This window comes from Danio rerio, chromosome 24 (assembly GCF_052040795.2).
Source record: "Danio rerio strain M-AB ecotype USA chromosome 24, GRCz13ab, whole genome shotgun sequence".
Taxonomy (NCBI): domain Eukaryota; kingdom Metazoa; phylum Chordata; class Actinopteri; order Cypriniformes; family Danionidae; genus Danio; species Danio rerio.
In genome coordinates, this window is record NC_141044.1 from 23,560,293 (window position 1) to 23,621,240 (window position 60,948).

Sequence of the window (60,948 nt, forward strand, 5' to 3'; positions counted from 1 at the left end):
CAGGATAAATTTTGTATTATTTTCTTAGGTTCAGGAGAGTGTGCTTGAAATTAGTCTATTGAGTGTCAGCTTGTCATGTGTAGTTAGGACGCAGTGGCAAAAATTACCGGTGGATTAAAGCCTGGTTAAACATAAACCAGACAGTAATAGAGAGCAAGACGTTACAGCTTTGAGATGAACATTCACGAAAGGTTAGTGAACACATTTATGTAATTGTTATGGAGAAAACTTGATTCAGGTCATCAAATTTTTATGAAATGTTCCTTTTAACTAACCAACCAGACAAGGAGTGTACATCTATGGTTTTTTTTTAAACATTCCCATTTTCTGTGAGCAGCTCAGACTGACACTCTCGGGTGTGTTGGATGATGTAAACCTGAGGACATCACAGAGCCGAGACAGTTCACTGATGAAGACATAAATGACTGTTGATTGTCTAGTGAACCATTGCTGTCATCTCTGTCTGCATCTCCTCATCCATACTAAAAATCACTCCGTATTTTATCTTGGCCTTCTGCTTTTTTATTCTACCTGTCGTGTCATGTATAATGTAGCTGTTTGCAATTGTAACAAAGAATAAAGTGTATGGAGCATTTCTGTTCAATCAAGAATAGATTGATGAATGATTGATGAGATTTTTTATAAATTAACCTCTTTTAGTATCCATAAAGTTGAGATTTTAAAAGAATCAACCAATATGACTCAGTATATTTATTATATTGTATATACTAAAAGGAAAATTATTGAAGAAAAAATCATAAATCATCATGTTTTCAATAATCAGTTGTATTTAACAGTATTTCAGTCAGTTGTGAATAGCATGGTCCCCATTAATAGTTTTTGATAACAAAACAAATGGCACCTCTTACTATGATGTCAAGTGAGCACTTGTTTAAATCCGCTATGGCCTTTCCAATGATTAGTATCAAAGTACTTGTCATTCTGCTTTAGAGATAACTACCACTTATATTTGATAGCTTTGAGAGCTAAAGAGAATTGCAGCATACATGCAAATACATGATGTCCTGATTCAAAGGCAGATCACCTTTAGGCAGGGAGTTTCTAACCAAACGTGTCTTAAAAAAAGCACAACACAAACATATGAGGTAAGACCAAACAGGCTCATTGGAAATACGTGTTTCAGCATACATTTTTTTGTGAAGCTGTAAATACGTAAAAATGAAACTTTATCAGATTCATAAGACTAAAGGTCTTCATTCTGCTAAAACAACTAGTAGGAATGAACTTTTGCCTGCTTATTACACTGCTACCTGGCACAAAATGTAAAAAAATAGACACAGAACATTGTTCTGAGCCTTAATAGTTTATTAACTGCACTGTAAAAAAAAATCTGTTATTTTATGTTTGTTTTTTGCGGCAGCTGGGGTGCCGAAAAAAAAAGTAAAATAACGGCTGTTAAATTACAGACATTTACCATGAAATAACAGTAAATTACGGAAATGTACTTGTATTCAAATTTACGGTTAATTTATGAAATTTGCTGTCTGTTATTTTATGGTAAATGTTTGTAATTTAACAGCTGTTATTTTACAGGTTTTTTACGGCACCACAGCTGCTGGAAAAAAAAAATATTTTACAGTGTGTTGAATTAAATGCTAAACTGACAGAAACAAAAGAGTCTGAATGGAGCTTAAACTAACCTAAGATTTAATTAGTCACAAGATAATGCCAAACTGTGAAAAAAACGAAGCTGAGTTTGAGCTTGTATTGCTAGTTTCCTTGTATATTATCTTGGAATTATCTTGGAATAACCTACCTGGGAATGTCATGATTGATCAATCAGAATCAATTATTCCAGACAGCCATTTAATAATGACAAATAAATCATTATTTTCATGCAGTTCTTTGCACAACACCAAATAAATACTACAAAACCACTTAAGAGTGTTTGTGATTTATAATTGAATATGTTTGCCTCACCTCTCTCGATATGAACAACTTTTCTGGCATGGTGAGTTTACACAGTGGCTCATCAAGCACATAGTTTTACCTTGATCTTACACTACTTTTTCTCTTTCTTTTAATCATACTTACATCACAAGTAAGGTTCCAAGAAAGAGAAAAAAGTAATGTAAGATCAAGGTAAAGCTACATGCTCGCAGTGTACTTTTATTTTACGTTTGCTTTTGAAAACCCTATTGGTTAATGTTATGGAAATGTTTAGGTCAATGGTTTAGCAGATGATTTGTAGGCCAAGTCCAGTCTTCTCGTGGATGTGCAGAAGAAAGACATTGATTTTTGGCATTTGAAATGTAAAACAAAACATTCCTCATGTATCGTATTTTAGAATTGGAAAAATGTAGACAGTGCCATCTAGTGGATTTGTCACCTAAAATATACAATAAAACATACCCAGAGCAATGTATTTAATGTTTCGTAAAAATGTAGGCTGTGGCACACATTTCCAATGAGCCTGGGCTGGGTAAGACAGCAGAACTACAATTCACTGTTTCGCTTCACTGCCTTAAACTGTTTTAACAAGAGCACCGAGCGAGAAGACTAAAAGAAGAATGATCTGTCAGGAAACTATTCATTACAATGCATCGAGCAAGACAAGGAAACGGAAATGCCAGCGTTTAAAGTCTGATTATCAGGGCTAAGGTGGCACATTTAAACCACTCCAACTGTCTTTTAAACAATGCAACATTAAGAAGTTGTGAACTTAAAAATGTGCTGACAGATAAATCTTTACAACAGGCAACATACCCAATATTGCTCCATAGAGAATTAGTCAACACGTTTCCTCATTGGTTTTTATGGACTAATGAAAGAGTCTATTTTTTGTTTGATGTTATCAAATGTATGAGAAATATGGTTGACAGACAAACTTTAGGATGAAGATTAGTTATCTCAGTGTTGCTAATGTGCGTTTACATCATAAGAAAAAAAGGCATGGTCTTCTGCAGCTTTTAAGTAAGACAATATTTCTTTATGTGTAATTCTAATATATTGTGATTCATAACACACAACGACAGCTTAATGATTTGCCTCATTGAACGAACATTAAAGTCACATCCTTCCAAAAGCAAATCATTTTAGTATCATTTATTGTTTTGAAATAAGATCTGACTGTTGAAGTCATTATTAGCCCCCCTGAAATAACTAGGCAGGTTAGGGTAATTAGGCAAGTTATTGTATGATGATGGTTTGTTCTGTAGACTATCGAAAAAAATATATGTAGCTTAAATAATTTTGACCTTAAAAGAGTTTTTAAAAAATTAAAAACAGTTTTTACTCTAGCCGAAATAAAAAAAAAAATAAGACTTTCTCCAGAAGTGAAAATATTATCAGACATACTGAGAAAAGTGCCTTGCTCTTTTAAACATCATTTGTGAAATATTTAAAAAGTAAAAAAAAAATCAAAGGTGGACTAATAATTCTGACTTTAACTGTATATATTCAAAAAAGCGGCAACACCATAGCTCTTGTATTAGCCTTTTTAATTAAATAAATTGTCATTTTTGGATATATATTTTTTGCACTTTTTGCTGTTTGGCTGAGCACCAACTAAAAGTGATGTGCATGCTTTTGTGCAGTTTTTCATAGAAATAAGATCTGGTCAGCATTTTGCACACTAAAAGGAATTTGTAACAATCTACTCTCAGAAACATCTGGTCAACCAATTAATAACAGTAACAACTAATAACAACTGACATTGAATTAAACATAAAACCTTGAAAGTCCAAAACAATATTTTCCTTGGCATTTGCTTTATAGTGTTGAAAGTCGCATTTAGATTTAGTTAGTTGCATTGCATAATACAGCATTATTGTAAACCGGTTTCAAGGTTTATCGGGGTTTGGAAAAGTTAAGGTTTTAAAACCACTAGACTTTTCTGTTATACAATTATACATATACCATTGTACATATACCATTCCTACGGTATATGTACAGTTTTTTAATGTTTTTTTCTGAATATTTTATTCGTTTTTTTTTCGCAACAGTATCTCCAGCAGAAAAGGACACTCTACATCAAAAACTACTGTTCCGAAATATTCAAAATGTTTCTTAAAATGAAATACATTTAAAAAGAACATATTTTAGAGCAGTAATCACAATACTGTGTTTCCGTGAAACCGTGATATTTTTATCCAATGTTATCATATCGTCACAAATCTTAAACCGGCCAAACCCTGTTATGTACTGAGGGAAAACATATGAATTTGCATAATCACCCAACACATTCATTTACTGAGTAATACTTATCAGTTGTCAGGGTTCATTCATACACATTTTTTGTACTAAAAATCCATTTTCCGAGTTTTTCATGATTTTTCCAAGGCTTTCAGGTACATTTTCATGACCTAATGTTTCATGCAATGTCTACATATCCATGGTAAAAGAAAAACAATGCATGCTCAAATTTCTTACAGCATCTTGTAAAAAACGAAACAATCTATTTAGTTTAAATTTATATCTATGTAAAATTGATTTAGATAATGCTTACACCGCACTAATCATGTGATAATCATGTGGCCAAGGACAGAAAAGAAGTAAACACAACTAACCTACTGTATATTCAAGCATACAGATATGTTTTCTATGACTTTTCTAAAACTTTTCTGTTTTTCAAAAAAAAAATAAAATAAAATAAAATAAAACAGTTTTTAAAATGTATCATTATTACTATAATAATTATAATTATTACTATTATAATTATTACAATTAAAAATAAAAATAATTTATCATATTAATACCAAAATAAAAATAGTTTTTAAATTATTATTATTATAACAATAATAATAATAATAATAATAATAATAATAGTAGTAGTAATACAAATTTTAAAAAAAATTTATTATTAAAGATGAAAAACTTTTATTATATTAATACAAAAATATAATTTTTACGTTTTTACGTTTTTAATTAATTAATTAATTAATTAATAATAATAATAATAATAATAATAATAATAATATATGTTTATTGGATATTAGACATATTCTTCCTTGGCAATGAGCTTAAATTAATAAGTAGAATTCTTTGCACTATATATAATATTATTGCATGTTTAGTTGTTTAAAAAAATCTAATTTAAATTCTATACTTACAATTAAATGGTTTATATTAAGGCTAATATAACAAATTAGCATTTAATCTGTTACATAAGGCATACAAAGTGGGTAATGTGGAAATGTATTGCACACACAACAACAACAACAACAAAATCAAGTGAATAATCAGATCTTTCCCCCAACCGGCTCAGGGTGGATGAAGATGAAGACCTCATCTCTCATGCGAGTTTGCCATGTACAACACTGTTGACAAAACCCCGCCAGACCCCACGGCCACATTACTGCAGCTGAAAAACGAAGCGATGTGACAGACGCTGTGGAATTAGCTGCTGAAAATAATAAGAGAGATGTGACTATTCAACCCTGTTACACAACACGTCCCACATTGTTTTGGAAAAGCAGAGGCAGAGCAGATGAAGTGGGAGGGAGAAGAAGAAGAAAAAAAAATAGAGATAGCAGATGTAGGACTACTGCGCACAATATGTTTGTCGTCTTACTGTTCCTGACATTAGCATCTGATCCAGGCACAGTCTCTCGGGACGGCTGCGTAAAGAGTAGAGCCGGTGACAGTGACAGTCTAGAAAAAAAAACGTGTGCCTGTAAGCTGATTTTTATGCAAATGGAATCTCTGGGATTGACGGGTGGATTCCCTATGACTGGAATACAGATAGTTGTATTTAAATTTGGTGGGGCGTCCCTGCTGTTTAAGTCAGAGAATTGTCTGTGGTCATGTGCAGGTTAGTGGAGTGGTTGGTTCCCCTACAGCACTACGACTGCTCCACTTTACACTCTCTCAGGAGACAAGCTCACTGTTAAATGTAGTTCACCTTTCACTTTGAAGACTCAATAGACACTCTCTCAGGCTTCATACAGAATGGTATTCAGTATTGCTTTACTGGCCTACAAGTGTCCTTTTTTTTAAAGAGATATGCACTACATACTGTACATCCTTTATACTACAAAATGGCATCAAATAATACACAAGTTTGCAATGTGGGTGTTGCTATGCCAAGGCATTTTATGAGATTTGTGTACGAGCCTAAAATGAAGATTTTATATATTTCTATTTCTATTTCATTTTAGTACAGACCCTTTTTACAAGATTGTTATGATGTATTTATGTAGGTATTACATCATCTTTGCATAAAAAAATAAAAATAAAAAAAGTAGGGCTGGGCAATTCAGCCTAAAATCAAAATCTCTATTAATTGATAGTTTTAACTCGATTATGATTAATGAACAATTATTTAATATATTTATTTTATTTATTTTTTTGTCCAAAAGTTTTGCACATTACATAGGCTCACATATTACAAGTAAGAGAATTTTAAATATAGGGTGCATTAATTCATTTTAAAATAGTTAAAGGAAACACACTATCTATCTATGATTATTTATTAAACATCAACAGTGAAATGAAAACACACATTGGCTAAAACCAACAGTCATTTTTTTCTTATAAAAAGATACGGAAATTAATTTAAAAAAAAAAACTGACCTGGAAAAATTAGATAAATTATTGGTTCTGAATGTTGATTTCCGTTACTTTTCGATTAATCGCCCAGCCCAGCCAAAATTGTCACTTGTTTCCAAAGCAGAGTGTATTGAGCAGGACAATAGTTTTCACGTTGTTCTCTCTTCTGCCTGCCGTTATCAGTCTCACTTTTTTTTTCCCTTTTCTGTAAGTCCATTACACCATTGATAACACCATCATCAAGTTTTTTCTTTTATTTATTTTAGCAAATAGGACTGCAAAAATATATTTTGGTCGACTCTCTCATTAACTGCAGTTTAATTTTACCCAACTTTAATGACTTCCATTTTGCTATGGCTGGTTGTCATGTTCTTGCTATGCAACTGCTAAATTAGGAAGCCTAAAAAAGCGAGCCTAAAAAAAAATGAGCGAGCCTTTTAATAGTCCAAAACAAAAGTTAGTATGTTAGTTATAAGGATATCTAAAAAATTGTGTGCTAAAAAACATTGACAATATTTGCATTAAGCAGATATGAACATGCAAACTTTGCAGTTTTTCCCTTTCGCCTGAATGGGTCAGCATTTTTTTTTTTGACATCATACTTTATTTTCTCATCAAATTTTCTGATCAATCAAATGCTCTCTAGTATCTGACATGTCCCGCTACCTTAAAAATGCTTCTCAACAGCTATAGGCTGTTTTTTAAAAGGGGAGGAGCTACTATATGTCCTGCTCAGTGTCTCAGTTGAATTTATTAGCTGAAATTAGTCTCATTTGTGGTTGGAATTGGGGCGACACAATGGCTCAGTGGTTAGCACTGTTGCCTCACAGCAAGAAGATTGCTGGTTCGAGTTCCGGCTGGGTCAGTTGGTATTTTCTTGTGGAGATTGCATGTTCTCCCTATGTTTGTGTTGAGTTTCCTCCAGGTGCTCCGGTTTCCCCCACAGTAAAAGACATGCGCTATAGGTGAATTGAATAAACTAAATTGGCTGTCATGTATGTGTGTGCACGTGAGGGTTTATTGGTGTTTCCTAGTACTGGGTTGCAACTGGAAGGGCATCCACTGTGTAAAACATATGCTGGATAAGTTGGTGGTTCATTCCGCTGTGTCAACCCCTAATCAATAAAGGTACTTAGCCAAAGGAAAATGAATGACTGATTGGAATTGAGATGATGTGATTGGAATCAAACATAATCTGTTTTGTGCTAATGTAATATGGATGTTTACCAAAGTGTTACAATGCAGCTGCTGCAAAATGCATCAAATTGTGTGTTGACATGGCTATTATATGATGTTGTTGTTTTTTTTCTACAGACAAATATCAAAAATAGAAAATCCTGACCTTGACCAGCTACCATGTTGCTGGCGTCACGACTCATGAATGGTTGTCAGAGCTTTGCTATACACAGTTGGTAATATGTTATGATGACTGGCTGCTCTGTGGTGCTAGGGGTTTTGCGACATAATACTGTTCAACATAAATAAAAGACCATTCCCCATTCTCTATGATATTCTTATCTGTCCTTTCTTCAGTGCATGTCTATAAGAATTCTTTTTTAATCGCCCGTTGGGATAAAAGGTCAGATGGGATGGAATATATAAATAATAGCACACCTCTCAGCAACAATCCATATGAGCTGAAATATCAGCACCAAGTCGTGGGAAGGAAAGTTCAAAGCTCTAACTTTAGAAGAATGTGCTATAATAATATTGACTCTTGCCTTAGCAAGAATCTATAAAAAACTTGTAGATTGGAGTGTAGGAGGCTCTATGTCTGTGAGTACTTCACCATTCAACACATCTGCCAGTTTAAAGTGATTCAAAAGGCAGTTCTGCTTGAAACAGCGTAAACATCATCAGAGCATGTTTCGGTCGGGTCCCAGCCTGCCTTTGACAATCTCCTGTTCCAAGCCACTGGTAACCCTCAACTAATGGAATGAGCTGAAGCCGTTACTGCCAGTTTAAGATACATTCACAGAGAGTCCAAAAGACCACTGACTGCCCACAGAGCCACGGATCGTAGTTCTAATACTGAATCCTTCTGCAACATGTGAATCATGCAAATTATCATGACTCACGTTAATATATAATGCAAGGTCATAATGGGTTTACATAAGTCAAAATATACTGTACAGTGTATAAGTGCTAGCTATGAAATTTATTAAATTTTCTTTCTCCAAATTGTGTTTTATATTTTTGCTCCTGAAATTTGGGATTTTCTTATTATTCTGTTATCATTTAATAGTTCTGAATTATCATTAGAATTAATTCATTTCTATTGTTAAATTAGAGCAAAATACATGTAGTTAATTGAAATCAAAAACAGTGCTTCCCACAGGTTTAAAATATACTTGCGATGGTAGCCGGATAGAAATACACTTTTTATTAATAGTTAACTATGCGACAAACAAAACATAATTTGATTTTAAAAATATTTTAATTTATAAAGAAACTTTTATACACTGTTTCTGTTCGATGGGTTAAAATAAAGAGAAAGCCCACAATTGCTCCTACTTGTATGCTATTCAGGAGCCATGTGCACCCACTGACAGGTCAAATCTGCTTCTCTCTAACCAAGTTCAGGTTGCTTTATTGGCATATAATTTTGGACAGTATTGCCAAAGCATTTTTGATGTACAAAAAATGCTAACTATATTAACATCATCAAATGAATAAGATATACAGCAAATGAGAAATAAATCAAATAAAAAAGGTATAAAAACAGACAATATTTCTAAAAAAAAAATTATATTAATCACAAGAAAAAACGTGTAGATTATTTCAATAATGAGTTGAATCATGAGTTGATTAGCCATTTGTAATGGTGTAAAAATATTTTGCAGGTAATTTAGATCTAATCTCGTCCTTGCTAACTGTTTGGAAAAGTTTTTCTGAGTTGTTTAGATTAAAGAATTAATTTAAATTTAAACATTAAATATGTTTCTCTCGCTTTCATGGCTGTTCACATAAATTTGACGACAGCTGTAGAAAGTGAATGTAAAAAACAAATCTCAAACATTTTAAAAGATTTAAAAACCGAGACCAGAAGCATTAAGTCCCAAAAAGGCACATCTCAGTGGGTTACTTTTAGAGACAGACCATTTAGAAACAGGTGATTAATAATTATATGAATGTAAACTTTTGGATCTTCAAAAGGCAGCCCGCCCAAGTAAAATCTATGGGAAGCACTGAAGAAACTAATTGACTATAAGGAAAAATGCATTCAAAGTTTAACAGTTTGTTCCATATTCTGTTTAATATTTAATATATTTGTATTTTCTGAAATACATTTTAATGGTTTCATTCCATTTTCATAAACAAAATGTAAGTATAACTAATTAAATTAATTAAATTGTAATAATTTGATAAAAATTTGATAACAGGGGTCTATAATTAGGGCTCTAATTTTTCTTAATTATTTCATTTGTTTTCATTTGTTTTAAGTTCTGGACTTCTGACTTAATACAAATGTATTATAATATAATTTATTATATCTATTAAATAATGTTTTTAAAAGTGTTTAAAACCTTTTAAATATGTTTAAATAATTGAAAATATTTTTTCAGAAAAATATATTCTAAAAATAAACTATTCTTTTCATGCAAAATAATGCAAAATACAATGCAATTTATTACAACAAAACTTTGTGGTAGAAAAATAAAGGTTACAAAAAAATCTTGAAAAGGCGGCAACACAGATGCTCCATTTGTGCTTTTTTTTTTTTTTTTTTTTTTTTTTACAAAAAACTACTTGTATTATTTCTGATAATGCATGCCTTCTCTGCACTATTGCAGGAACGTCAATAAACCCTCAGTCCAAAACAAACTAGAAGCAAAGCTCAAACAAAACATAAGAGATCTGCTGCAAAAATAACATAATTAAAACAACGCTGTAACATCAGTTTATCACTGCTACTCTCAAAGTCTACAGTGTTGCTGCTAAATACAGGAAGCCAAGAATGAGAGAGACAGTTATTCACACATTCACACTAACATAGCAAATACTAACACACAAACACACTATTGGTGCCATAGAATGAAGAAGAACTCAGGATGGTGCCAGTGGATTTCATTACACAAACGGAAGTAAAGCCCACCCACTCCATCTGACCTTGATAGTAGGATTGCCAAGAGTATTTCATTTCCTCAGCTTCCTTTCAACACCTCCATCAGCCTTTCAGAAGCCACAAATCCACCGAGCCTTCAGTGATGAAGCCTTCTGAGATCACATTAACAATTAAAGTGAGAAGAAGCGAGCATTTACAGGAGAACTAAAGACCTCTGCTCTGAGGCTCGATCCTGATTTTTACACCCTTAAAAATAAATCTGTGGTTCTGTGAGGAATGTTTAATATCCGTAGAAGATTTCCATTCAATAAAAAGTTCTTTAGAGTGGGCAAAGGTGATATTTTGTACATGCTATTAAAATTATTATTTCATGAACTGTTCACTGATGATTGTTAAAGAGATAGCTCTACCTCTATCTCAAAAATGGATCTTCAGTGGCATCTCCAAAAATGTGACTCTATAAAAACCTATAATTTTTTGAGGCTCTGCCCACTTGTAACCGTCAGAGGTCAGTGTGTAACTAGTGCATCTGACCAGTGAATCCATCAATCAAACATTGAATATATATTATTTTTCGTCGCTCGCATACATGGTTCGGAAACTTGTGGAGCTGTGCATAAATGGATTTGCTCCTAAGTTTGAACTCTCAGCAGTGAGAAATAAACCACACTGAACTGAACTAAACTGAACTTAAACTCTGAAAACTGGACTGATACTGTTTCAATCTACTATAATATTCTATGTGAAGCTGCTTTGACACAATCTACAATGTAAAAGTGCTATAGAAATAAAGATTAATTTGATTCTATTTTTCACCCCATTTTGAAAGAAGCCACCACAAAAATGTCGAAACTAGCACCGGACAACTGAAATACTTTTATTTTTAAACTTCAATTTGGTAGCTTTTTAAATTCCAATGGATTCTGACTGGCTGTCAGTGTTTTATCATTTGAAAAAACCTTTCTGAAAGTGATCCCAATGATTTTGCTTCTCTACATCTTTTTACTTTTATACTGTAGCTGTGTGCTGGAATGTTATTTTACATTTTTAGAATAATCTCTAAAGCGTTATCCTTATAGATATTGTGCTAGTTGTGAATGGCCCTTAAGTAACATATTTCAGATTTGCAAAAAGGCACCTTCTAGTGGATTTGCTATCTGAAACATGCATAAAAAAACATACCTGGGCTGAAACGTATTACATCTTTGTCAAAAGCACGTACTTCCAAAGGGCATAAGCTGGATTCATAATGATTATATATAAGTGGGTGTGGCTCTGGAATTCTGTTTAAGATGTCAAGGTCAGACACTAGCAAAATACCGCATGGAAAGATATTCTGAACTTCCTACTTACTGCTAAAGAAAATTATTGCTATTACAAAAAGTAACATTGACCACAATGCTGCATTTACACTTTAGAAAAACACTTTTCTGTTGTATTTCTGTAATACAGATAATAGGGTGGCATGGTGGATCAGTGGTTACCACTGTCGCCACACAGCAACAAGATCACTGGTTCGAGTTCCGGCTGGGCCAATTGGAATTTCTGTATGGAGTTTGCATGTTCTCGCCATGTTCATGTGGGTTTTCTCTGGATGCTCTGGTTTCCCTGACAGTCCAAAGATAGATGCTATAAGTAAAATGGGTAAAACAAAAAAAGGACTGTAGTGTATAGGCATGGGCTGGCATAAGATTCTGACGGTAGATAACCTTGGATAAAAATTTCATGGTTTCACGGTATCGCTGTATTGTGCTTACTGCACTTAAATATATTCTTTTTAAATGTCTAGGTAAAAAACTAAAATTGTATTTTCTGAAAGATTTATAATATTTTTGAGCAGTAAACACATCAGGTTAAATAATTCAAAAAGATTAATTTACTTCTGCTGTTTTATTTGTTTATTTGTAAAACATACAGCATTTAGGACATTTTTTCTGCTGGACTTACTGTTGTCCTAAAAAAAAAGTACAGATACCTTAGGAACGGTTTTACAGAAAATTTTGGCGGTTTTAAAACCTTGACTCTTCCAAACCATGGTATACCCTAAAAACGGTTATCTTCCGATGCCTAGCAGTGTACGAGTGTGTGTGAATGCGAGCGTGTATGGGTGTTTCCCTGTACTGGGTTATGGCTGGAAGGGCATCTGCTGCATAAAAAACATGCTGGTATAGTTGGCGGTTCATTCTGAAGGAAAATAAATTAATGAATGAATAATACAGATAACACACAAAAAAAATGTCTACAAGTTTCTAAAATGGCAGATTTTAAAGTCAAACAAGGCTTCTTTACTCAATAGGGATTGCCAATTAATCGAAGGTGATATTCATGCGCATTTTGTCAGCAAAGCCTGATTGCTGTTTTGTTGCTTCTTACTAAAGCTTTGTATTCCTTTGAATCTGAAAGCATGTGAAAATTCCCTATAGACATTGTTTTTACTCCTAACTCACCCCGTAACTTCAGTTGAATGTTTGAAATAAAGTGTTCTTTTAGATGATTCCGTAGTTGTGTGTTAATTAGTCACAATGAGTCAATAAAAGCAATTAAATCCTTTCCTTTGTTTAGTTTTGTGTCTCTTCTTTGTGGCGTTCAGTTTCCACACAAGATCACCCTCTGGCCTTCATTGAAGATTTACTAGTGATCACAAATTTTTGTTTCCATGGCAAGATGTGCATGAGAAAAGACATAGGCCGGTAAAAGATTCTGCCGATATTATATCCTTGGTTAAAAATATTACGGTTTCATGGTTTCACGGTATTGTGATTACTGCTCTAAAATATATTATTTTTAAATTTCTGGACTTTTTCCCCTTTGAAAACAATAAATATTATTTTGAGAAGCATTTCCAAAATATTTGAACAGTAAACATGTCAGGCTAAATAATTAAAATGAAACAATTAACTTATACTGCCTTCATTAGTTTCTAAAATACTGATTTCTTTACAATTTAAAACAGCATCTTTGGATATCTTTTCTGCTGGAGATACTGTTGTCCTAAAAAACTAGAAAAAAATTACTTTTCTACATATACCATAGGAACGGTATAGCAGAAAAATATTGATGATTTTAAAACCTTGACTTTTCCAAACAGTGGTATACCTTAAAAATGGGTAATCGTCCCATGCCTACACGAGAATAGCAGCTTTTGCTGAATTGCAATTTCAATTTCATTTAAAATAATCGTGAAGTCCTAATTCCCAACAATCAGGGCCACAAATCCATATTGCATAAGGCCCGCAGCATTATTAGTGGCTCTTCCTTGGCGAAATATGATTCTATAGGAGATGGCAGGCAGATTGTAATTGGTAGGCGGCATGAGCTGTGTGGGGATAAACATCCATGCTTAAGACGCTTCCTAATCTGATTAAGGTAAACGGCTCATCCAATGATACCTGACAAAGTTACGACTTATTAGAGCAGAGCTGGCCAGTTTTGCTGCAACGCAACACCAAAGCATGAAGCTCTACAGGGCATCTGATTCAATTCATTCCTTCCCATGAGAGCATGTAGCCTCAGGATAGCCTTGGAGTGCCGGGGAAACTCTTCCTTCTGAACTCTTTTAGCATGCCATGTTCCAATATGCTATTTATAGAGAGCAGAGCAAGATGGGGGAAGCCTGAGGTGTCTACATTAATCATAAGAATGTGTATGGAGCTGATACTTTTCACACTGCAACATTTCTAATACTCTTAAACAACATATGAATATAATACAAAGCTGTTTTCAACATTAATAATGATAAGATTTATTTTTATAAAGCATGTTTGTATGATTTCTGAAGAGACGTGACACTGAGAATTCAATTTTTATTTAAAATCATAATGGTATTTCACAATAATATTTTCACAATTTTTTACAAGAAAATAAATACAGTCTTGAATTTAGTTAAAGAAACGTGTGACTAAATCAACACATCAGATTTTTTTATTGAAATTAAACTGTTTAGTTAATTGTAATGGTTTTATTATTAAATGATTAGAGTAATTTAGTAGTTTTTATAACAAACGCATAGTCATTTATTATCAAAGTTAGGTCAGTTAATCTTTGAAAACAACAATAAAAATTTGATAATACTGTAATCACTAGCAAATCATTAAAATGCTTGTTAACTTGTTTATATAATAGACATTATTACTTACAGCATTTTGTGACTTCATATTCCACCAACAAAATTTAACATTTTAACACCAGTGCTCTCACAGAAGAAAAACAAATCTAACTAAACATCACAATCCATCATAACCCACTGCTAGGTTTGCAAACATCATGCCCTCACACAGTGATTCCTGCATAAAGCTAATAAACTATAATATTACAAGCCAAATAAACCAAACGGAACAGACCCCAGCCAGAGAGATGGATGTTACAGGGACTGTTTTTACAGTTGGTTGAATAACAGCGTTTCATGCTGATTGTGTGATGTCATTATATGCTTCCTGACATTAGCTGGCCAATTCCCTAGCACTCAAGCTATGCAAGTTTTGTGGACTGACAAAACAAGACCTCATGCCTAGCAAACAAACATAAAGTGTACTCTAATCAACCAGAGTTATGAGCACATATTTGCTATTTGCTGCTCACCCAGAGCCCAAAAAAAGCCATCCGGCCACATTGGGTATGCAAGGCCTACGATTGCAGCAAAAAGCTGAAATGACAGAGAGTATTCCTATATAAAGTGGCAAGGAGACTGCATAACCTTGACTGGTCATTTTTCTTAGAGTCTTAAGGGTAAAAAGCTTTTAACTGGGCCAATAGTCACTATAACCTCATCCATCACCTGCGTCAACAACCAAATTCATTTTATCACTTGTGACGGTGTTTGTCTCTAAACTCTCAACAATGAGATTCCATCACCTACTTCATTAAACTCAATCCATTATGCATAAAGGTTCAATCCATAAGCCCAACACCAGCGCCGCACTCAAAACAAGACATGCATCTGTCAGACTCTTCTTTGCTTACAATGAAACAGATAGGCTTCTGAAAATAGCCCCATCTGGTTTGAAATATTCAGCAAGTGTGGCTGACATCCAAGGCCACTGGGTTAAGGAAGCTTTTCACCGTACGAGGGGGCCGGTGTGTAAAGCTTCGTTTTGGAAAATGGGGAGGTTGCGTTTCTGCATGACAACCCTTGAAAGCTTTGCTTCATTATCCTTTTTAGCTGTAGCTAGGAGACAGTGGCATCTTTTAATGAGATTCTTTAAATGTAATCTCTGAAAGAGCTTTGGGTATCAAGAGCTGTGATGGGAATTCTGGCCATACAATCCAGTGTTTTGGATGCATCAAGCAAAGCTGTTTAAAGTTTCAATATAATGTACTTTAACAGGACAGCGGGTATCACTTTAAAGAGATAGTTTGCACAAAACCCATTTCAGTGACTGACAATTCATAGGAAGGGCGTTTTAACATTCAAGCACAGGAAAAAAGTAGAAACCTGACATAATTAATGCTTTTGTTTGTTGTAGTACATATTGAAGGGGTAGTTCAAATTGCTACAAAAATACTACAAATAATATGCATAATAATTTAGTGACTTTACTGGCAATTGTTCTTCTCAATCTTTCTTTTTTTTTTTTTTTTTGGAAAACTACAACAAAGTGTGTAAAAGTATATACATACTCACATTTACTTTAACAAGTGCAATTCAACTAGCAGTTCTATTTTACTAATGTACATCATTTATGTAAATCTTAATAAGCGTATGAGGAAAATCTAAATTCTAAAAATCTAAAATCTAAATCAAAAATGAGCAAATTGATCACATTTGTTACACCACCAGCATAATGTGTAAGCCATGAAGATGTTTGTACAACAAAATACAAGTGGTATAAAACTGATAATAATCAAACGACCCTTGAATATTTACAAAAACAGAGCTTGAGGGTGAGTAAACAGTGAGTAAACTTTCATTTTGGGGGGAAAAATCCGTTTAATTTAAGATCAGAGGACATTTGCATGTTAAACTCAATCAACAGTATTAATTTGTTTTCATTTTCATTCATTCATTTCATCATTCAAACACCAACACACTCTCTCATTCACACACTCTCATACACTACGAACAATTTAGTTTATTCAATTTACCTAAACGGCATGTCTTTGGATTGTGGGGAAAACCGGAGGACCTAGAAGAAACCCACACAAACACAGGGAGAACATGCAAACTCCACACAGAAAGGCAAACTGGGCCAGCCGGGACTCAAACCAGTGACCTTCTTGTTGTGAGGCGACAGTGCTAACTACTGAGCCACCATGCCGCCCCAATCAACAGTATTTGAGGTATTGTTATTGTGCTATAATCAACATGTTAAGATAAAATTAACCTCGAAAAAGGGAAAAAAAAAATAAGTTAGCGATGATTAATTGTAGCTTGTATACAGCCTGTATTTTGCCTACCCAAATTAAAAAGCTTCCCAAAAGCACATGCAGAGGTGTAAATGCAAAGGTTTGGTATTATTTTCAAGAAATCTCTTTGAATTTTAATAAAACACTGTTGAAAGTGATTAAAATAATTGCATATATTGTCTGTGTTATAATAAACCCATCCAAAAAAGAAGCGCCATTTTTGTTAACGCAAATTTGAAAGTCAACCTTTTAGGTTCTGTGTGGTCTAGGTTGCTGTAATTAATTTTGATGGTTCCTGCATATGTCAGTAAACATAGGAAAAAAGAAAAATGTCTCTATCATCATAATCTATCCAAAAGTTACTCTATTCCAACTGATGATGAGAGAACGGAAACACTTATGGGGGTATTGGGCCAGTACGGTCCTTTAAAATTTAAAGAATGCAGAAGTAAATGACGTCACGGACTCGGTACCGAGTACGCAGAGTTAATTTAAATATAAATAAAATTGGGGAAAAAATTTTTTTAATTCTGGCCAATTCTGCTAACTCAACAACTATATTGAGGCCAATAAATACACATCTTGATATATAAACTGGGTATTTACATTCACAGTAGAACAAAATAATACTACGAAAGTCAATCAAGGCTACCAGTTTTCAAATTTCTTCAAAATATCTTCTTTGTGTTCAACATAAGAAACAAGCTTAAACAGGTTTGGAATTAGTAAATGATGACAGATTTTTTATTTTTTATTTTTTGGTCAAATAACCTTTAAAATTTGTTCATATAATTATTGACAGTTTCAATGTTGCCATAGGAGTTCATTGTAAGAGGTGGCAGCTAGACTTGATTTTTGAGTGTTCTTGTTCCTGCTGCTGAAACATGAATGTGCATAAATTAAAATTCATTCAGGACCCCTGCTTCCACACTTCATTGGAAAATTGAAAACATAACTGACTGTCAAACTCACCGATGTACCAATAGAGCCAAACATGAGACGCCAACATTTTACTGCACATCTGTGAATCTGATCCTGAAATCAAACTTAGCAGGCATCCCGTCTCAGTTCAAATCAAAGGCCATGCTAAACTGTATTTGGAAGACACTGATACCAGGACATGAGGGATTCCTCTGTTATGTGATCCTCTCTGGCAATCCTCTCATTGTAGAGGCATCCACAATCAACTGATCCAACTTCATCACAGGGGAACACTAAGAGGTCGCATTACATCCCAAAACCAGACTATACTTCTGCTTTGCTCTCAGCATATAAGCTCCTCAACACGTGGACTACCGTCTGCTTGTGCTCTCAGAAACTGTAAAACGTTTATATTGTGTTGTTATCCTCAACAAAAAAAGCAGCCAACAGCCACATGAAAACCATTTGCCAGATTTATTTACTCGCATTAATTCGTTTGAGCTAATCTCCTAACCTCATCTTACTTTAGTGCGCGTTGTGTTGATTTAAGCAGACGCAACACCTCCATGAGGCTAAACGTTCTCCGGAGAACCACTCAAAGGAAGACGCAATTATAAAAAGCCACTGATAACTTGTTTCCCTCAGAGTCTATGGAAGGGAATTCAATACCACATTGTTTTCGATCAACTATAACACACCGGAAAAGCCTGTGTTTTAACAGCATTAGGCTTTAGATGGCGACCACAACAACTCAAAATGTGTCAGGAGCGCTTGGGAAAAGTGCCAGGCTGGAGGAGAAGATATTGATTTACTGGGCAGACTCCCTGAGATTTTTAGTGAGTAAAATAAATCTTAATTAGAAGCACTCCGAAATTGAAAGAGGAAATCAACTGAGACACGAAAAATTTCTCAAGATATGCTACAGACATATGCTTCCGTTACAAACAGCAAATCTGAAATAACTCTATTATTTACAATTTACTTAAAACACACTTTTTATACCAAGTCATAAATGAAGTAAAATGAAGTCAATTAGTACAGAGACCCTTACTACTAGCAACACTTCTTGAAATACCTTTAAAGCAAATGGTTATATGAAGACAACAAACATCCAGGTGCTGTTCACACTGCTGAAAGCAACATTTGGATAAGAATGTAAACATGTGCTGCTAATTTGCTTCTTAATAACAAAATACATGAACAACAAAAATGGAAACAGCGTTCTCTAAAAGCATCTGATTTTAGCAATAATGTTGACAGATGACAAATAAATTTACACAGCTACAGTATGAAGCACATGATTATTAAGTTCTATCAAGTATAATGGAGAATACAGACAATAGATCTGGCTTTGTGAGACTATATTTTGAATAAAACCCCTTTCTTGGCATGACAGAAAAGTACAGAAAGACTCTTTCAACATTATCTTTTATTTTAAGCATTCGTTTCATGTGTCAGAATCGAAGAGGTGATGTACATGTCACATCCTTTTGATTATCCCAGCAGAAATGCTCAGTCTTTCACATAAAAAGTTGTCAATAGGCATTCAAAACAACCTAAGAAGTCAAAGAGTTTTTTTTAATTATTAAAATCTGTGGAATAGACTGCAATTCTTGTCTACAGCCATTTTAAATGTTTGTTTGTTTTTGTAGCATCCACAATGACTTTTCACATAGAAAACCATCCACACACCTAACCAGTACAATATTGTTATGTGAAAGGCGGGGAGGACATACATTTATAACTGAAGAGAGTCATTTAGAGAGTCAACCTTATTATACATTATCTGAGCATAAGAAATACTAAAATTCCATACCACCATAAACAGCAAGAAAGGCAAAGCCAGTTCACAGTGCATTGATTTAAGGTTCAGTGGCATTAAATAATTTGATCCGCTTATTGAGGCTCCAGCACAAGCATTAAGACTGTTTGCTCTGATGCTTAGGAAAATAACTGTGTGGAAGTACAGTGCATTCATGTTAAACACATTGTTGCTTAATACTGTACCACAAAGAGACGGCCAGCAGGTTGGAAACAGTATAAGATTCTCAGAAAGGAACTGGCAACCATACATAATTTTCATATTCAGAACGCTCTTAAAAATAAATTTGACATGCATGAAAAACCTTTCACATCCAAAAATTATTTCAGTTTCATAAAAGGTTCTTCATTCTTTATGTTATTATTTGGCCCTTCCAGGTTTATTTTTATATTGCTATGAATGTAAATAATAATAAAGATTTAAATAGATTTTTAATTTATATTACAGTAATTTATTTAGATTTGTTGATTCTTTTCCAGAAAGTGACACTGGTCAAATGTTTTCATTTGTTGTAATCGAAAATAGAGATGTTTACAAAATAAGACAAAAAAATATTGTTTTACTCAAAAACAACTGGCCTATATTGCCATTTTGAGCACTATATATAAATATAATTTAGTTTTGCTAACCAATTGCCATTATCTGAACAAAAATCTTCAAAATGACAGTAGATATATTTGAAAATAAGAAGAAATATTAACAGACCTTTATAGCTTCAAAATATATAAATGTTTTACTCAAACCCCTACCAAAATCCTGTGAATCTAGATAAACTGAGAATTGTCAAGCAGTCTCCTAATTTTTCATCCATAAATAATACTAATAACAATACTACTACTAATAATAATAAAAAATATTAGAAGTAGTAGATTTAAACAAAATATATTAATTTCATCAGCAGAAACGCCGCAGTTGATTCCGCTGTCAAAACAAAAACATCCTTCATCCAGTCACATTCACAGCCAATCGCCTTACCTTTTTCTTGGCAAGAAGAAAGGATCTCTTCCTCCTTTGGATTTGCTACCTGGGTAATGATGGACGTGTTGTCCATGGAAACGGGATTTTATTCCTCCTCGGTCACTTATGTTTTGATAATTTTCGGCTAGCCTGATGCTAGCGAGCTAGCGGTGTGAGTCCAGATGGCAGACGCACCATACATGCATTCACCGCACACGATCCTCCAGCACCGCATCCAAATAAACACACACACGCACGCACACACGCACACACACCGCACAAACAGCAGATCCTCCTGTCAGACCGCAGAAACTAGCAACAGTTCAGCCTTCATGTCCTGTGAGGTCTATGGAGATCAGTGACACAGTGTGTAATAACAAAGAGTCTGATCTGCAGCCGCTCTTTCTCTCTCCTCGTATGTGTGTGTGTGTGTGTGTGTGTGTGTGTGTGTGTGTGTGTGTGTGCGCGTACACACAAGCTAATGTGACCGTGTGAAACTGGGATTTGCAACAATGTAGCCTACTGTGGTAACAACTACAGTGAGAATGACCTGCTTTTGGAAAGACATTGTTGATGTTAAAAACACGGGGGGAATTAAGGTAAGGCACTGCAGGTGAGCATGGTAAAAAAAATCAAATAGGCCTAATTAAAAAAAATAAAAATAAAATGATAATAATAATAATGATAATATAGGTTAATCAGTCAGATGATGTATAACAATATTCCTAAATAACCTTCAAATTATAGACATAAGTAAATCTTAAAAGTTTGGTGTATGTATATATTTATACATACAAATTAAATTATACAAAATGTAAAAGTGAATTTTGGATGTTTTGTTTAAACCAGGAAAAATGAGAGAGAGAGAGAGAGAGAGAGAGAGAGAGAGAGAGAGAGGTCTTCTTTATAGATTAATTCATTGTAATATTGTGTTATTGAAGTTTACATTACTTGGTGATCATAGTTTTACTTAATATCAGCTAAGCTGTCAGAAGCAGAGGCAAACAATAAATTTCATGAAAATATTCTAATTTAGGATGTCACGATGGCACAGTGGGTGGCACGATCTCTTCACAGCAAGAAGGTCACTGGTTCGAGTGGGTCAGTTCAGTTGTCATTTCTGTGTGGATGTTCTCCTGTTCACATGGGTTTCCTCGGGTAAGCTAAATTGTCTGTTGTGTATGGGTGTGAATGAGTGTGTATGGGTGTTTCCTATTGTTGGGTTGCAGCTGAAAGGGCATCCGCTGCGTAAAACAGATGCTGAAAAAGTTGGCGGTTCATTCCGCTGTGGCGACCGCAGATTAACAATAGGACTAACCTGAAAAGAAAATGAATGAATGAATAAATGAATTATACTATTTTAATTAATCCCTTATGCATGTTTTCTACAAAAGTAACAATTAAAAGTTTTAATTAAACAAAAATAATAATATTACATTATTTCTAAAAACAACAATGTAATATGCTCTACAAAAAATAAACATCTTGAATTTTTTTAAACAAATAATATAGTACAAAATATATAATTAAATCATATTTTTTATTTCATTATTTAAGAACATTGTGCAATGTATGCCCTGCAACACACACACAAACACACACACACACACACACACACACACACACACACACACACACATACACACACACACACACACACACACACACAAAAATCAGTTTTCATTTTGTTTTCTATACAAAAGAATATTTAAATTATTCATTCATTCCTTCATTTTCTTTTTGGCTTAGTCCCTTTATTAATCCGGGGAAAATACTTCTAAAATATTTAAAATATATAAAATAAAATTTCACATTAAACTGTTTAATTACTCACAGGTTTGTTTGTATTTTTTTAACTGGCTTTTAAAATATTTGCAGTATATGTTACCAGTTTTCTTAGTTGCTTAATGGTTTAAAAGGAAATGTTTTTGCCGAGATACTAAGAGAATTCGCAGTGATTTCAGAAATCTTTTAATGACAGAGAGAAAGAGAGAGAAAAAAAGAAAGAGGTGGGAGGGTTATTGAATATTTTATGAAGGTGGGTGTTTGATCTTAATGTTTAATAAGGCAGGCTGTGTGATGCAATCGTCATTTCGGATGGTTTTACAGCTTTTTTAAATACTCTTATCACATTTTTATAGCCTTTGTACTCATCATGCAATATTAATAAAAGCGATTATGTAAATATAAATAAAACATTTCAACAGTCAATAAAACAAATAACATTTTGTGTGTGTTGGTCTTATGTAGAGTTGTTAAGTGTGTTAAATGTGTTGACAGTGTTTACATTCTGGCGAATAGCTTTAGTGTAAATAAAAAATGGATTTACTAAATAAATAGTTTTTCCATGGTTGTTGTAACAAGGCAATATTTAAATGTGTGCTTATACTGACATCTGGTGGCTAAACAGTAAATTGTTAGTTTTGTTATTTTATTTATTTTTTAGTCAATATTCAAGCCTTGACAAGTGCATTTTGGAATTAGTTTTTATTTATTTATTTATTTATTTATTTATTTATTTATTTATTTATTTATTTATTTATTTATTTATTTATGTATTTACAGTTGATGCCTCATATTCTAAAACATTTGGCTGACTATCAAGTCTTGGTTAAAAAACCTGGTTCGGAGGTGATAATAAATAAAGGCTCAACTGAAGTGAGTTCGATTAATTTAGTAGATGCTTACACCATATTTACACAAATTATGAACACTGAAAAACAAACATTTCACCTGAAGACATTAATTTATTATGTTATGTTATGTTATGTTATGTTATGTTATGTTATGTTATGTTATGTTATTTTATGGGCAATGCAGTGGCGCAGTAGGTAGTGCTGTTGGCTCACAGCTAGAGGGTCGCTGGTTTGAACCTCAGCCTGCGTAAAAATGTGCTGGATAAGTTGGCAGTTCATTCCACTGAAGCGACCTCAGATTAATAAAGCGACTAAGCCGACAAGAAAATGAATATTATATTATTATATTATATTATATTATATTATATTATATTATATTATATTATATTATATTATATTATATTATATTATATTATATTATATTATATTATACATTTTAGTGTAAGGAAAAGCAGTCTTAGTCTTTGACTTAGTCTTAGTGAAGAACTTGGCAGCTTCTATACTGTCTATCCACATTGATTGATAACTAAAATTATAACAGTGTTATTAGTAATATCCTGAACTACTCAAGTCTTGAACTCTACATCATCCATCATCAGTGTAAAGCTGCACTCCATCTTACTGAAGTTCAAACTACTGCACCAACTGCAAAGAACTTGACTATGAAACCAATGCTTATACAGGTATTCAATGCTCAAAACTTAAAGTATTTTTTAAATTATATATATATATATATATATATATATATATATATTTGTTCAAATTAGTAAATAAATGTATTCATTCATTCATTTTATTCTTTTAGATGGTTACTCAATATTTATTTAGAAAAAAATATTTATAAATTAAACTACATACATATATATATATATATATATATATATATTCATTATTAGTATATTAGTATATTAGTTATTAGCGACACAGTGGCGCAGTAGGTAGTGCTGTCACCTCATAGCAAGAAGGTCACTGGTTCGAGCCTCGGCTGGGGTCAGTTGGCATTTCTGTGTGAAGTTTGCATGTTCTTCCTGCGTTCGCGTGGGTTTAAATCGCGAAGCTAAATTGTCCGTAGTGTGTGTGGATGTTTCCCAGGGATGGGTTGCGGCTGGGAGGGCATTCGCTGCATAAAAACGTGCTGGATAAGTTAGCGGTTCATTCCGCTGTGGCGACAACGGATTAATAAAGGGACTAAGCCAAAAAGAAAATGAATGAATGAATTAATATAAGTTATCAGTATATTGTTTAATTGATCAATATATTATCAAAATGTATTTAGATTTTTTTTACTAATTTTAAATCATTATTAAAATTACTAAATTTATTACTAACTGTAATGTTAATACATTATTTAACAATACTTAAAAATGTATTTTTTACAAATTTTTTAATTATATTAGTAATAAAATGTAAAAAAATATATTTATTTATTTATCTGTTTAACAAGTTTAAAAAGATTAGAAAATATTTATTACAACAATTTATTTTTCAGTTTATTTAATTAAAATAGAGAATTAATGTAAATCAAAAATGTATTATTAGTGAGTCGATCTGTTATTATTGGTATACAACAAACATTAAATATTCTTTTAAAAGTTTATTATTAAAAATAACTTTGAAATAGTAAAATTTACTAGTATATTATTTTGCTATTAGTAACTATTGATTGATGTATTTGTTTAAAAAGTTATGTTGCTTTAAAGGTGCAGAAAATATTATTTTAAATAGTTTATTGTCAAATTAAATTAATCAGATTAATTATAAGTTAGTCAATTCAATTCCTTTTATGGAATACCTAATACGCATTAAACATTTAACATTTTGCAATTAATTATATAATTTATGTTTGCTTGTTTGATTGATTCTTTGTTTGCTTTAGTTTAGTTTCCACTCTTCTTGCCATTTTATAATATAAAGAAATATAATGAAAAGATTTCATAGGTTATTTAGTTTTTTACATAATGTGATAAAATGACAGTATGTGGCAAAAAGAAATTACAGCGAATCTGCCATTTAAAAAGAAAATGTCGAAAGTGTCGAACAGAATCCCCTCCGAGACTTACTCATTTCTGGAGATTTCATCATTCAGTTCCGCTCTGCGGTCGGTCGCTCCTCCTCCTCTCGGTCCATGCTGTCTGTGTGTAGCGCAACATCAGCACTGCTCCTCAGGACCGGTATATTTATCGTCCGCGCGGTTCCGAGGGTCAGAACCAGTCCCGTTCATCTGTGCGGCTCCTCACCCACCAGAGTGCTCTCCCTGTCGGCCCATTTGTGCAAGAAGAAGAAGAGAAGCGCGTGGCTGGAGATGACGGAAGGACAGAATATGGATGGCAGCATTGAGGAGATTTTGGCTCCATTGAGGCTGGCAGTAAAGGAGCAGGTAAGAAAAAGGGTTATGATGAGAAATACAATTGCTGGATTATTGATTGATTGTTAGAGCTCTGCATTGCAAAGCTTTGCTTTTATTCCAAGTCGAACCATCATTCAGAAATCAAAAGTGACTATTTACATTAACCCAAATGGTTAAAATGGCTTGTTTATGAAAATGAAATTTCGTAGGAGTGATGTTTCCACAAGTACGGCAGGATGGAGCCTTTGTTTGGGTTTATAATGTTGAATGATTCGGTCTGTCAGTGCCACGTTTGAGATGAAGCCATTCTGACATAACAGAGGCTGAGGGTGGAGGAAAACACACCGTTAAAACGAAACTATGCCCAAAACGAAAATATTTAATTAAGGTTAAGTTGGTTTTATATTTTTATTTATTGTTTTATTTTATGTTTCTATTCTCAATTTCAACACCTTAATATAATTTGAGAAAAGTATTCTTTGCAAAATTCACAATTGGAAAATCGTATTAGCAGCCGATGACTATCGAAGTACATTTTTTATTGTTAATTAAGTAGAACCAATGTTAATTTAAAGTCATACTTTTTAAGTCATACATACAATTTCAGAGACCGAATATTCAAAATTGAGGTAAAGTTGATCTCATGTTCCCACATTCAGACCCCCTCCTTTATAATATCATTTCAGAAAAGTGTTCTTTGCAAATTGTAAATGCTGAAATCCTATCAGCAGCCAAAAACTATCAAGGTACAGCATTGTTCACAGTCAAATAAATAGTGCTAATGTTGTTTTGAGCTCATACTTGCATGCTATTTCAGACGAAATAATCAAAGTACCATGGTAAACAATACAGGGAGCATGTCACAAGTTGTCACTGAACAAAGCTTTTTAGTTACAATTTCAAATATGATATGTTGTGCTCTGTTTAAATTGTGCTTTACATTTTTAGGGGATGCAAAAGTCTGAATGTGTGAATATACTGTAAAACCAACTTTAACTCAATCATATATCTTGGCAATATGCTGGATTTGTGGATGTACTTGTATTCTAACATTTAGCAATGATAATAGTGTTAAAGCAAAGTACATTTTCTGTTTTTTTTTCCTCACAGGGTGATCTTGTGCGTCAGTTGAAAGCAGAAAATGCTCCTGATGTAGATGTCAGTAAGGCTGTAGCAGAACTCAAAGCTCGCAAGAGATTCCTTGAGGCCAAGGTGAGAAATGTTATTCTGTCGCTCAATATTCCTTGAAATCATGTGTGTAGATGCTGTCTGGCCATCCAAGATGTTTTATTTTATGCTTCAGTGGAACATTGAGGAAGATTTGAGGTTAAATATGTGGTCTTTGGGGATTTATAAAATGCAAGTCAACAGCTTTAAGTACTGTAAGAGTGACAAGCATATTCAGGCAAATGAAAATTAATCCTGGTGATGCATTGAGGTCCTATGAAGCAAAACAATAATCAGCATAAGTTCAAGTGTGTCATCTCTAGCTTATTTACTCAGACTCAAGTGGTTTTAAACAAAAAGTTTGTTTTTGAACACAAAAAATAGATATATTTTGAAGATTGTTAGAAACCAGTAACCAATGACTGCCATAGTAAGAAAAATGGTAGTCAATGGTTACCGGTTTCCAAAATTTTTTCAAAGTATCTTTTTTTTTTTTTATTTAACAAAAAAAAAAAAGAAACTCAAACAAGTTTGTGACCAATGGAGGGGTAGTGCATGATGCCATAATTTTTAATTTTGGGTAAACCGTCACTTTAGGAGCTATTCTTTCATCTTAATTAAATTCTCTTTTAAGTTCTTTTGATGTAATTTAAAAAGTCACCCGTGTTTTGGGTTGCCTTAGGGTGGGTAAATTAACAATTAGATTATAGAGCTTCTCCTCACCCTCTCTCCTCTTAACAAATTAATGTCAGAGAAAGAGCACAATTGTCAGATTTTAATTAAAGATTACCAAACTATTTTTCTATTTTTGTATTTATCTTTCGTGAATTAATAGCTTAACATTTGTATGACACCAGGGATTGATTCAGCCCTCCAAAAACATTACAAAACATTATTTTTTAAAAAGGCAGTGTGCTAAACATACTGTTCTGATATTGCAAGAGCTACACCTACAGCAGTTAAGAATTCCATTCCATTCATATATAAATATGTGTTTAAAACTGCAAAATATGTTTGATCCTATAGTCGATGCCATTACAGTCCAGTATAAAAGAGAATAGACTTTACTTGGATGCACTGTGCAAGCAGTCTTTTTATTATCATGTGGTTTATAAATGTTTTGCTGTGACTGCGTTGACATTTTTGCCAACTAACTGGGAAATGTTTGTCAAACTCCATTGCACACCCTTTCCAGGAAATGTATTGTTAAACCTAGAAACTGTAGCAAAACGTTGCATGCCAGCATGACCATGAATGTGCCTCCGATATACTGGTTCATCTAATGATGTGAGATTAAGGTGGACCTTTGTCAGGTTGGGGGAGTGTATTTTGTTAACCTGTTTGAAAACCGCCAGGATTCTTTGCAGTAGTTTGAAAAAAAGTGAATTGTTTGATTTACTTTTGTTTGTCCTATGGTAAAAGACCATTTTTCCATTTTTCAGGAGCTTTCCTTACAGCCCAAAGATGACATTGTTGACCGAACCAAGATGGAAGACACCCTAAAAAGACGTTTCTTTTACGATCAAGCCTTTGCAATCTATGGCGGTGAGTGTTTTTAATATTCGTTTTTTATAAGTATTTTAATATCTTCATTACTCATCAAAATATTCATTATTGGCCAGTTATTGTCAAATAATTGTTTGTTTTTGTGAATGGCAAAAGGTGTCAGTGGGCTGTATGACTTTGGGCCGGTGGGATGTGCTCTGAAGAACAATATTCTGCAGGTCTGGAGGCAACACTTCATCCAGGAGGAGCAGATTCTGGAGATCGACTGCACCATGCTTACACCCGAACCCGTTCTCAAGTGAGCATTTGTTTGTCCTTTCATACCCAAGTTCAAATGCTGGAACTCTTACTGAGTACTTTGGCTGTGTTTCAGGACATCCGGGCATGTGGATAAGTTTGCAGACTACATGGTCAAGGATGTCAAGAACGGAGAGTGTTTTCGTGCAGACCACCTTCTTAAAGGTTCATCATTATTACTTATGATAACTTGTGCTCCTGTAGTAACATACAGTTGAAGTCAGAAATATTAGCCCTCCTGAATTTTTTGCACTCCTGTATAATTTTCCCTAATTTCTGTTTGATGGAAAAAAGATTTTCCTAACACATTTCTAAACATAATAGTTTTAATAACTGATTTCTAATAACGGATTTCTATTGCCATGATAAGAGGATGTAGGCACAACATTGTATAACAGTGATTTGTTGTGTAGACAATCAGAAAATAATAAAGCTTACAGGGGCTAAAAATATTGACCTTTAAATAGTTTTTAAAATAATTAAAAACGGCTTTTATTCAAGCTGAAATAAAAAGTATTATAGGAAATACTGTCAAAATTGTCTTGCTCTGTTAAGAATAATTTGGGAAATATTCCAAAAAGAAAAACAAACTTCACAGGAGGGCCAAAAAATGAGTTCACTTGTAGGCGTTGTCTGCTCTGAGACTGTCAGACTCGCATAAGCTCCGATTTCTATTGAGGTCTGTAAGATTCACAAAGCCTTTATAAGAGGATAAATCAGATTTCATAATCTGTAGACAACCAACAAGACTCAAATATAAACCAAAAAAAGGGCTTATTCAAACTATTTGTGTAATAAACAGTGTTGGGTTAGTTACTTCAAAAAATTATTTATTTACAAATCTCATCATTACAATTTAATGTAAATTACTTTTCTAATAAGTAATTACTTGAGGCAATACTGCTCAATCAATATAAATCTCAACTGAGTCATACAGAAACTTTCAATTCTATCTAAATAAAAGTTTCAAATTATTGTCTTCACATTTCATACATGGCATATATTTATATATCATATCATATATGATTTCTTATTTCATTGTTTCCTATGCATGTTCAGTTGTTGGACAAATTAAATTTTCTTTAGTTAAACAAAAGTGGGTTGTGTAAAATATGTGAATAACAAAAAACTTGTATACGTATGCAGGATGTATGTACACAATGGCTCTGCTTCTCTTAATGTAAACTTTATATTTTCATAAACAAATTATTCACTAAATTTTCTTCAGCATGTGCAATCATACTAATAAATGTAACCTTCTGTATTTAAAAATATAACTATTCTGCTTAATTTACAGGAAATTAATTGTATATTTTGTTGTCGAACAAAAAAAACATTAATCTTCTCTAAATTAATTTATACAGAACTGTTACACTTACAGTATTTAAGGCTAGTGAATGATAAGTAACTCTAATTAAATTATCTGAAAACTGAATGTAATTCCTTATTTAATTTTTTAGCAGAAAACTAATTTAATTGCAATAATTTGTTACTTTGAAACTAATTTACAACCAATACTGTTTATGAGTGAGCCACCAAAAATGGGACCAAATCTCTTTAAGTTGCCAGAATTGACTTTTAAAACAAAGTATTGATGACTCGTCTTGGACTTACAGGTATATAATATAAATGTTTGTTCAATGAAAATCTTTGTAATTATAGTCTTAATGTGAGTAAAATAATGCATTACTGTTCATTGTGGCTACTAATGGCTACTAATTAAATATAGGTTAGGTTTAGAGTTTAGCAGTTATAGTTATGAAATTAATTTGTTATTACTATTACTAGTATGTATATGGATCATGTAACAAGGACATTATAAACAGTAGTGTTATCAAGTCTTTAAGTGGGTTGCCATATAAAATATGTTATATGTTGATATAAAATAGATAATATTATTCAAAGGAATTTTATTCACACAAAAAATTGTAGAAATTATTTTTTAATCATTTATTATTATTTTTTTTATTATATTTCTGGAAATGAACAGCATTAATAGTAGTAATACTATTATTAAATTTTCTGTTTTATAAATGAAATATTACTAATAGTAAATTCATGTCTTGCTTTGTAGCTCATCTACAGAAATTAATGAGTGACAAAAAATGTCCGGCAGAAAAGAAAGCAGAGATGGACAATGTCATCACTCAGGTATGTCTGTAATTATTTATGCAATGTTATGTTAAATGTATAACTAGTGTTTAGGAGTTGAACTTGAAGATTGAAAGAACAATTGACTGAATTAAGGCTGTTCACAGCAGTGTATTACAATTATTATTATTAATCATATGAATCATATGAATGATTCCAAGAGCACACAGGGATTTACATCACAATTATAGTAATCACGACACAGAGAAACAATACCATTATATTCACTTTCAGAGTACTGTAACTTTCTGTAAATAATCAGAATTCATTCTGCTTTAAAGAGCTTGCACATATAGGTAATAAATAAAAATACCTAATACGCCTTAATGGAACTTCTCATCATTTACTGACCTTTTTCGTGATTCAAATCTAAGTTTTTATATATTTATTTATTTATTATAATTTTTTTTTTGAAGACTATTGGAAATCGCAAGTCATAAACGTTCATAGTATTTTTTGTACTGTGGAAGTCAATATGTATCAAGTACCAATGTTCTTCAAAATATCTTTTTTTGTGTGTTAAAGAGAAAAAGGTAACTTCCAGATATTTGGAACCACGTGAGGATGAGTAAATGATGAGTTAATTTTCATTTTTTTCATTTACATTTAAACCAGCAAACAGTAGAATGTGCTTATAACAGGGTTTATATGGTTCTGGAAAACGTGGAAAAGTCATGAAATTTTGATAAGGTATTTTCCAGGCCTGGAAAAATTTTGGGAAAAACAAAAACTCAAAACGTTTTGTAAAAGTCACAGAATTTTGTTTACCAAATATCGGTATACTTAAATATATTTGAAGTTACAATATTAGGTACATTTTTAAAACAATGGCGCAGTTCATCTCTTCACATGACGTTCTCTGTACAGGGTAAAAAAAGCAACTCATAAGTTCAGCTTTACCTTTCTTTCAATCGCATTCATTATAATTAAAGCTACATTTTGAGTGTGGTAAAAAAACTATTTCTTAAAACATGGGCAAGATACTGTGGGTGCTAGATTGTACTATTAGTTACTATTACTATGTATTTAATAGTCTTTTGAAAACACAAGCCAACATTTCTATCAAGATACTTTCTAAACTATTTTATAGGTATAAAATGTCTATTTTATAGATATGGAAATAAACAAATTACATTGTCACTTTTTTATATGCTGTAATAAATTTAAACGTGCATTTTTTTTTCTTATTCACCATGTGTACGTAAAAATGACATGAAACATTAGGTCATGAATAATTACCTTAAAGATTTGAAAAGTCATGAAAATTAGTAGTAATAATGTGTATATACTGTGTTTATAATAAACAGAATGTCATCTTTTGGTGTGGAATCTACCATAGACACCTACATAATGTTGTACCATAGAATTAAAGTTCACTATTATTATTTTTGGTATGAAGAGGTTGTCTTTTAATACCTTAATACATTTCCCCCAGATGGATAACTACACTCAGCAGGAGTTGGCCGATTTGTTTGTGCAATACAACGTCAAGTCTCCCAGCACAGGAAATGATCTCACACCTCCAATCTCATTCAACCTAATGTTCCAGACCTCCATTGGGCCTGGAGGCAACATGCAAGGGTATGTTGGACACCAGCAGATTAAATCCTGTAACTTAAAAATATCTAAAGTAAGAAAACCCGATGCATTATATATGTGGGTGTGTTACTTCCACAGCTATTTAAGGCCAGAAACCGCTCAGGGAATCTTCCTCAACTTCAAGCGTCTTTTGGAGTTCAACCAGGGGAAGTTGCCATTTGCTGCTGCCCAGATCGGAAACTCCTTCAGGAATGAGATCTCGCCTCGCTCTGGCTTAATTCGTGTTAGGTGTGGATTACAACTGACTTTCTTTTCAGTCATTTTATTGTCACACATGTGTTTTCTTTCTGATTTCGAATGTACTGATTTGAATATTTTTCACCACAGAGAGTTTACAATGGCTGAGATCGAGCACTTTGTAGACCCCAATGAGAAGGTTCATTTCAAGTTCTCCAATGTGGCTGATCTGGATATCATGCTATACTCTTCCAAAGCACAGACCAGTGGACAGTCTGCCCAGATAATGAGACTGGGTGATGCAGTGGAGCAGGTCAGTCAACATCGCATTCATTCTCTTTTGATAAGGACCAGGGTTGAAGGTTTAGTCAACAAAACTAAATGATATCAGAACTCAAGATATGTCACCTCCTAATCGTTGTATGCATTATACACTGTTTCTTCTTTGAAAATGAATTCATATTAGTAATAAAGATTCTGTTATTATAAAAAATCCTCTTACCTAAGGCTTTGCAATTAATTGATTGAGGCTTTCAATGATTATGAAAAAAAAAAAATTGAGATAAAACTGTTATTATGTCTTTCCAGCAGTACGCATTTGTTCCACTGCAACAGCGCTACATTCCTGCTGCTGACTGATTTTTAAAAAATTTTTTTATCATTATTAATCAAACAACAAAAGATAGATAAAATCACTCACTGCTTTAGTCTGAAGGACTTCTGCAGCTTTAATAAGAACCAAATCAAGTTGAATTCTTACAGTGAAGCAGTTTGTTTTGTTGCTATATTTCTATGGCATTTATTTCCTTTCCATAATGTTTTCCCATGACTCCTTTTTGTTAGTTTGTGCTATTTTGCTATTGTAATAAGAGTTGTGAAATGTTATGATCTTTAAAATGTATAGGTATATTATCAACCTTATTTACAGAGGGAAACAATATATCTAAAGCATTTCGTTCATATGGCCCACTTATAATTGTTTTAAATAATCGTGATTGCAATTATGACCAAAAAAAAAAAATCATGAATATGATTTTCACATAATCGAGCAGCTCTACTTTTACCTTGATATTGACATGCCTTAAATTGAGTTTGTAAATTAAGTTGCAGTGGTGTCTCTCATGTGACTAGACTGGACTGCGTGCGTTCCTTTCAAATAAAATGAAAAAGAAAAAAGCGAAACAACTCCATTAAAGTAAACCTCAAACTAAAAACTAAAAAATCCTAAATAAACATTCAAGATTTTATGTATATTGTAAATCAGCAGATTTTCTTTAGTAGCTGCACATTTAGTCTCTCCTCTGGTGCTTCTGCACTTCACAAACATTTTCCTACTCCGTTATATTATCTTGAGACAGTTTTTATGTAAAATACTTCCAACACAACCATATAAATATAATTAATGCAATATGTCAAACCTAAAGAACAAACAATAAACCAAAACAACAATTCTGTTAGAAAACCACAGACTTTGCAACCTTGTCAGGGGTGCATACCAGTCTCAGATTAATGTGCATCATTTGCACATGTAGTTTACAGTACCCTGTTCATAGTCACAGGGTAAATTTTTGATGTAATGTTTTATTTCTGGGAAAGGTTTCATGTACAAATGACAGTTTTGTCATTCGCTAAAATGACTGAAATGCTGTATTAGGCATGTCAGGCCAGTAGTTGCTTATGTCACTTTGTGAAAAAAAAACATTCTATTCTAAACTCGAATCTATTCACATACAGTCCTGTACTCCACCATTGTTTTGATTGTCAAGTACTTGTGCATACTAGGGATGGGAAGATTAACCGATATGTATCGATAGGCGGTCATGCGCGTGCACGATGCGAGTGCATCGGTTGAGCAGCAGAGGATGAATGAAATTTTGGAAGCAAATCGAGATGCATCGGTTTTTGCGAGATGCATCGATTTTTCCGAGATACAGCTTATATTTTTAATATAGAATGTATTTTTTGTTTATTAACAAGTGTTGTCAACCTGTTTTTGGCGCATAATTTACTCGACCTACATAAAGTAAGCCTTAGCAACGGATTTGCGGATGTGTACACTTACACTACAACTCAGTGTATCAGGTGTGCGGATGAAGATAGTGGAGCGCCCTCAGAAAGCGCGAGAAGCAAAACAAACATTTTATTCCCCACTGAGTTTTAAATCTAAAGTATGGCAAGCAACATTATGGATTTAAGGATGGACGACATGACAGGACAGATGCAATTTGCAAAATGTGCCGCGCATCTGTAAAATACGCGGGCAGTATGACTAATCTGAAATCTCACTTGAAGCGGCGCCACGGTGTTGTTGTGAAAGCATCTTCCAGTGTTTCTGCATCCCCGGCTTTCGCACTGCTTCAGCCAGTTCCAAAAGTGGTGAGAAAAGCATTGCAAGTTTTTTTTTCCATGCGCAACAGTTCTGCTCGCTCTACGCCAATAACGAATGCTATTGCATTGTTCATCTGCAAAGATATTCAGCCTAGTGTCACGGAGAACGAAGGTTTTAAACACCTCCTCCTGTTAATTTTTATTTAATTATAATAATAATAATATTAATAATAATAATGATAAAAATAATTGGGTGTCACGGTGGCACAGTGGGTAGTTTGACCACCTCACAGCAAGAAGATTGCTGGTTTGTTATATTTTTATTAGCCTGTTGTTTACAGTGACAGTGATGTTTCAAAGCAGCATAACACTGCTAGTTCACAACCTTAAGTTTTGAATAATCAGTGGCAAAATATATCTTTGTAAAACTTGTTTTCATAGTTGAAAAGTTAAATCACAATTCTTGTTGTGCAATGCTAAATTTATTTATGTTGAAAGAGTGCAAATATATATACATATTTTTTTAATATATATTGCACTTATACATTCTGTTTATCTTGAAAATACTTAAATAATAAGTGCTATATGTTCTAAAATGGCCCTCTACTGTAAACTGACACTCTGGCTCTGAGAGAAGCCAGTTTGTAAAAAAAAAAAGTCTTGGTTTTGCTTGGTTTATAAATAATCAAACTCATTCAATGGCACAGCATCCTCTTTCACATCATCTCATAAACTTGATCTAATAGGTTAGTGCTGAAATATCGCATCGTATCGTGATATGGGTGTGAATCGTATCGTGTTGCATCGCAATATGTCACAAATGTATCGCTAATATATCGGATCATATTCTTTGTATCGAGATGCGTATCGGATCGGCATTATAGCTTAGATGCCCAACCCTAGTGCATACCTATAGACTAACCTATAAATAAAAGCTAACCCATACACACATACACAACATATTTTTAAAAAGTCTTTTTTTGTTGCGTAAACTGATGGCAAAAATGCATAAAGCAGTTTTCACTTGAACGTGAAGTGAATAATAAATGTAACAGTAAATGCATCTCATAAAGGCTGATTTATATTTCTGCGTCAAACGTCGGCGTATGCTACGGCGCTGACGCATAGCCCTTCGCCGTGGCCATCGCCGTCACTGACGTGCACCTCTCAAAAATGTAAGCTCTGTGATTGGTCGGCTTGGTAGCGCTGACGAGTCTGGGTGGGACCAAGAGCCGCGCGAATGGCGCGAGCGATTGTTTACAAGTGTGGAGTACCGTGAAGGAGCTCCGGATGGAAAGTTTTGTTTTGTGTTTACCTCATAGTTAAAGTTGTTGCACGTCCGCCGGTTCCTGCCTCAAAATGAGCGAGTTTGAGCCACTTGTACATCCCTTAAGTGTTCAGGAAAAGCAATAAAGCAGCGAAGAAACTCGACACAGAGGAACATTTACACCTCACTGCCAACTAGAGTTTCGGAAGTGTTAATGCAGACCGACAGAGTCAGCGCGCAGAAGTATAAATACACAGCCACGCGCGTTGCATGCGCCGTGGGTTACGCCGGTCACCTGACGCAGAAGTATAAATCAGGCTTAAGCAGGCTAATGTGAATCTACAAATTAAGATGAAAAAAAAAATAAAAAATAATTTTAACTGTTAAACATATACATTTAAAGACAATTTAATTAGCCTCAATTATTTAATTAGCCTTTCTTTGAAATTATTTTTCAAAATTTTCCTTCAGTGCTGTTTACCAAATTTTTTTCATCATCAGATTTTGCAAATTACTTGTATTTAACTTAAAGTGGAATTTAAAGGCTTAGCTAAGTTTAATTAGGGTAACTAGGCATGTTAGGGAAATCATTGGACAACAGGGGTTTGTTCTGTAGCCAAGTAGTCCATATACTGTAGCCAGCAATCAATATTAGCATTTTTAAAAAATGGTTTATGGCTACAGTATATCGACCTCTTGGCTACAAAAAAAAAATAAAATTGTTTGGCAAGCTTAAAGAAATAAGACCTTCTATAGAAGAAAAACATTGGATATACTGTGACTGAAATTGGCTTATAATATTTGAAAAAGAAAACTTATTTCACAGGAGGGCTGATAATTTTGTCTTCAGCTTTATAAAATTAGATGTTGCAATATTGTGCAGCCCTTCTTTTTAGTTTGGTTTTACTAACAAACCTCTGTTTGTAGGGTGTCATCAACAACTCTGTCTTGGGCTACTTCATTGGAAGGATCTACCTTTATCTGGTTAAAGTTGGTGTGGCGAAAGACAAGCTGCGTTTCCGTCAGCACATGGACAATGAGATGGCCCACTACGCCTGTGACTGCTGGGATGCTGAGACCAAAACCTCTTATGTACGTTAAGCAGTCACTTGACTCAAACATCACCATCAATTTGGTGCTTTTTTGTGAGAAAAAAGACTGGGAGATTTGATGTTTATTGTGCTGTTTTTTAAGGGGTGGATCGAGATCGTAGGATGTGCTGATCGCTCATGTTATGATCTTCTGTGTCACGCACGTGCCACCAAAGTCCCTCTGGTTGCAGAGAAACCCCTAAAGGAACCCATATCCTTCAACTTCTTGCAAAATCTGTTAATTAATTACAGTTATTACATCGCTCTCTGGATTATTAGATTCTGATTGGCCAGTTATGACATTCCAAGGCATGTTATTTCCAGATAACGACCACCAACACTAATCACATCTGGGTACTTTAAATCATATCCATATACATATTTCCACATTCATATTCATACTTATAAGCTTCTCTATCACCCGATGGGGAATAACCAGCTAGATATACATTATGATATACATGTCAAAGTATTTGAATGGGATCCGGACTGTCTCTGTTTTTTTCTTAACTGTTTCACACAAAGTTGTAAATGTTGTTCAGTTCGAGCCAAACAAAGGAGCCATCGGCAAAGCATATAAGAAGGATGCAAAGTTTGCGATGGAGTACCTGGCCATCTGCGATGAGTGCTATATCACAGAGCAGGAGAAACTGCTTAACGAGAATGGGTGAGTATTGTAGATGTATCTAGAGTGTGCAACATTTTCAATGCCAGAATATGCCCCAAGTATGAAGATTCACAGTATAATCTCAATTCTGTGATGACAAAGCTGAATATGTAGTAGTCCGATCTTCAGTGTCTTTGGGTGCTTTCACACCTGCCTTACTTAGTTCGGTTAAATCGCAACTAGAGTTCGTTTTCCCTCTTGGTGAGGTATGTTTGGACAGGTGTGAATGCAGCAATCATACTTGAGTGTGCACCAAAAGCGGACCAAAAGAGCGTACCGAGACCTGCTTGAACAGGTGGTCTCGGTACACTTTCAAACGAACCCTCGAGCAGTTTGTTTGTGGTGAGAATATGTTCCGAACTAAAACAGACCCAACCGTAAAAAGTACTGCGCCTTTTGGGCTAATCCAGCTGCCGTAGGCCGATGCGCTGTGCATTATGGGATATGCAGGAAAAATATTTGTTGACAGCGCTTTGCCAACAGAGAGAGAGAGGGGAAAACATTACCTGATGGATTGTTGGTAATATTTCCGCAAGACGACTATGTCGCAGTTTAGCTAAATTAATTCACGCCTCCTCCTGAAGTGACATGCAATGCATTAAAACATGGTTTTCCAGCCGCGGCCGCGCTTCATTCTCAAAATGTATAGTTTTTCTAAAGCAGCGATAAAATCAGTCAGCGCAGTCGTCCCTCCATAATAAAAAGCGACATTTTCTGTCTGCCGGTTTGTTTACTTGTGGGAGTTCATTGGCATTTTCCCGCACGTGAATTCTGACCAATCGATAAGCAGTTTAGAAACTACGTTCAACAACGTCAGGCCAATTAGAGATGTGGATTTTGTCAGATGAGTACATTTTGGTTCTGTTCAACTGGTTCGGATTAAAGCCAGTAGTGTGGTATGAACGACCCTAGGACGGCAGAAAATGCAACAATGTATCATTTATTGCTCTTGGTTCAGACCAAATGAACCAAACTACAGATGTGAAACCACCCTTAGTTGGCAGTACGCTAATGGACCCTTTTTACAAGACTGTTATGACACATTTAATGGTCATCATTATCTTAAATCCTTAAAAGCTTTTAAAATTTAGATTTTTTTAAATGCATGAACTTTTATATGCATTTGTCAATGTATTATATAATCTTTGAATCAAATTACCAAAAACAAATTACTGCTTATGCGAGCTGTTTTTAATGCAGTGTCTATGTGGCTGAGAGTAAATTTGTCATTATTTTCCCCTCAGCCGGCTGCCGTCATCAGTTTTACTTTTTTTTTTCCTTTTTCTGAAAGTCTTTATAACACCATTGTTGCAGTTTTCTGTATTATTTAAGCAAATATGATTGTAAAAAAAATATTTGTTTTATTATTCCATTTACTGCACTCTAAAGTTTACCGAACTATAATGACTTCTGCTGCTGAGAAACCCACACATTTGAAAAGCGTCTTTGTAGTTCTCAAGAAATCAGTCTTGTTATCAGTGTTGAAAACACTTGTGCGGTTTTAGCTTCTAGTGGTTCAGGCACATCTGACAGTAAATGTTTATTTTTAGTTTTTCTTCAAATATTGTATTTTATTAGAATGGTATGAATGTACACACACACACACACACACACACACACACACACACACAAAAATAATGCACATGGTTAAAAGAAAGTTAAATGGAGCTTTAAAACAATTGCCATCTTGTGTTGTCCATGCTCAAAAATTGGAAACATTGAAAACTTTGAGATTTCAAGATCAAATTTAAGACAACTTTTAATTTTATTTAATTTTGTCTTGTTTTTGAGTAAATCATCTTTAGTTTTTTTATTTACTATTTTTGTAACTTATAGGTAAAAAAAACTTTCAAAATAACTTTTCTCTACATCAGCTTTTTTGACAAATAATAATAAAAAACAGACAAAAATTGAGTGCTCTCATGTTTATTAATTTCTCACAATTTTTTTACTTTGACAAAACAGAATGAAATTGTTTTTAAAATTAAATCAGTGACTTAATTTTGGTCAGACATTTTATTTATTAAGGTCAAAGAGACACGTTTGTTTGCAAGATAGATAGATAGATATATATATATATATATATATATATATATATATATATATATATATATATATATATATATATATATATATATATATATATACACACTTTTGGTCCCACTTTATATTAAATGTCCTTAACTACTATGTACTTACATCAAAAAATAAATACAATGTACTTACTGTGTTTATAATGTATTTGAGAACACTTGTGGTGCTTTTGAGTTGGGATAGAAATTGGGTTATGAACAGGTTTGGTGGCATGGGTAGGTTTAAGGGTGGGTTAAGGTGTAAGGGATGGTCAACAGTTTATTTACAAATGTAGTTACAAAAGTTAAATACAAATGTAATTACATACATGCATTAACTCAAGCATAAGTACACAGTAAATACATGTATTTACACAATAAGAACATTGTAACAAACTATTAGTTCCTGTGTAAGTACATATTAGTTAAGGCCACTTAATAGAAAAAGGGACCATACTTTTTATTTGGTGCTCTTTTTAATAACTTTTAATTTGTAATAAAAATACAATTTTAAAAAAGCAAAACTTTGCCAATGAAATAGGTTGTCATAAGGTTCTTAACTAATAAACAGATAAACAGTCTTTTTTTTTTTTCTCTCTCTCTCAGTCCAAATTTTCTACCAGTGCCTTTCTGTTTATTCACTGTTTTCCTGTTACTGCAGTGAGTTCACCATTGAGACTGAGGGCAAGACTTTCAAACTCACCAAGGACATGGTTAACATCAAAAGATTCCAGAAGACCCTGCATGGTAAGAGACCCAATCTAAGCTTACATGAAGACTAAAACAAAATATGACATTAATGAACATGTCCTGCTCCACAGTTGAGGAGGTGGTTCCTAATGTGATCGAACCCTCTTTCGGTATCGGGAGGATCATGTACTCAATCTTTGAGCACACATTCCGCATCAGGGAGGGTGACGAACAAAGAACGGTAAATACATTCAATATTTTTAGTATTCATTTGCCTTGCTCTTTTATGAACATTGTTGGTTTTTCTATTTAGTATTTCAGCTTTCCTGCCACAGTTGCACCATACAAATGCTCCGTCCTTCCATTGAGCCAAAATCCGGAATTTATGCCGTTCGTTCGAGAATTATGTAAGTAAAACATCTCTAATGTCTATAATTAATCTGCAGCAGGGCTGTCTGAATAATGTTTCTTTTTTTGGCTCTACAGCTGAAGCCTTGACCAGGAATGGTGTCTCCCACAAGGTAGATGATTCATCAGGATCTATTGGCAGACGCTACGCCAGAACGGATGAGATTGGTGTGGCATTCGGTATCACCATTGATTTCGACACGGTTAATAAAAATCCCCACACAGCCACTCTGAGAGACCGCGACTCCATGAGACAGATCAGGGCTGAGGTAAAAGCCCAAAATTACTCTTGGCAAAAAATATTTTGTATTTTTTTAGGGGTAAAAATAAGTGTAATTAATGCACCATACAGTTAACAAAATTCTCAACAATGCTAACGTTGCTGAGAGTTACACTGAAATGTATATGTAAAAATATACGTTCCCAAAAAAAGAAAAGAGATAAATGAGAAAACGGCAGTAAGTATCTGATCGATGGGGTTATGTTTGCACTAACTCTTGTGAAGTCTTGTCACACTTATTTAACACTGTAAAATGAATAGCTTTAAAGCTGGAGAAATATACCATATTAAACACAAAGTGTCAATGCTGCTTTTAGTTAGTATTAAACTTTAATTTCTATTGTAAAGCATTGTGGCCTTGATGTCGCCTTTTAAAAATGATCACAAATAAATAAGTTGGGTAACTGACGACAATGAATGTTAATGATTAAATTATATGTATATATAGTCAGGCTTGACTGTATTTATAATTTAAACAAGTTTAATATTAAGTCATAGTTAAATAATACTATTAATACATTTCATGAAGTATACATGAAAGTTACTCAATGTAATATTTAAATAATAATAAAATATAAATAATCTTTTTTAATTTATTTTTTTATTTGGATATGTCACTTCGATCATCGCTGGTCCAGTGTTTGTTTGCGATCTTTAAAACCTGCTCTGGCACAGGTTATTTGTGTGGATTGAGTTACTGTGGTAATAAAACCAGCTTAAATATCAACTTTTTTGGGCCTGAATACTCAAGAGTTTGCTCAAACTAAATGTGAACTTACAGAAAGAAACTAGGAATGCACTGAAATAAAAAATCTGGGCCGAAAAATCTGGATGCACTTTGCCAAAAACTGAAACAAAAAAAAACTTTGTAATAATTATTTAGTTGTTTATTAAATAATATCAAGTTATTTTGTAAGACTTTTTCAAATGTAATGACTTAAATGCAACAACTAAAGTTGTAATGACTTTTATAAAACACAAGTCAATAAAATAACCACATTTTATTGTCAATAACATTTTATTCACAATGTAAAAGGTGTCGTTTTACCAGCACACATTTTTTGAGTAGACTTTGCTTTTTCAATGAACGTGCAGTTCATGCATACTCAAGTGTTTGTTTAAATGATTAGAATCAACAGAACTGAATGTTGAGCTATTTTAAACTTTGGTTGTGGCATGCGTGCAGACTAGTTGATGATGTGCTCTACTGATCTTGCACTTTCGTCATTGCTGCAACAATCTGCCATTGAAATGGATGGGTTTCATATGGCTGCAATTTCTGTCTGGTGTGAAAGCTGCTTCAGACTGCGCAGTGACTACAGCTGTTGGGAGAGTGAATCCTGTATGCTGAACATCGCAGCACTGCATTGCTTTATTTTTGTTCACAGTTTCTCTTTTGGGCAACACAAAAATGCCGTTTTTGTCCGATAATTATCATCAGCCAAAGATGTTGTGCTTCTCTAAAAGAATCTACAATCATTGTTGTGGACTGTTTAGTTTTTTATTTAGCTTTAAGTGTACTGGGGACTTGAGGTTTCATTTTTATTTAATAATTTCGACTATTTTGCTGACAAAGTTTATCTATTTACAGGTTGGTGAGTTGCCTGAAATCATTCGTGACCTGGCCAATGGTGCCATCACTTGGGCAGAGGTGGAAAGCAAGTACCCAATCTTCGAAGGCCAGGAGACCAGCAAAAAGGAAACTGTGGAAGAGTAGATTGTCTGTCTAACTCATCCGCCTTTTTGTTGGAGGCAATCAAGGACATTTTTACTTTTGCATTCATAGGATCAAATTAATGGCAATTGTAACGTACAACCAGTAAATGTGCACCACATTTCCCACTCAGCTGGAACCACTGTAACCAAACGCCTCCTTTAAAAGTCAATGAAGCTCTAGAAGGACCTACAGTAAGATGACTGTAATTAGGTTTCCGTACTAGCAAAGGGATTTCACCATTCCTGTCCATGGATTGATAAATGAAGTTATGAATCTCACATATGGTCAAATAAATCAAACCAGCACTTTCTGGACCTATTAAAGTGTGTTCAGAATTTTTTTTCCCCCACAGAGATGTTCAGAAAAAGTTGCATTGAATGTTTTGGCCACATGAGGGTGTAACATCAGCCAGTTGATTTTGTGACTTAAATCATGTTGACTAAAAGGCCTTAATAATTACTGACAGGAATAATCTATGAAGTCAAATAGAGGTATATTTTCATAGTTTTTATATTAAAAGAAACTGGAAATATCAACTTTTTGAGCTTAAAGCAGTATTTTTTAATTAAAAACATTTATTGAGGAAAAGAAATTCTTAAATTTCATATGTATAACATTGCTTGTTTGATTTATATTTGCATTTTAATTTAGAATTAGACTTTATTATAATTAGTTTTGCCATTGAACTGTCTTTAGAGCATAACTTTTCTGTTTCAGATCGAGCAAATGCAAAGTTAGACACCCAAAATGGTCTTATTTTTTTGTAACAGAATTTCTGAACTCTGTCAAACTCTCTCGATTATATTCATGTTTTCTGACAAAGCTCTCACATGCAAGATGAATTCTTTTTTATGACCAATTTTACTTAAATGGTAAGTTACAGAATTTATAGATAAAGGGCAATTTGAGAAAATGTTCTCACTGTTACAAGCTAATTTTATTTTTTGGATAAAGTATCTTCTAAATTCACACATGTAAGTTCAGTTCAAAGTGACAGCATCATACTTTGTGTGAAGTTCTGGAATTTTTGGAGAATTTTGCATCATGTTATTCAGTTGAAGTATATAAAATTATTAGCCCCCTGTTTTTTTTTCTTCCCAATTTCTGTTTAACAGAGAGAATTTTTTTTAAACACATTTCTAAACATATTAGTTTTAATAAGGCATTTCTAATAGCTGATTTATATTATCTTTGCCAAGACGGTAAATAATATTTTACAAGATATTTTTAAGACACTTCTATACAGCTTAAAGTGAAAAAATATATAGCTTAAAGGGGCTAATAATATTGCCCTAAAAATGGTTAAAAAAGAAAAATGCTTTTATTCTAGCCAAAATAAAACAAATAAATGATTGAAGTGAAGAAGAGAGAAACCAGACCAGGAGACTCAAAACGAGCTGAATTCATTTATTGAGAAGTGTTGGTTAATCTGTAGTCATACAGCGTCTTTAGGATGTCCATGTTGCCGCAGAGCCTACTGGATGTCCGCAATCTGCAAGTTCTTTCACAAGTCTGAATTAAGACAAAAATATCCTGTCTATATTGTCCTGTTAGGAGGAGGGGAGATGGCTAAACAAAGCATGCAAATTCAGTATTGGAGTCAGCATGATACCTGGCATATACGTGTTAAGAACCGGCCCAGCTACTGACCACACCAGTTAATCAACACAAGGGTTTCTGTAGCAACACCTGAAAAACCTGCTCGTAGCATTTGCATGTATTTGGCTTAGCCAGTAGTCAGAAAGTCAAAGGGTAAAAATCCCTCCTAGCTGGCATGTTCATTAAATTATATAATTAAAAATCAAAGAATATAACTTTTCAGTTATATGTAGATTATTGTTCATTTGAAATTAGATTATATAAAATTATATTTCCACAAAATCATCATATTAAGACTCATACCTATTATACATTTAGCCTCAGCTGTCTTGAAATAATTTACAAATGTTCTTTTTTTATTCTTTACTGTACACTTTTACTTTGAAAGATATAATTTCAGTTATAAAAAGTACATTTTGTGTCTATCACAACATTCTGGAATTCTGTTACATCAGTAATAAAAGAAGTAAAAATCTTTTAACTTTGGTGGGAGACAGGAATTGTTCTTCATTTGTACAAAAGTGTTAAAATCCTACCAATTCTGTGCTTTACATCAAGATGCTAACCTCAACATCATATGGCATGTCTAAGACAGAATTGTGTGTATTTTCGTCACGTTATTATTTTAAAAAGTGTATAAAAAAAAAACATTGATAGATTACAATAACAGTTGATAAGTAATGAATCCACTGTTGTTGTATCCTAAACATTTTGCATAAGTTAATAAGAAGAGTAATGATAAGCCTAAATAACGCTAACCTAACTCGCACCAGAGAAAATGTTATCACTTGGAGCAAATCACACGCTTTTCCCATCAGTGCTTAACAGATTATGTTTAATTGCTGAATTGCTGTATTTACATACAATACGGATAAAAGATGGTTTGGAAATATTTATTTGATTTAGTATAGCAAGCAAACAAAAATTATGAAAACTTATTTGATATATTTAATGATAATTGAAGCTGAATGTATATTCAAAGACAGTCAAGCATATGTATAGTGAGAGTATTTAATGTATAAATGGGGGATGGCATGGTGGCTCATGACTGTGGGCTCACAGCAAAAAATTCCCTGGTTTGAGTCCTGGCTGGGTCAGTTGGCGTTTCTGTGTGGAGTTTGCATGTTCTCCCTGTGTTGGTGTGGTTTTCTTCCGGTTGATCCAGTTTCCCCCACAGACATGAGGTAAATTGTTCGTCGTGTGTGTGTATGGGTGTTTTCCAATACTGGGTTACAGCTGCAAGGGCACCCGCTGCGTAAAATATATGCTGGAACAGTTGGCGATTCATTCCGCTGTGGCGACCTTAAGATGGATGTGATTCCTCAGTCTGAATTGTCAACAGGCTGTAATGCTCCAAAAACAGCCTTGACCCTGACAGAAACAGGTGTGAATATGTTAGCGCTCCTGGCTTTTCTTAAAGGCTGCTAAAGAGCTAATGGCCCAAAATACATGTCTGTTATATTAAGGGACTGCAACAGGAATCTATACGAGCAAAAAGATCTTTAACAGTGTGCTTATAGAAAGAATATGTTTAGATTCAGCTTAATATCTAAAATAAACATCTGCAGGGGCACAGCTCTAGATTTTTCAAGATCATCAACTTCTTTATCTCATAGTTTACTTTAAACTGATTGAAAGATGACCCCGGACCTCACTATTGGAAATCAATGATCTATGTTCTTATAAAAGCAAAAATAGGTACACTTTAAAAACTGGTTAGCTAATGCAAATACTCTTAATTAACCCATAGTCTTTGGTTAATCTCTGTTAATGCTAATGCTAACTGACACTAATAACAGACATATATTCATTCATTCGTTTTATTTTCGGCATAGTCCCTTTATAAATTTGAAGTTGCCACATGGAATGAACCACCAACTTATCCAGCATATATTTTACACAGCAGATGTCCTTTCAGCTGCAATCTATCACTGGGAAATACCCATACACTCTCATTCAGACTCATACACTACGGACAATTTAGCATACCCAACTCACCTATAGCTCATGCCTCTTGTACTTGTGTGGGAAACCAGAGGAAAACCACACCAACATGGGGAGAACATGCAAACTCCACACAGAAATGCCAACTGACCCAGCTGAGGCTCGAATCAGTGACCTTCTTTCTGTGATGCGAGAGAGCTACCCACTGCGCCACCCTGCTGCTCAGAAACACATTTATTACATACTCATTTTGCTAATGTTAGTTAATAAAATATGTAGCTGATGTGAAGCATGATTTGATCATGTTGTAAAATGATGAGCAATAATTTTATTGATGACACACACATCCATGTGACCAATATTTACGTATTCATGGGTGATTCTGTAATTGCAGGCACATTTGTAGTCCAAAGGCTATATTTGTTTCAGCATATTTGTTTACATGTTTTTATTTTTTAAATGGTTTAAATTTTGATTATTTATAAAATGTGTCACTTATTGTCATAGGTCACATGATGTTGTATGGCACAACAATACATTATGTACTGTAGAAAGTGTCAAAAATCATGCTTTCTTGATTAGTCAGTGTATTTTTTCCATCATGCATCAAAATATATTATTTGATAGAAATGTTTTTTTCCTGTTTATTTTTTTTACCATGTTAAACCTTTTTTCTATTTCTTATCTAGGACATTCAGCATGCAAGCAATGGAGATTCAAGTCTGTTTCTATTGATACAACAAGGCACAATAGACCCGCCCCCAAGAACTGCTTTAGATGAATATAAATACATCTCACATTCACCTTTAACTGCCTGCAACTGCCCAACAGGCAGTTCGTGCACACAGCTGACACTTTAAAGAAGTAGAGGATGCATTAGACTCCTTTTCTAACTTATCCTTGTCATTATTATAAATTCAGGTGGATTTTTCAGCAAGAATTTCTGTGCTCAAGGTTAGTAAACAGGTGTTTCTAAGATCTGCTTGCCACCAATGTGCAATGCATGACCTGCTAACATTTAACCAAGACGAAAGAGTTGAAATAATCTGCTGTTGACTTACCTGCATGGAGACTTCTTCAAATGAAATCTCAAAAATTGCACACTCTTAAAAAAAGGGTTCCAAAAGAGAGTTTTGGCAGCAAAGCCATAGAAGAATTTTTTCTTTGGTTCCACAAAGAGACTTTCAAGAACTATACAATTCTCAAACTGAAGAACACTGTTGATTTAAAGAACCCTTTTCCTTTATCAAAGAGCCTTTTTGTGGAATTTAAACATTCTTTAAATGTTTTACAAAACCCTTTATTTTTGGGAGTGCAAACAAAGCAGAGCAACTTCATGATGGATGATTCTTGATATTCAACCTAATGCTGTCAAATTATACCCGAGAAGAGAAGATTAAGAAAAAATTAAACTGATAGAAAAAAAAGGTTATTTTAGTGTGATGCTTCAGTCAATACAATGAAAACAGAAAATAGCCTTTAGCTAAAAATAGCAAGAGCTCACATAGTGTAGATGCTTCCTCCTCACACAATCCAAATCATCGGAAACTTCTGCCCTGCCCAGAAAGATCAAATTAATTTTTTGTTTTAGTTATTTATCTATGTTCTTTTTAAGAAAATGATTTGATTTGAATATGCAGTGTGTGATGATTGCCATTGATATTTATGCGGTTTAACGGAAACCTCTATGCTAATAGATTTACAGTACCTTCACAGTACAATTTAAAAACAAACAACCCTATGACCTTGACACTGCTAGTGGAATGGTCAAACTCTTGTTCTGGAAGCCACAGTCCTGCACAATTTAACTTCAACCATAACTGAACACATCTGATCAAACTAATTTAATTTTAATTTCCTCATCAATTGCTCTCCATTGTATAGTTTTAAACCTTTGAGTTTAAAGAGCAAATTCTGAAGAATGCTGCTACCTACTGACTTCTATAGTACACAATCCTAGGTTCCACACAATTCGTTCATGTTGTCCCAACATAAATCGATTAAGTTAACTTAATTATTTTAACATATTATAGTGGAATGAACATAAAACAAATAGAAAAAAATGGTGTTGTTGCAACCCGTTTTAAATAAGTAGTTAAAACAAGAAGCAAACATTGTTTTTGAATTTAGAAAACAAAATATATCAGTGGGTGCCAGCATTCTTCAAAATATAATCCTTTTGTGTTTAATAGAAGAATCAAGAATCCTCAAATAGGTTTGGTACGATGAGAGAATTTTCAGCTTTGAAAGAGCTGTACCTTTAAGTCTTGTTAGAAGTGGTTTGGAGTAGGCTTGGAACTAAACTCTGCAGGCCTGCGGTCCCCCAGGAACTGTCTGACACCCCTGTTCTACAAGATGAGTTACAGTAACATTACAATTTTGCTTTCATCCCACAGTAGATCATCAATTACCGGGTTGTATTTTTAGCAGAGTCTTAAGCGCTTAATTGTGAAATATTTTAATGACCAAATTCCACACCAGATTTATTGCATCTTTCTGAACTCTTTTAGGTGGATAATGGGGGTCAAAGCAGCTCTACCGAGGTACGAGCTCTACATCTATAATGTGGTGCTTTGTTTGGCGATGCTCTGGGCTGCTAAATATATATTTGATGTGTCCAGCTGTGAGTATAAATGAACACACTAAATGCTCTTCCTAAAATGGTACTAGTGTGTTTTGTTTTGTCATATTGTTTTGTGGAAATATTCATCTGAACGCTTTATAAATGCATCCACAACCATTTGAACACAATAATAGCTCTACTGTATACTGTATGAAGAAAAAGACAGCAGAGCAATCTGCTAGCCTCAGGAAGCTATGCAAAGTACGCAGCAGGGATCGAATGTCAGTATTAATATACCAAAGAATGAGAGACTGGGAGAGAGAGAAAGAGAGAGAGAGAGAGAGGTGGATGGTATTATTGTAGGTACACAATTATATACTGTATGCTCTCACAACTTTACAAATTGATATTTTAACAGAATAAAAGTAATAAAAAAGATTGAAAAGTATTATTGTGAGTTAATGACAAAAACAAATATAGTGACAACATCATTAAATATGCATTGTTTAATTCACGGAAACATCTATCTATCAAAGATATTAGAGAATTGATACAAGTTACTGTGTTTTAGGCCAAAAATATACAAATACAATTATTAATTTGTATATACAATAAAAAATAAATTAGCTTTGTTATTTATATATTAATATACTGAATCTATTTAGAAGCATATCAGAATTAAATGACTGAATACAAATTTTTTATTCAATAATATTAATAATAATCCAATAATAACATACTGAATATACATTTTTTGGTATCTGCAAAATATATACATTTATTAATCAATATTGTATATTAAAAATAGCAATAATGAACTGCTATTGAGTGAATATGTAATCATGTAATGCTTGAAAAATGAACCGTAATCTGTAATGCACTCAAGAACGACTGCCTAATATTAGAATTCAATTATGCAATCCCTGTTAGAAATAACCCCCAGCACTTGATCAAGTTCAGTACTGAACAGAGCATTAAATGTCTCTATTATTTCTCTACATCCAGCAAATTCCAACCGAAAGAGCTTCAAGAGCAGCGTTCAGCCAGGATGGTACTACTCAGGCAGAAAAATGGTGAGAATTTTGTGTTTATAATTCATTCTTAAGGCAATGTGAATAGGGTAAAATCATAAACCTATACCTATACTTCCCTAGATGATGTAGTACATTAAAAATCACACATAAAAGTTTCCAATTGGAATAATGCATTCTTTCATTAAACATGCTGATTAAGAAAAATTTGTAGTGCAAAAATCTCAATGTTTAAATCAGGTGCAAATTTTTGGTTTCTTTTTTTGATAGATAATGGCTTAACAGCTTTTAGAGAGGGGTTTTGGAGAATGTCTATTGATTAAAATGCTGTATATAATCAGGCAAATTATCCATCAATATTTACCTAATAGTTAATTATTTGATTACAACAAAATCAAATAATAACTATATTAGGTCAACATGTGACTGAGCGACACCGACTATTACTGACTAATTTGGAAACGTTCATGATTTTCTTACAATACAGTTAGTAAAGTAATAATTTCTGTCTTTTAGGATATATATATATATATATATATATATATATATATATATATATATATATATATATATATATATATATATATATATATATATATATATATATATATATATATATATATAATATGAGAGACTTGCTTTATTTACTAAATAAATGGATCTAATTGGATTTGCATTGTAAACAATAAATAAAAGTTAAAAATGTATTTTTTGTAGCATATTTGTAACAAGTTATGATACACCCAAAATCATTCAGCATAAATGTGCAGATTTATTTGCAATATTCTGTGCAGAAATGGCAAAACAATGTCCGCAGATTCTGTCTAGCCCTAGTCAAAAGTATTTTTAAAAACTAAGGTTTACACATTAGCCAAATGCTGAATAAGCCTTTTATTGAATATAGTTTGTTAGGATAGGAAAATATTTTGGTCAGGATACAAGTATTGAAAATTTGGGATGTGCCGATCGATCTGGCTGGTATCTGCCGATAATCACATTTCATGACTCGATCGGTATTCGCCAATTTGGCCGATCTCATGAACCGACTACAGGTGTTTGTTTATGAGTTTACAAAAGATGCACAAGCACCCCCCTATATTATACATAGCCTAAGCTTAAGTAAGATGAATAAATGTATTGTTTTCTGTAAAGCTGCTTCTGGCCATGACACGTTCACACCTAAATGGTTATAAGAGATGTGTTTAAGGGATTATATGCAGCATCCTTTGTTTATTCTCTTAAGGCAAGATCTTCTCTTAAGGTTCATACTTAGAGGGAAAATGTGCTTAAAGCATTCTAAAGCTTAAAGCATCAGAATCGGTGATCACCATGACAAGGAATTGGTACACTCTGTATCGGCTGCAAAAATCCTGATAGGAGCATCTCTATTGAAAAAAAAAATCTAATACAGAGAAAACAGAGAAAGTGTTTCTGAATGCACATTACTAATCAAAAATCTGAAAAATCTTACAGTTTATTTTACAGTAGAAAATATACAATGTATCTTGTGCAACATGATCTTTACTTATTTTTTAATCATTTTGCCATAAAAGAAAAAAATATATAATTCACCCATACAATTCAAAAATATGCTAAATAATATTGCTTATTATACAAATAAAAACCTGATTTTGCCTGCAGTGTCTCATCTCAATTTAACTAAAAGAGTGAGCATTGACTGATTTATCCACGTTTCTTCCTCAGGATACGGCTGATGTGGAGTGGATGATGTGGTTTTCCACGTTTCGAGAGCACATCATCTTCGCTCTCTCGGGTCATGTGATCTTTGGCAAGATCTGCTCTCTGCTGGCTCCTCAGGTTCCTCCTCAACCAAACACCTGCTACATTGATGACTGTAGAAATGTGATCTGTCAGGCTGATCGAGTGCTTGTGTCTGTTCCTACAGTACAGGTCTCTGGTGTTCATGGTGTATGGGGTGCTGGCGGTTTGGAGCAGTATGGGCTGGGCGTATGTAATGCTCATCCTCTCTCATTGCGTGCTGCTTTACAGCATCTCTCTAGTCAAGCTCAGGTGGCTCTGCTTTACCGCTGGACTTTCCACGCTGGCCACTTTTAAGATGGAGCCCTTCATTTCCTGGCAGGTACTAAAAATGTCTCTGACATTGGCAACATGTATTATGCCTTTTCACAGTGATGGCGACATAATGTAATAACTTACTGTATTGACTGTTTAACATAATAACTTTAGGTAACAAGATATAATTGGTTTCTCCGTTTCCCTCTTTTCCTCCCTAAGTAATGTTTAATGAATAAATTTCAGGAGGAGCATGCACAGACGTTTCAGCAATTCTAAAACATCATTGACAATCGATCTACTCCAATCAGCATTAGACCAATTCCTTATAAATACTAAAAGTTGTCCACCTGCATTATCTCACAACTTTAGCAACCCTCCACCACCCCAACACCTCACCTCTTAAACATTATCTACCCGGGGAAAGCTTTCTTGGGCCGGGCTAGACACTTCACTCGAAACCCAAGGTCTTTTTCTGTCCTGATAAGGGGAATAACAGAAGTTGGGTTGTCTTCCCCGAGCTCAGAGCCCTCTCCCTGGACAACACGCCAAATAAGCTTTATTCTTAAAACATCTTTAAGTGTGAACTCGTAAAATGCCCCCCATTTAAAAAAGAATATTCGTATAGATTTCTGAGTGAAAATAGGTAATATATTTCGGTGTGTATCTTAACAAATCAGATTTTTCAGATTTAAACTGATATATTAAAATAATATTTTAGTCATTGAACATCTTTAGAAATAGAAAGACCACATTTAAATTCATGCAAAATACTGCAAAAATGACAAATTACAAAATTTTAATTTGCAAAAAACATTTTATATATTCATTGTTTCTCTTGATTTTGGCTCTTTTTTATTTCTTATTTTTCTTATTTATTTTCTTATTTTATTTAATATCCTTAACATTAATTGGGGCTACTAATTTTTGGACCCCTCTAAATTATTTTAGTAGATTAACTTTAGATTTGGCTTCAGTACTTTTTGTTCATTTGTGAGGGGTACTCATATGCTGAGCACTGTGTGTGTGTGAGTTTGTGTACAATAAGATACAAAATAATAGTTATTACTGTTATTATTACAGTGCATTGTTATGCAATTTTCATCATAATCATTTTTTAGTATTAATATAATTAAATAAACGATGTTGATCATAAAAAATGTATATGTAAGTATATATTATATATATTTAAAAATAACTATTGTATTTCATTAGTACTTTAGTTATAATAAACATAAAAATAATTGTGTCTTTCTTGTCATCATTATTGATATTGTGGATATTTAATATTAATAATAATAATAATAATAATAATACAATTAGAAGAATTTAAATGTACTAATTACTAATTAATTAATTAGTAGTTGTCATAATTGTTATTATTATTGCTATTTATAATGCTATTTAATACTACTACAACTACTACAAGTAATACAATAAAAAATAAGTCTTTTTATTTTAATTGATTAAATAATCATAATTATAATAAATATAAATTTCAATACAATCGGCGTGGCAGTGGCGCAGTACATAGTGCTGTCGCCTCACAGCAAGAAGGTCGCTGGTTTGAACCTCGGCTCAGTTGGCATTTCTGTGTGGAGTTTGCATGTTCTCCCTGCCCTTGCGTGGGTTTCCTCCGGGTGCTCTGGTTTCCCCCACAGGCCAAAGACATGCGGTACAGGTGAATTGGATAGGCTAAATTGTCCTTAGTGTGTGTGTGAATGTGTGTGTGGATGTTTCCCAGGGATGGTTTGCGGCTGGAAGGGCATCCGCTGCATAAAAACTTGCTGGATAAGTTGGCGGTTCATTCTGCTGTGGCGACCCCGGATTAATTAAGGGACTAAGCTGACAAGAAAATGAATGAATGAACATAATACAATCCTACATATACAGTTGAAGTCAGAATAATTAGCCCCCTTCAAATGTTTTTCTTCTTTTTTAAATATTTTCCAAACTATATTTAACAGAGCAAGAATATTTTCACTGTATGTCTGATAATATTTTTTTCTTCTGGAGAAAGTCTTATTTGTTTTATTTTGGCTAGAATAAAAGCAGCTTTTAATTCTATAAACACAATTTTAGGGACAAAATTATTAGCCCCTTTAAGCTATGTTTTTTTCTCAATAATCTACAGAACAAACCACTGTTATACAATAACTTGCCTAGTTACCCTTACCTGCCTAGGTAACCTAATTACCTAGTTAAGCCTTTAAATGTCACTTTAAGCTGTATAGAAGTGTCTTGAAAAATATCTAGTAAAATATTATTTACAGTCATCATGGCAAAGATAAAATAAATCAGTTATTAGAGATAAGTTATTAAAACTATTATGTTTAGAAATGTGTTGAAAAAATGTGCTCTCCGTTAAACAAAAATTGGGGAACAAATAAACAAGCGGTCTAAAAATTCAGGGGGGCTAATAATTCTGACTTCAACTGTATATATATATATATATATATATATATATATATATATATATATATATATATATATATATATATATATATATATATATATATGTATGTATATATATATATATATATATATATATATATATATATATATATATATATATATATATTTATTAATTTATTTATTTATATTTGTTGTTCATTTAAAATGTCTAATCTTTCAGGCAGGGTTTGTGACTGGCGGTTTCGAGCTGCGTCCTCTTCTGTTCTACGGTGGCTGTGGTTTCACCATCATGCGCTGTATGAGTTTCGCACTTGAAAACTGTGAAAAAAAAGATGGAAACTACAGCATCCTGGAGCTCCTCAAGTTCAACTTCTACCTTCCCTTCTTTTACTTCGGGCCCATCATGACCTTCGACAAGTTCTACGTTCAGGTCTATATCCCAACAAGCTGAACGACATGAGACTTTGAATGTTTTCTCTTTTTTTAATAATTGTCATTCTACCAGGCCAATAACCCAAACCTGACGAGGAAGGATGGCGAGATGTGGAATATTTCCATTCAGGCACTGTTACATTTGGGTGTTATTATTATAGTGGCTGTTCTCCTTCACTTCATGTACATTCTGAGTATCCCGAGTGACATGAAGCTCCTCAAACACATCTCTGACTGGGCTCTTGGTGAGTATGAGTGTGTTTGGATTCATCAGTGTCCAAAAGATCTAAATCTACAAAAAAGGTGTCTCTTGTTTCTCTGTGCAGTTGGACTGGCCTACTTAAATCTGCTGTATGACTGGGTGAAAGCGGCTGTGATGTTTGGAGTGATAAACACAGTGTCAAAACTGGACCATCTGGAACCTCCCAAACCACCCAAATGCATTACACTGCTTTATGTCTTCTCTGAGGCGTAAGTGAGACAGTTATTGTCCTCACTATTTGTTTTATTAAAGAAGGTAGTTCATATTACAGTTTAAATTAGTACAGTACCTGTTTACTCACGGTTCTGCTACAATGTTATTGAACCTTTTTTGACTTACAGACGTTTTTTATGTCCGTCATCCATTTAGTGACAGTAAGAATTGCCACATGTAGCTTTAAAAGGATTATAGAATAGTCTTGTATGGTGAAAAACAAACAAAATAAACATGATAGAACATTTTTACATCATGTTAAAAATATACTAGCAAAACAGCATGCTAGCATTGTGTTAAATCATGAATGGAGGACATTTGCTAAATGCTGTTTGAGTGTTAGCATTATACTAGCAGTGTTAAATTATATTTTTACTTCTGTTTGGAATTTGCCCCATCTTAGAGGCATGTTAAAATGAGCAGATAATTTTAGCAGAATGTTAAATCATAGAAAAAAATCATGCTAGACATACTAGCACTGAGCTTAACCCTCCTGATAATCACAGGTCAAAATGACCCAGGCACCATTTTAACAGCAACAATGTTTTTTTAATCTTGAAGTTTGGTGATGTTACTGAAAATGAGACCAGCATTAGTGTAGAGGCCAGCTAGTGAAGTTCCTCTAAAAGGTGCTTTAGCGACAGATAGGGGCCATGGTCTTTAGCCTTCTTGTTAGAGCAACCGAATCCCATGCAAAAAGTCACTGGTTCGATCCCAGCTTGGAGTGAGTTGGGTGGTGTAGGATCGGCGGGGGTTACATTGGTGTGATGACCTAGATGGGGGTGAGGTTAAGGGGAGTGAGTGTAGCGGAGGCCAGCCAGTGAAGTACTGTGCAAGTAAATCTCACTCCTCTGACCTCTAAAGATGCTCTAGTGTCAGATGCTAGAGACTATGGTCTTTAGCCTTCTTGTTAGAGCAACCGACTCCCATGCGGACAGTCACTGGTTAGATCCCAGCTCGAAGCAAGTTGGTTGGTGCAGGACTGGCAGGGTTACATTAGAAAGAAAATAACCTTTTTAAATTTTCATGAAGGTTGTACACATTTGCTGGCAGCTAGCTCTCTGCAACTCTCACATGGTGAGCCGACTGAAGCTAAACAGGTCTGTGCCTAGTCAGTACCTGGATGGGAGAGCACATAAGAAAGCTAAGTTGCTGCCGGAAGTGGTGTTAGTGAGGCCAGCAGAGGTCACTCAGCCTGCGGTCTGTGTGGGTCCTAACGCCCCAGTATATTGATGGGAACTCTATACTGCTCAATGAGGGCCATCTTTCGGATGAGTCGTTAAACCAAAGTCCTGACTCTCTGTGGTTGTTAAAAATCCAAGGATGTGCTTAAAAAAAAATAATAATAAAATAAATAAAAAGTAGGGGTTTCTGCCCGGCATCCTGGCCAAATTTATCCACTGACCTCGGCCCATCTTGGCCTCCTAAGTATTCCGATGTCATAATTGGCTTCATCACTCATTGTCTCCTCCACCAAAGAGCTGGTGTGTGGTATGAGCTCTGGCGCAATATGGCTGTCGCTGCATAATCCATGTGGATGCTGCACACTGGTGGTGGATGAGGAGATTCCCCCAAAAATATGCAAAATGCTTTGAGTGTCCAGAAAAATGCTGGAATTATTATTGTAATTATTATTATTATTATTATTATTATTATTTATTTTTATTTTTTATTATTATTTTCAATTTAGGGTACAACTGTTGTCATTTTGGTCAATTGTGAATAAAAATCTATTTCTCTTACTTTTATGAATACTGTTTTGCTAAAACATTTATGCAAGTACTTTTATAACTAGAAAATATAAACATTGATGAAATACTGCACACTAATGACGGAAAACCTAGACATTCACAGAGTCTGTGATGAAGATGAGGTTGTTTCTTCATGGAAAATAATTGAGAATTGAAATTACATCTCTTTATGTTTGAACTTTAGTGAATGTATGGTGTATTCAAAATTCTAGGGCAACACAATGGTTACATGCATAAACAGTGTGATGATCCATGTTAGACACATGATGGCAGTTTGCTAAATATTAGAAACCCTCTTCTAAAGAACATTATGAATGTGCAGAACCATGATAAAAACATGCTGGTAGTATGCTAAAACATTAAACATACGCAAAAAATATAAAAATAAAACAATTAAATTATATCATAAATTAAATAAAACAAAAAAATATATATATTTATTTTATTCTTATGTAGGCTATAATAGTTTTTTTTTACTATTAGTTTATACATTTATTATGTCCACCTTTTATGTATTCCCACGTGTATAATATATCTGTATTTATGCCATAAACTTCCACATTTATGTATTTCTTTCTTTATAATAAATAAATTGTAAAGATGTAAACAAAATGGGTAAACTAAAACTTTAAATGTGTACAGGTTAGTTGGAGTGAATACAGTCGTGTGCAGAATACAAACATCCGTAATCTAATTATAATAACATAGCTATAAAATCAGTTAAACTTCATCTTTACTCTAAAAATGAAACACCTTTTTTCTTTCTCTCTTTTTTTCAGACACTTTGACAGAGGAATAAACGACTTTCTCTGCAAGTATGATTGATATTCTTACCTTCTTTCTTTTTTTACCCAACAAGCACCAGAATATTAACAGTTAATATTCCTAATCTCCACAGGTATGTTTATAATTATCTCGGCGGGAAGCATGAGAATATTCTGGATGAGCTGATAGCCTCTCTGTGCACATACGGAATCATGGCCCTCTGGCTGGGACCAGGCTGGGTGGTTTTCATCTGGGCTTTCTTAAACTGCTTTGGTTTGAATTTTGAACTGTGGACTGTCAAGTTCTTCACCATGGAGCCTTTTATTTCTATTGAGGTAACCGTGCTTATACTTATCTCTGTCTAGTGCTCTCTCTAGTGGTTAAATGTTCAATTACTGGTGTTAAAATGTACTCCGGTGCTCTCCCTGGCGGTTAAACTGTATATTACTTGTAGCTCTTAGTAGTGGTACAACCGGTACAACTCAGTAGGATAATGTCATCTAGAAAATGTTTTCTTCCGCCCACAGATGGCGATATCAGATTCAATGTCACGCAGGATCAGGGCTGTGTTTAATACATTCAACTTTTGGACGATTGTGCTGTATAATGTTCTGGCCCTCAACAGTCTTGAATTTGCCAAACTGGTGGCCAAGAGATTGTTACTAAAAGGTAAAGTACTGAAGTGATATTATAATATTATTTTAGAATATAACCATTGCTCATTGTAAGTACATATATTGTATACAGCTGCCTTCATTTGACATATTTTATTACTTGGCTATAACCTTTGGTCGTGAACACAACAAATACATCTGTTTAAATGTTTTTTTTTTTTAAGATTAAATTTTATTTTGAATAAATCCTTTGGTGCTGAAATAAATAAATAAAAAATTGTAGTGAGCCATTTTTGTTATTATTATCATTATTATTATTATTATTTTATTATTATTATTTTATTTCATCATAACTAGACAGACAGACAGACAGACAGATAGGTTTGTAGGTAGGTAGATAGATAGATAATTTCAATAATTTTTAATAGACAAATAAATAAAAAAAACTATTGAATTTATTGTTTGGTGCTACTAAAAAGAAACAAAAATAAAAAATAAATAAAAATAATAATAAAATAAAAATAAATAAATAAATAAATAAATAAATATACTATTGAACAATACCCATTCTTTTCTTAGGACAATTTTGAAAAAAACATTCTTGATCTGCTTCAAATGTTCTCTTAAACTCTTAAATATTTTGTTTACCAGGTTTCCCCTTCACCACCATCACTGTGATGTTTGTCACCTACTGCTTGATTCAGCTGATAAAGGAAAAGGAAAGAAGACAAGCTTTGATTGATGACCCTGACCCGATTCCCCCTCCTCCTCCACCAGCCCCTGTTACTGCTCCGACCTCCACTGACCCCAGCAGCATCCAGATGGACACCACTGCTGCCCAGCCCACTGAGACCAGCAAGCAAAAGGCAGAGTAGAGACACTCACACTCTTATTAAACATCTGCGGTTTAATTTCGCATATCCGCTTGTTCGGTGTGACATCACAGTTTCCAGGTCCAAACTCTATATGGTATACATATGCATACAGTGCATGGCATAAACAAATACACCCTCTTTTCAAACTCAATATTTTGATCCATTTCATCAGTGACATTTATATTAATAAAAAAAATAAGATTTTAGTCACCTAATGTCTTAGAAATAGAAAGATAGTACATTCAAACTGTAATGAGGTGTTGCAAAGAATTACAAAGTACACAATTTAAATTAAATAACTTTTTTAAAAGTTTATCTTGAATTTTCCTCTTTATTTATTTAATTCATTAATTATTTTTCCCCTAACATTAATTTTACTGTTCTAATTTTTGGACCATGATCCTAAAACCAAGTTATTTTGATACAAAAATTAGTTCCAGTTTGAGCTTTGGTACTGAATAATCTAATGTACTTGCATACATTTTATTATTTAGCATTACTGTAAAGCATCATACAAGATAATCATTTAAAAGAGATCTGTGTGTTTGGTGTCAAATATACTTGCGCTGCTAATATACTTTCACAGTGTACTGTAACACTATTGAAAATCATGATAGTAATATTTATATCTATCTCAGATGCTCAAAAAGTGATACATCTTTTATAAATCATTCAAATATTGGTGTGTGGAATGCAGCGGAGCCTGTGGAGCATCATGATTTAGTAAAAGATTTGCTTTAATATGTGATGTGACTAAACAGTGGTCATCGACTTTTATTGAGTTTTGTTTATTCAAACACTTGGGCCTGGAAACAATAGTCCATATACAGTATGTTACAATTTAACAAGCAGATTGGAATTATGGAAACAATCCTAGTCTAGAAATATGTAAAAAAAAAAAAAAAAAAAAAGGTATTTTAAGTACACTGTAAGGACTGATGCTGCATTTGAAAAGTTTTTACAGATTGCAACCTCTACCATCACTGGCTGCTTTTAAATTAAGCCTAGTAATAGTTTTACATCTGCAGTTAAAAAAATAGATAATGAATCTTATTACTACACATTTGATGACAGATTTCATTTAAATGAAATAGCAGAAGTGATAATTGCCTGAAAATGAAAATGCTCTCAATGTTCACAATGTTTCTTTGTGATATGCATTAAAAACATATTGGTTTGTGACTTTTGTGTATATGTCTTTCTTTCAACTTGCACATTTGTCTCATTAATAATTTAATTATTTCTTTTTAATATTGTTATATTTACTATTAATAAATCATTAATATGAACTATTACTTTTTTTTAGCTCAACAGACTCCTAATTTTCAGCTTATTAATAGTTATTAAGGTAGTAATTAGGTTTAGGTTTTACATTAGGATGTAAAATAAGATCATACAAAATATGTACTTTATTAGTACTAATAAACAGCTA

General features: G+C 33.6%; 3 protein-coding genes across 4 annotated transcripts in view; 2 read left to right on the plus strand and 1 right to left on the minus strand.

The window, feature by feature from the left end:
* The window catches only part of ctdspla (CTD (carboxy-terminal domain, RNA polymerase II, polypeptide A) small phosphatase-like a), a 68,126-nt gene extending 47,071 nt beyond the window's left edge, over positions 1-21,055 (minus strand). Inside the window, exon 1 of one of the 2 annotated variants that reach the window (XM_087308889.1) lies at positions 20,637-21,023. In XM_087308889.1, coding sequence (XP_087165015.1) covers positions 20,637-20,712 — 76 coding nt within the window. In that variant the 5' untranslated portion in view covers positions 20,713-21,023. 2 annotated transcript variants of the gene reach the window in all.
* A 4,284-nt stretch (positions 21,056-25,339) lies between these two features.
* gars1 (glycyl-tRNA synthetase 1) lies at positions 25,340-43,341 on the plus strand. The gene is given in 17 exon segments (NM_001386453.1): positions 25,340-25,631; positions 26,712-26,813; positions 28,211-28,313; positions 28,431-28,572; positions 28,648-28,736; positions 30,646-30,722; positions 32,158-32,303; positions 32,400-32,549; positions 32,649-32,811; positions 37,021-37,185; positions 37,288-37,395; positions 37,706-37,851; positions 40,585-40,670; positions 40,745-40,854; positions 40,927-41,020; positions 41,100-41,290; positions 42,893-43,341. Coding segments are annotated over 17 exon segments (2,250 nt in total). The 5' UTR covers positions 25,340-25,379; the 3' UTR covers positions 43,019-43,341.
* Positions 43,342-47,375: 4,034 nt separating this feature from the next.
* hhatlb (hedgehog acyltransferase like, b) lies at positions 47,376-60,698 on the plus strand. Its single transcript, NM_001077390.2, is given in 12 exon segments — positions 47,376-47,515; positions 49,072-49,184; positions 50,130-50,197; positions 51,860-51,973; positions 52,062-52,256; positions 54,825-55,034; positions 55,110-55,281; positions 55,363-55,507; positions 58,042-58,077; positions 58,161-58,362; positions 58,555-58,696; positions 59,293-60,698. Coding segments are annotated over 11 exon segments (1,614 nt in total). The 5' UTR covers positions 47,376-47,515; positions 49,072-49,078; the 3' UTR covers positions 59,517-60,698.
* Positions 60,699-60,948: the final 250 nt, after the last annotated feature.